The sequence below is a fragment of the Rattus rattus genome, chromosome 4 (assembly GCF_011064425.1).
Source record: "Rattus rattus isolate New Zealand chromosome 4, Rrattus_CSIRO_v1, whole genome shotgun sequence".
Taxonomy (NCBI): Eukaryota; Metazoa; Chordata; class Mammalia; order Rodentia; family Muridae; genus Rattus; species Rattus rattus.
In genome coordinates, this window is record NC_046157.1 from 122,489,712 (window position 1) to 122,561,800 (window position 72,089).

The following is a 72,089-nucleotide window of genomic DNA, read 5'->3' on the forward strand; positions in this document are numbered from 1 at the left end:
ATATCTGATTAAGAGAATACTCACAAGTATTCTCTTAATTCGCTTATTCGCTGTAATCAGCAAAAGCATACCTACTCTGGAAAGCAGCTTATTAAATAATACTCATATTTAACTACACACCGTGGTGAATTGAATATGCTTGGCCCAGGGAGTGACACTATTTGGAGGTGTGGCCTTGTTGGAATAGGTTTAGCCTTGTTGGAGGAACTGTGTCATTGTGGGCATAGGCTTTAAGACTCTGTCCTAGCTGCCTATAAGCCAATCATCAGCTGTTTATCTTCCGAACAAAATATCAAACTTTCAGCTTCTCCTGCGTCATGCCTGCCTGAACGCTACCATACTCCCACCTTGATGATAACGGACTGAACTTTTGAACCTTTAAGTCATCCCCAATTAAATCCTGTCCTTATAAGAGTTGCCTTGGTCATGGTGTCTAATTGCAGCAGTAAAACCCTAACCAAGACCCCTGCTACTCTTGAGTTTCTTCTGGACTCACACAGATGTCTAGCTGTAAGCATTTCATCAACAAAAAGGTATTGGCATATTTATAAGAAATGAGGAATTCCAAGAAGAGTTTCTAAGAGTGGGAAGTTAAAGGGGTGTGTATCGTCCTCTGAAATATACCCTGACCTTAAAGAAATTATTCTTAGTCTTTAGCATATTATAAGATACTTGATCAGAAGTTATCTTTCTGTCCTGGATCAAATATGATAATAGCTAGAGAAGAAAGGAAGCCGACAGACACCATACAAGTGGAAGACACCAGACACAAAGAATTCCTGACCTGCAAATAGTCCTCGGATAGGTACAAGTAGTCCCGATTTGGCTTCACCGTCAAAAGGCATCGTGTCCTATTCATTCAGAAAAGAAAGACTCTGTTAGCTTATCCAGCATATGTTACTGGGAAAATGAGCTTTTCTATTGCATCTAGAGCCAAATCACCCTTTTCCTGACGTCATGTGAAAGGGGGCCCTATTTTGATTTCATTCTCTGCCATTGAAACTTTTATTTATTTATTATTTATTTGGTGTATCTATACACATTCAAGTTCAATGGTATATATGCAGACATCAGAGGAAAACTTGCAGGAATTGGTTTTCTCCTCCCACCGTGTGGTTCTCAGGGATGAATTCAGTTTGTCAGGCTTAGAGGCAGTGCCTTTACTCAATGAACTATCTTGACAGCCCCTATTAATTTCCTTAAAAAGAGGGGAAAAGGGACCATGCATTTTTCACTTTGCACATTAAGAAAGCAGCCCTACCCTCAGCATCACTACTGATTGTATAGTATTTTATTATTCTATAAGGAAACCATGTCTCACCTAGCTTGCTTTCTATCGCTGTGGAAGACCATGACAAACAGCAACCTGGGGAGGAAAGGGCTTACTTCAGCTTACAGTGTATGCATAGTTCCTGCCCTGACTTCAAGGGAAGCAGAGGCCACAGAGGTACTCTGCCTGATGGCACATACGCCTGCCTTGGGCACATAGTGTATAGTCGATATGTGGGCCTTTACAATTAGCTAATTAGCTTTTACTCCACATAGCTCTTTTCAAGATTCGTTCACATAGCCCATGGGACCCGCAGCAGCATTCGTCCTCTGACCTTGCTCTGTTTAGCAACATCACCTCATATTCCGACCTCTAGCTTCTTCTGTTTGGCCTTGACATCCCATGACTTCCCCTCGCCCCCTCCGTTTGACTCCTATGTATTTTCTTTCTTGGAATTGGGTGCAGTGTCTGTTCGTGCATGTCCAAGTGTGCGTGCATTGAGGAGTACAAGTCCATATGGAGGCCACAGGTGAACTGAGAGTCATTCCTCAGCATCCCATCTTGTTTATAAGATGAGTTGTAAACATAAATGTTGTTTTGATTTCCTCTGAGGAAGGGATGAATGAGAGCCGTATCCAAGCTCTCACAGCTTCAGATGAGCCCAGACCGTTTGTCTCTCCATTCTAACCCATCCCTAGGCCTAGTCCTGGAAGCTTCTAGCCAATGTACTATCTCCCAGCCTCTGTCTGCTAACCTGGGCCTAGAACGTTGCAGCCTCTGAGACGTACTGCTGGATGAGCTCTCCCTTTCAGGGTATTTCTAGATTCTGCTGGCTGGTTCTATTCAGCTCTTCCGGCTCAACCTCCTCTCCAAGTGACTGATTCAATCTGGCTTCTTTCCGTTTCTCACTAAATTGCTCTGCTTGGCCTCAGCCTAGGTGGGAATCTGTTCTAATCTTCTGACTCCTTCTTTCTTACTCTCTGGCTTCAACTGCCTCTGCTGAGCTGCACTGAACTGCATGAACTCGTGAAGGAGCTCCTCTCCACTGCACTGACTCCCGACCGACTCTCCCTGTGCTGCTCTTAAATAGTTCCTCTTCCCAGGGTTCTCCTGAGAGTTGTGTGTATTCTCTTTGACTCACTTGGTCAAATCTTTCTCTGATTCGCCCCTTTATCTGCACCTCAATGTCACCTAGGTGTCACTTTCAAACATGCCTGCTTGCTCTACAGACTAATTTTACCTTAAAGGAGTATACTAAGGTCATCTCTGTAGTCTACCCTGAGGGATTAAAGGTGTGTGGCGTGTTTGCGTTCCAGCTGGATCACACAGATCTAGGTCTCTGGGATGTGATCCCTTGTCAGGGCATACGCATTGCTGGATTAAAATTCCTCTCTCTTGGGCCTGGAGCTCACTAGGCTAGGCTGGAGAGACTACAAGACCCATGATCTATCTGTCCCTGACTCTCGTGCTCTGGGAGTATAAGCCTGGTACTGTGCCAGTCACACTCGGGTTCTCAGGCTTTCTACATGGGTATCCTAGGTCACACTCAGGTTCTCAGGCTTTTCAGGCAAACATTTTCCGACCAAGCTCTCCCTCCCAAGAGCCACTAATTTTCTTCCTCGAACTACATATTTTAAGTGTCATTTAGCTGATCACACAAGAGATTTTGTGTATGAATAACTTTTACATTTTGATTGGGGTAATGAAACTGTTGGACTTTTTATAATTTGCCAGCTTCCCAATAACCACGTGGAGACCTTTTATTATTTGTGAAAGCTTTAGTCCCTAGCTTACTTGTTTCTAACGAGCTCTTTTAACCCAAATTAACCCATTTATATTAGTCTATGTTTTGCTACATGGCTTATTACCTTTCCTTTGTTTCATAAGTCTGAATTCCTCTGCATCTTAATAGCAAATCTCTTGCCTCACACATTCTCCCAGAGTTCCTATCTCTCTGCCCAGAAGTCCCACCAATTGTCTCCCTCTTTACTATAGGCCATTTCAGCTCTTTATTAAACCAATCAGAAGGTTTGGGGGGAGTATTTACAAAACACTAGGACAGGTGATATTTAACAGTGCTGAGGTCTAGCCTGCATTCCTATCTCTGCCACAGAAATCAGCATTTGAATAATATGGTCTTTACACAGTGCACAAAATGATACCCTATAGACCTGATTGTGTAGAAAAAATAAGAATATAAAATTTATCAAGCTGCAAGTGATCCTTAAATTAAGTCCCTATAGCATGTCCAACAATACAGAAACCAACATCAGGGTTGAATTGTTATTGTGTTGCTAGCCAAGACGTAACACTGAGATGCTGCATGGCAAAAAAAAAAAAATAATAAAAAAAAATTTAAAAAAAATGTATTTTTACGACCAGGCCAGACTTAACACTCTTATCAGGAGTAGGAAAATGAAAGTGGCCCAGACTAAAGACAGAAAGACCTTTTATGACAAGTTAGCAAGTGATTTAAAAAAAGCAGAATTTGAAGTGGGTTTTTTTTTGTTTGTTTTGTTTTTATTATCATGTGAAAGATACGTGTTATGGATACACAGTTAACATACCATGAAGTATTTTATGGTCAGTCAATTCTTGGAATAGTGGAAACAATTTACAATGTGTAATTCACAAAATTATTGAAGAAGAACAAAAAAAATTTAAAAAAAAACAAACAAAACAAAACAACACAAAAAACCAAGGTGACTTCTAGTCAAGGACAGGCTTAAAGTTTAACGTTGTTTAACTAAAAAGAAAAATGGAATCAGCTGTTTCATAGCATACACCCTACAAGGATGTAATTTATCCAGTGAATGTGGCAGTCTCAGTACACCCTTACATGCAGCACAACTGTAGACGTTCATAAGCACCCCCACCCATTTACGAACAGCAATAGAGAAACAAGAATTTTTTAACACACCTTTCTCTTCCACAGAAGGGAGGTGCATACCTTTTTTTTTTTTTTTTTTTTTTTCATCCACAAGACTGGGGATGGCTGTGCTAATAACCTGGTGATCTCTGCCATTCTGTAGAGCCAAGCTTCACGCTAATCCCCTTACCCGCACCATTGCTTTCCACTCAATAGAACCTATTCGCGTTGAAGAGGTCGTAGGTACTTTGCAAAGGTGCATACTTTGAAATTGTGTTTCAATTTAGCCATACCATTTTGTTGTGATAATTGTTAAGAGGAAACTTTATCTGAAGTTAAATATATGCTTAAATATGTTAAAAAAAAAAAAAAAAAAAAAAAAAAAACCATTGGGAGTCAGATTGCAGAAGTCTGCCCAAAGTCATGGTGACCCAGCTTTCCTTCTCCAGTTCTCTCTCTGCTGGCTGCAGGGACCTGGCACACAGGGTACACAGATGATACCTGATGAAGTTCAACCTGCACTCAAGTAAGCAAATGAGATCACACAGCCGAAGGCCTCTAGCTCTCCTCACTTTCAATCACAGATATGATTAGAAAACAGACCTTGACTCAGTAGCTACCAACGACAATGCTGAGCTGTGCATACATCCGCAAAAGAAACGTATACCTCCTCTCACGTCACAAGACTCAACAGCACTCCTCTTAACAGCACTGCCATTTTCTTATTCTACACGTGCAGCGAAGTGGCCTGATGGAGCCCGAGATTTTAGAGGTGCACTAGGCTAAGTAATGAAATCTAGCTCTTTCTCCTGGTTTTGTATCTACAGTAAAATAAATCCTTCCACAACCAAAATTGTTAATATGTGGAAATACTTTCCCTTTTTTTAATTGAAAACATTTTTCTTACAATATATTATGATCATGATTTCTTCTCCCTTAATTCGCCTCAGATCTTCTCCAGCTCCCCACCCACCTAACTCCTTGCCTTTTTCTCTCTCTTTAAAAAAACAACCAGACAAACAAATCAAAAAGAAAATCAAATCAAATCAAAAGAAAGAAAAGGCAAAATAAACACATACACAGAAAGCCAAAGCCCATAGAAACACAAATAAAAACCCCTAATACATAGACAAAAGACCAGTAGGACAAAATTTGCCCAAACAGCAATATGAAGTCTACAAAAGCACCGTTGGGTTTGTGTTGGCCATCTATTGTTGGAGACGGGGCCTACCCTTAAGTGTGGTTTATGTATTCAGTAAGACTCCATTGAAGAAAACTTTCAAGTTTTCGCTTGTAAGTGGATGTAGTTTAAAGATAGCTTCTTGGTTAGGGATGGGACCTCTTGTTCATTTTTATCCCTCTCAGCACTGGTGCCCCATCTTCTATGAACCTGTGCAGGCCCTGTGTGTGCTGCCACAGTCTCTGTGAGTTCGTGTGTGTGTGTGTGTGTGTGTGTGTGTGTGTGTGTGTGTGTGTGTGTGTGTGTGTGAGTCCTGTTCCCCTCTTACCCTTACCTTCTTTCTACCTCCTGCATAGCTCCCTGAGCAGTGAGGGAAGGGCGTTAGCAATCAGGCATCCTCACTAGCCAGCCCTCAGGGACCTAGCGGCAGGCGCTTGCAAAGTCACATGCTGCTGCCAGATGTGCCTGCCAGGTGTGCTAGGTGCGATGATGCATAAATGGTCCCCCAATCACCCTAGATCTCTGTCTGCCTCCCCTCACTTCTCTCTCTCCTCTTCCCTCTCCCTTCTTGTGTCTCTCCGTTTCTGTCTCTCTGAGTCTCCCTTTGTTCCCTCCCTCTTGCTTGTATCCCTGCCTGTCTGCTTCTATCTCTCCCAACTTGGAGTGTCCCTACTCCAAGGTGCCCTTTTGCTCTCCCCTCCCCCAAAAAACCTCGTACACTAGATCTGTTGCAGGCATAGTTTTAAAGAGGCACACCTTTGCCCTGGCCCACCAAAGGCACCCACCCTTGCCACATTTCTCCTATCAATGGTTTGATGAAGACGTCCTGTTTAGGACTGAGTTATCCGAAGTCTTGCTTTTTCTACACACTGTCCAGTTGTGGGTCTTTTGTTAGTTCCCATCTACTTCAAGAGGAAACTTCTCTGGTGATGACTGAGTCAGGTACTGATCTATGGATATAGCAAACTGCTCATTTTATTGCTGTTTTCCTTTAGCTGAACAATAGTATTTGGTTTTCCCCTAAGTCAGTGGTCTATCCAATCTCAGGTTCTTGGCCATCTAATGTCAGACATAGGTTGCATTATAAAAATAACTTTTATTCTCCAGAGGTAATTGTCTCGAGGCTCACTGCCTTAGTCTGCTAACTTAGGCCTAGTTCTGGAAGTTTCTGGCCTCCATACAATCTAATCTAGGCCTAGAATGTTTTCAGCCCCTGAGACTTACTGATGAATAAGTTCATCCTTTCTAGTTTCCTGATTTCTGGCTGGCTGATTCAGCTCTGCTGTTCTGACCCAAAACTCTTCTCCATGCTGAGTTATTCAATCTGGCTTCTACAGGTGTCTCATGAGTTGCTCTGCTTGGCCCCAAACTATCTCTGTCAATCTGCTCTAACCTTCTGGCTCCTTCTCATTCTCTGGCTTGTTCTGTCTTTACCTGGGTGTAGCTTGTTCTCTCTCTACATCCTGTCTACTGCTATCCTACAAAACTTCTTTCCTTTTCTTTTTTCTCTCTGCGCTGCTCTCTCTTAAGTAGCCCCTCTTTCCTCTCTCTTTCTGAGAGTTGGGCTTATCCTATTTTGTCAAATCTTTCTCTGCTTTGTTTTCCATTCAGTTAGATGTCACTTTCAAACACTGATGTTTCCTTCAAACTAATTTTAACTTCATTGTTTGTGATTAAAGGTATGCACTAAGAGCATGTCTGTATTCCCACCAGAGGGATTAAGGGTGTGTGAAAGGCTGAGCTATCTCACAACTAGAAGGCTTTTTCCAGGGTAGAGTATCGAGGTTCACAGTGTGCTCAAATATCCTGCAGCATTGCGTCTCTTGGGGTATGCTTTAAATCCAAGCAGAGAGTGGTTGGTCATTGCCACATTTGTGTCACTATTTCACTAGCATACTGCAGGCACGTCATCATTGTAGATCACAGGGTTTGTAGCTGGTTTGGCAGTGTCCTTTCTACTCAGGTAATGTGCAGAATACCTTCCAGTACCATGAAAACTGGTCAGTAGGGACAAAGGCTATAGTTAGTGTGATGGTTTGCATATGCTTGGCCCAGGGAGTGGCACTATTAGAAGATGTGACCTTGTTGGAGGAAGTGTGTCACTGTGGGGTGGGCTTGGAGACCTTCCTCCTAGCTGCCTGAGGATGCTCAGTCTGTTCCTGGCTTCCTTTGGGTGAAGATGTAGAACTCAGCTCCTCCTGCACCATGCTTGCCTGGATGCTGCTGTGTTCCCACCTTGATGATAATGAACTGAACCTCTGAACCTGTAACCCAGCCCTGATTAAATGCTGTCCTTTATAAAACTTAAATTGGTCATGGTGTCTGTTCACAGCATTAAGACCCAAACTCAGACAGTTAGGCACCAGCTTGACTTCTCTGTGCTCAAATGATATAGGAAAGTAGTTTGTTTGGGTTTTTTTTTTCCTTCCCAGAAATAGGGCCTTGCCATCAGTTTGTTAAGAGCGAGCAGTAACTTTGAGAATATCCTGTTACTTGAGGAGTTTCCAGAGGGGCCCTTTGTCCAATGACTCAGTAGGATTTAACCCATCTCTGGCAATGGATGTTTCACTTGTTGGCAAGAGATGTCTAGTTAGGGCATTGTTTCCCCTGTTATTTGGTAAGTCTTTAAACTTCTCTAACGTATGCCCACATTTTAAGAAGCTTCGACAGCAGTAGGTTTCCTTATGACCCGCTCAATGGCTCTAGTGTTGCTTGTTCCTCCCTATACTCCCCTCCTTACCCCTCCTTCCTACTCATACCCATTTAATCCACCCTCCTCCTATCTCTCCATAACTATATATTCTATTTCCCCTTCCTTGGGAGACTACCAAAGGCCTGAGTAACCACCTTAGAGGTATTTAAGTGGAAATATGACATAATCAGACTTGAATCCAAAATTCAATTGGAAACATAGCCAGTAGGCCAGAGGAAATGCACGTGACTTCCCAAACTCTTCCTTGTGTATTTTTGGTACCTTCATTCCGACTTGTAAGAGAGGTTTTTACCTCACTGATTGGTCCTCTATCAGCTATATTTCATAATGTCATCCCAGGAAAGCATTTTAACAGTTATTCTTGATTTGTTGGAGTTGCTGTTGTGCTCCCCATCTGGCCAATTTGTTTCTCATCTTCTAAACTCACTAGGGCACTCTGATTAGTATTTTCTTTTTTATGAGTATGAGGGTTTGCCTCCATGTATGTCTGTGTACCACATGGCTGCCTGGTGCCTATAGAGAGCGTCAGATCCTCTAGAAGTGAAATTACAGACAGCCGTGGGCTATGTTGTGGGTGTTGGGGACTGAACGAGCATCCTCTGTAAGAGCAGAACGTCTTCTTAACCACAGAGCCTCTTCTTCAGCCCCATAACTTTTTGAACGATGAATGGGCTGCTTCAACATTCCACGAGGTCTGACCATCCGTTTGGCTACTGCGGTTGTTCATAGGTTCTGAAACTACGGCCTCTGTCAGACAAGGATGACTTATTTTTCAGGCCATCAACCAATCTCCATGCTTACAGAATTGCTTTAGTAACAGCCAATACTAAGGAAGCATTAATAAAATGGGGAGGGGGCTATTTTAAAATTGTTTCTGTTAAGTAAAAGAAATGTGTATATACCCAGAAACATACAAGAGAAACGCAGACCCAGAATATCAACAGTGAACAGCTATGGAGATGAGTGACCCAGTTCCTATGCATACACGCGCTTTATTGCTAGACTCAAGAATGTGTAGATGTAAAAAAGTAAACATGGACTTAAGTTCTATTTATTTATTTTTTTACTTACTTGCTTATTTACTTCTTATGTGTATGGGCATTTTGTCTGCACATATGTTTGTATATCATATATGTCCAGTTACCACAGAAGGCATCAAAAAGCTGGCTTTCTAGACTATTGTAAGCTGCCATGTGGGTCCTGGCAATCAAACCCTGGTCCTCTGGAAGAGCAGCCAGTGATTTTAATAACTGAATACTTTCTGTAGCTTAGAGAACATAGATTTTTTTAAAAGTAGGGGATGTTATATGCAAACAACCATATTTTTTCTTTTGGTTAGATAAATTCCACAAATCCCATGTGAACAAGATTTTTTTCCTCTTAGTTAATTGTCAGGTAGTGAATATACCCCATCCAAGAAAATTGAAAAATGAGGGATTTTTTTTTTCTTTTTTGGTAGGGTAGTCCCCCTGAAACAGATTCATTAGGGAAAAAAAACCTATGCATTGCTTAGTTTTGTGTATGACATGTGATACTCTCTAGTAATTAAAATGAAAATACACCACACATTTACAACATAAAATATGACATTGACATTTTAAAGACTACACTATTTTTAATACTAGCCTTGGTACATAGTAACAAATGGAGAACAGAAGATCAGAGATGGGGGAATGCAATCAGGGGCTGAGTGTTCACTTCCTTCTCATCTTGAGGTCAAGCAGTGGCCCACAAGCCTCCTTTAACTTGTTAGACCTGTAGAAGCATTTGTAACTGTGTAGGTCAATTAGATGATTAACTAGCCTTCATAATTTTTGGAAGAGTAGGGAAAGGCCAAAAAACATTAGTAAAACATAGGGAAAATGATGATGAACAAAGAAGCTGTGTGAGATGAGTTTAAAAAACCATGACCAGAGTCAATTGAATGTTCTTTCTGATTGTCCAATACCCACCCCCCCCCAGGAGTTAAAGGAAACACTAGGTTAATCACAATAAGCAAACATTTCACTGCCAGTACATTCTACAAAAAGTCTGTGAAAAGCATACAAGATCAAATAATTTCTATGTATAGTTATTCTGAAAAGTAACATTATTTTAAGCTCTGAGGGTTCAGGGATAAAGGTGAATGCCCAAATGTATGTACCATGGACTCTGCAGCACTACCTAAATAATGAGGTACGTCAAAGCCCAACTTTGTGTAAAACTGTGGGTCATAGCCCCTGTGAAATGACATAGCTTGATATGGGGGTAAGAAAAGAAATTGGAACAATAAAAATCTTCTAAATGAACAAAGACCTTACTAATTCAAAATGAAATCCATGATGATGCTCACCTGAATGAAAACTTATGATTTCACAGTGCCTCAGCTCAAAAGTGAGAATATTGGGGTATAAATTATAGTGTTCTTGCTGTGCATACAAATGTTTCTGCTCTTACAGAAGCATAATAGTTTAACATAGAAAAATATTTTGACTATTTTTCTACCGTTATTTCTCAGCACATAAGTAACAACTTAGTACACCTGTGTATTGCCTGGAATGCTTGATTTTTATAAATCACTGTTTGAGTTTGCCTCCTTGGGTTTCATAAAAACGGTATTTAAACAAATTTTTAATCTGTTTTAGTGACCTGCAATGAGAACAGGATTTTCAGCAATTCTGAAACATGCTCTGTCATTTTATTTTCTCATTCTCAGCTTTGCTGATTAGAGAATCAGAATATCGGTCAATTCTGAAAAACTATCAAATATGTTGTATCTTATGGTATCAAAAGTTTAACTAGGATTTAATTTTTCTATAAAAATAAACAACCACATTTATCTCTTAGTATGCAAATTTGCATTCATCTGTCAAAATTGTAACATTTTATTTATGCCAAAGCTTTTTTGTTATTTAGGTTTTGTTAAGAATTATTTTATAAAATTTTTACTTATTGTCAATAAATGTGATTTATAGACCTAGTTTATATATACTTTTATATTTCCAAAGTCACATTTTTTTCCCTCGGGAAAAAACATAAGAAACAGCATTAGATCACAAAAGTAATGGTTTGGGTAATTTTAAAAGTCAGAAGAATCATTGCAGGAGGGACCACTCGTCTGCCCATGCCCATCCACTCTCATTCTTGGCTTCAGTTTTTTACTAGAATGGTCATTGACAGGCGGTCTGGAGGAGACACCAAGGGTGTCCTAAAGGAAAAGAATTTGGGTCAGCATATAGACATTTTAAGGAAGTCTTTAAATGTTTTATTTTTAATGCTTAAGAAGGTTACTCAGAAAATTGGATAATTCACTACCTGAGGACCCAGCTATACCACTCCTGGGCATATACCCAAAAGATGCTCCAACATACAATAAAGACACATGCTCCACTATGTTCATAGCAGCCTTATTTATAATAGCCAGAAGCTGGAAAGAACCCAGATGCCCTTCAACAGAGGAATGGATACAGAAAATGTGGTACATCTACACAATGGAATATTACTCAGCTATCAAAAACAATGACTTCATGAAATTCATAGGCAAATGGAATGAACTAGAAAATATCATCCTGAGTGAAGTTACACAATCACAGAAAAGCACACTTGGTATGCACTCATGGATAAATGGATATTAGCCAAAAAGCTCGAATTACCCAAGATGCAATCCACAGACCACAGGAAGCTCAAGAAGAAGGATGACCAAAATGCGGATGCTCCTACTCCTTCTTAAAGGGGGAAAAATATCCATAGGAGGGGCTATGGAAACAAAGGTTAGAGTAGCGACTCAAGGAATGGCCATTCAGAGCCTGACACACATGTGACCCATAGATATACAGCCACCAAAGATCAACGAAGCTAGAAAATGCATGCTGAAAGGGACTGGATATAGATCTCTCCTGAGAAACACATCCAGAGCATGTCCAATACAAAGGTCAATGCTAGCAGCAAACCACGGAACTGAGAATAGGACCCCCTTGGGGGGAATTAGAGGAAGTATTGAGAGAATTGAAGGAGCTTGCAACCCCATATAAACAACAATGCCAACCAACCAGAGCTTCCAGGGACTAAACCACTCTGGAAAGACTGTACATGGACTGACCCAGGGCTCCAACTGCATATGTAGCAGAGAATAGTCATGTTGGGGCACCAGGGGAAAGGGAAGCCCTTGGTCCTGCCAAGGTTGGACCCCCCCCAGTGCAGGGGAATGTGGGGGAGGGCAATAAGGGGGATGTATGGGGGAACACCCATATGGGGAAGGTGGAGGGGAAGGGATGGGGGCTTATGGACAGGAAACCGGGAAGGGGAATAACGTTTGAAATGTAAGTAAAGAAATATATGTAGTAAAAAATAATTTAAAAAAGAAATAAATGACATGATGCACCTCTAATAAAAAAATAAATGCATTATTTTCAATGAAACTAATTTAATATTGCTACTTCAAAATATCAAAGCAAACAAGTGGTATCCAATTCTGAAACAAAACTAAAGATATCTCATTTCAAAGCAGATTATACAAAATAGAATCACCAATTAGGTCACAAATATTCCAGACAACAAACTGCACTTTAAAATATTAGAGGCTAGGGTGCAGGACCCCATAGTAAGTTCCTTCTAGAAGTCTTCTCTGCGTGTGTGTGTGTGTGTGTGTGGTGGGGGGTAACAAAATATCCATGAAAGTTTCAGAATGGAAGGATGGGGCTGGAAAGCTTTATGACTGAGGGAGGCAGTCTCTGGCAAGACTGAGGTGGAGACTTGTCCAAACCCCAAAAGTCTTATCCCCTACTAGGCACTGCTTCCTCCTTGCTGTGGGTCACATGTCCCAGCACATGGAGACCTTACGACTTCCACCTCTGCCACCCTTGAGGTAGTCGAGTTCCCTGTGGTCAAATCACAGGCAGGTTTGCCTTCCTCTCTCCCTATAAGGATATGACCAGCAAGCACCTGGAATTCCTCTTCGTCCAAATGTAGCATTCCCAGCACCTCAGCCCCAACCAATAATGTAACTTACCCCCCAAACCCCTACCCACTCCCCAGGGTTTATATAACTCTCGTTGCCCCCAATAAAGGAGAGCTGTTTTACTGAAAACCAACTTGGAGAAGGTTACTTCATCTGCCACTAGCGCCAACGGAGATCCTGTGGAACCTACCAGCCAGAGTAAGCCTTGTGCCTTCCATTCTGGCCCAGAGCACAACAGTGCTGGGGTACCCCTAGGTGTGAGACAGCCATCGTTGGTCTACCCTGACCACATCCTGTAAGCCAGTCTAAAGCATCCCACATCTATATTCCTTGTGTCAGTTCTGTTCCTTTGAGAACCCCAACTGATACAGTTTATAAATACCGTGCACTCTCCATTTCTCAGACATTTCACCTGGTGTCTGGCCTTAGCAAGCACATGTACTATACTGCCTCTTAGACTTGCTCACACTGTCCTCTTGGCCCTCCAGCCAATTTCAGGCCACTGACCTGTTTTGTACAACCTGTAAACAATTTTTTTTTTACAATTTTAGGTTGGTTTTTGTTTTTGTTTTTGTTTTTTACAGCACACATAGGAAAGACAAGCAATAGAGACAAAAGTAGTCTTTAAGATGTAAAGTATTTATCATCTAGCCTCTCTCTCACACACAAGAAAAGTTTGTTAACCTCTGGCATGAAGCATTTCTCTATTATAAATCCCCAGAAGTGTAATTTTTAGTCAATGGGTGTGAATATTTGTGAGGCTTTTTTATTACCAAACTCTCCTCAGAATCCTTGAGCCAATTCATGCCCTTCTCGGTAATACATAAACTTTGTCAGTTGCTACGATTTGCCCCCCTATGAGTGGCTGACCCAAACCACACCTTCTGAATATTATTTTTTCTCAACCAACTTGTTAGTGAATCATTCAAGGTTTCACTTCCCTTAATAATGTTTGGTCATTAGTAGTTTTTTCTTTCATGATTTAACTAACTTACATTTGCCACTTTGGGGACAGAACATTTTCATTCTACTCATAAGATCGCTTTCTAAATGAGAATGTTACTCGCAAACCTTTTATAGATTACAAATTTTAAATATTTTTTCTTTATTTTACTCTGATGTTAGGTTTTCTCCTCTTCCCACCCCCACCTCCATAGACTCACATATTTGAATGCTTGGCCCATAGGGAGTGGCACTATTAGACGGTGTGGCCTTGTTGGAGGAAGTGTGTCACTGTAGGGGTGGGCAAGCAAGAGTCCCAGTGGGACATATATTGTAGGGTGGTTTCTGCAGCTGCAGGGAGAAATGGGCTAGATTCGTAGCTCCTACTCTACCCCCCTCCCCAGTTCTGCTCCTAGATACAAATCTATTCCCATCTAGGTATCCTAAATGTCATATTTATATCATTCTTCGATTTTGCATTATTCTTTGATTTTATATTATGATTTAATAATTAATAACAGCAGTAACACCAAGAATGGACTTAAGAGAATGGATCTAAAGGACAATACGATAGGCATGATGGCACCCATCTGTACTCCCATCACCCAGAAGGCAGAAGCAGGAGGATAGCAAATTTGAAGCCAGCAGGGGTTATAAAGTGACTCTTTCAGGGGCAGGGGGAGGAAAAGTGAGAAAGAAGGCTGAACCCGCTGAACCTGTGAGTGAATGAAAGGTGGATGGGGAATGGGAGTGGGTGGGGCGCCTCCAGGAGCTGAGTTGTAGCTGGGAGACAGAAACATTTTGAACTACAAACTTTTTTTCAGAGTAGATTAATACTACCGCAGCTTCTGTCCTTCCTAATAGTTTCTTGATTTTTTGAGAGTTGCCATCACGGTGCTGGGGATAAATGGCAGCTTGGGAAGAGGCTGATGAGAAAGCCGGCTAGCTAGGACTATTGAAGAGCTTCCCAGTCCCAGCCATAGAATAAATTGTAGGGAAGCCGGTGGATAAATCTCACCAGAACAGAAGGGCCCAGTGCACTCAGAGACTCTGAGGCTCTCTATCCCAAAGTTGAATGTTGCCCTTTTAAAATTCCCACCCTCGCTGCCCTTCATCCATCACCACCCATTCCCATTTCCACCTACCATTCCCAACTATATCCTTAAGGCACGCGGAGGATTAGTTTAAAGGGTTGCACCGAGAGATGAGTTTCCCACCTAAGATGTGCTTCTTGCCTGGCTGGGCCTTGACCCACAGCTAATAAAGCATAAGTCCAGAAGACACTGCTTTGGCTAAACGAACAAGCAGCAACCTAGACGCTTCTGTTAGAACAGGGGAATTAGAGCATCGCTAACGAGAAGTCCAACTTCACATCTTCAAACCATCTGTGAAACCCATAACACCAAGGGTTCGAATGAATAGAGGAGGAAGATTCTCAAAGAGTTTGTGACTGGTTCTGGAGAAACAACGCACAACATGAACTGTGTGGATGAAGCAACTCTGAGCTTTCTGACCCTCTCACATAAATTGACCACGCTTCACTTGTGACCTCCTGGACGTCAGACTCTGGCTGGCGTGGGATGCCCTCTCCCGCTCCAGAAGCAGGAGGCCACCCGACCAGGGAAAGAGGCGGGGCCAGGACCTGGCAGAAACTGGGCTGCAATACTGGAGCCAAGAGAGGCAGGGCGCCTCCCGGCCTTCGCTGCGGTGACCTCCGCGGTTTTCCCGGCCGCTCGCCCGCCGGCTGTGCCTGCCAAAGGAAGATTGCGCCGGGTCCCAGTGCGACCACCTCCAGGCGTTGGCACTCCCTTCCTTCTTTCTCGCCCCTCCTCCGCTTCTTCCGTTTCTCCGGGAAAGACTGTAGCCTCCTTCGGGGCTCCGCATCCCCTCTTAAGTAATCCGCTTTCCTGCTTTCGCCACCCCTCCCTGGTGTCCAGCGTCTCCACCTCCGCGCATTTGGGTCCCCGCGAGCGGCGCGCGCTCCATCGCCACTGCGGAGGGCAGGTGAGTCAGTCTCCGGCCGAAGGCGCCTGGCTTCCGCGCCTGGGCCTGCGAGGTATGGGGTAGCCCTAGCGAGGCCTCTCCGGCCTGGCGATGCCCACCCACACAGAGCCCGATCCCCGAACCGAGAGGCTCAGCTCGCGGATCACGCCGCCCTCTTAGCTCTGCAGAAGCCGCCGAAAGAAAGCGATCGCCAGCAGAGTAGCAAGTAACTTTCTTCCGCTGCTCGGTTCTTTCCCGTCCTACTACTGGCCTCTAGGTTGAATGAGCTGATCTGAGAATGGTGAAAGCAGAGGCCCAGGTTCTAAGGGTAGGTGGCATAGCTGTCACGGAGTAGGGGAGCATTTTGCTTGAGAGATGCTTCTAGCATGGGTACGTGTTGACTGCCTCTAGAGACCCATTGGATGGGTGTGGACTAAACAAACAGGGAGATGGGGTTGGGGATTTAGCTCAGTGGTAGAGCGCTTGCCTAGCAAGCTTCAAGGCCCCGGGTTCGGTCCCCAGCTCCGGAAAAAAGAAAAACAAAACAAACAAACAAACAAAAAAACCAAACAAACAGGGAGAATATTTAGATAACCTCAACCTCTTTGCTTGTAATTCTTTCTATATTTTGAAGTGTGGTTTTGTGAGCCGTGCCTAGGCAGTTGCTGTGGACAGCATTGAAGGATGTCACCTAAACTACCTATCCTGGCTTTGGTAAAATCATATTGACTGTCAGTCATGAGATGTGAAAGAAAACCCTGGGAACACACGTTAACAAGCTTGGTGTGTACTCTGGAGATTTCCGTCCTTAAAACGAGGACTGGAACACGTGGACGTTTGCCCACTGTGTGAGGGCGTTCACTTCAAAAGCACTGCTGCTCGAGGCAGTGCAGACAGGACTCATATGTATCCCATGTGCAGAATGAAACTTTTTTTTTTTCTTTTTGGCTCCTTGCCCTTAATTCCCAGTTTCAGTCAGTTGATAAAACTTAGGCCCACCTACCTGGTAACAATCTAAGGAAGAAAACAACCCCCTGGGACTACTTTTGACTGATGAACTAGCTAGATGACCTCAGGCAGGCCTCTAAAAGTACAGAATGAAGAGGAAAATACAGGCAACGGGAAGCCCATTTTAACCCCCGCACGTGCCGTTTGCTGTTTTAAGAACTTACTTTAATTTAAAGGACTTTTCTAATTCCTTTGCAGCTTGCTTTTAAGCATGAAGAGGATTGCGTAAGACATAAAGCTACACTTTACTCTTGGGATAGACTAACTCCTCTTCTTTGCAAGCTCTTGAACTAAGTCACCACTTGCACCTTAGACTCAGGCTCTGTAGTGTGAAGTTCATCACTGCATATTCAGATTATAATTGTACTTGGAGTAATTGGAGAGAAAAATGATCATTTCTTTTTAGGCGCAGACGGTACAGGCAATAAAGGTAAATCATTATATAGGCATTTCCTTTTTTACTTTGACCTTGAATAATAGTTAGAAAAAAAGATGCCTTACTCTATTTCATGTTATACCAAAACTGCTTAAAAGATAAATAAGTAACCAATTAGAAACAAACATCTTTCATTTTAAAGAATGGCACATATGTGAACTTTTCCCAGGTGGGAGTCCTTGTATAAATGTCCTCGTTAAAATACTTTTGGTTTTTTACCAAATACATTTAATGACTCCTAATGAAGTCAGAAGGACTCAATGTTGTGCTTTCGTCTGGGTTAGTTTGGAAATAAAAGTGTTGCTTCCTGTTTCTCATAATTAGTGTGGAGCTGTGTTTCCTAAACATAGCTGTTTACTAACAATGCCTGAGCCGACCGGCAGGGAAGGGAAGGAAGATGAGAGTAGAAGGCTAGACAGAGGGGGGCGGGGCATGGCTCGCTGAATGAAGTATACCATGTCCCAAGAACCCATACAAAAGGTGGGTAGGCATAGTCTTCCTCTAGTACTCCCAGCATTCAGCAGGCAGACGTGGATTCTTAGGACAGGCTAACTAGCTAGAGTAGTTGTGGTGAGCTCCAGGTTCAGCGAGAGACCCTGTTACAAAAAAAAAATAAAATGAGGGCTGGAGGATGGAGAAAGCCACCAAACAATTCCCAGCAACCACATGGTGGCTCACAACCATTCTGACCATGGCTAAAGAGCCTCCCTCCTCTGGTGTATCATAAACAGTGCATATATAATAAATGAATAAATAAATCTTAAAAAAAAATAAATAAATGGAAAATGAGGATGCATGCACCAAACTTCAGTTTGGGCCTCCACATAAATGCATATACAAACACTGAACCACATACACAAACATACACAAAAAATACTCAGTTACAACCTGGTAGTTTCATTCTAGTGTTTAGTTAGAAAGTTAGGATCTCAGGTATCCAAGATTGGACTCAAACCTTGTTAGGCAGGTGACCTTGAGCTTGATCTTCCTGTTTTCCCCTCTCCAGTGCTGGTATTACAGGCGTGTGCCACCACCTAGGTTATTGTGTAAGGTTAGGGAGGGATCCCAGGGCTCCAGGCGTGTTTGGGACACACCTTACTGACTGAGCTACATCTGTACCCCACAACTCAGTACTTTACAAGTCATAATTTCAAAAATAAAATCAAAATAGACAATGATGATAACTTTTTAAAAGGATTAGCAATGACAAAAAGCAGGAGAGAACTCACTGTTGCTAAGGTGAATCTTTCAGCTATATAAAATGTTCTTTAATAAAACTGTGGTTTCATTTATATAATATTTATTTATATAATATCACCCATTTAAGAAATCTACATGTCGGGTTGGGGATTTAGCTCAGTGGTAGAGCGCTTGCCTAGCAAGCGCAAGGCCCTGGGTTCGATCCCCAGCTCCGAAAAAAAAGAAAAGAAAAAAAAAAGAAACCTACATGTCTCATTATTCTGGTGATTGAATACACATTGTTGTAAATGTGTGTTTGTAAACATATTTTGGTGATTTCATTTCCATCATGATGTATGCCATGTTAATCAAGTCTTTTTCATATTATTAAGTTTTTCTATTAATGGATTTTTAAAAAGATAGTCTTATATAGTCCATAGAGCTGAGGTTGGTCTTGAACTGACTCTCCTTTTTTCTTCTTTCCCCTCCAAAGTCCTAGGATCATAGAGATGTTCTGATTATTGAATCCTCTATTGTTGGTGTTATGTATGTGTGTATATGGTGTGGTATATCTGTATGTAAATGTCCCAGTGTGTGTGCTTATTCATGGAAACCAGAGGTTGACTTCAGGTGACATCTTCAACTCTGCTCCAACTTAATTTTTCAGACAGGGTTTCAATGAACCTGAGCTCCCCAATTCAGTGACACTTGCTACAGGTCCTAGGAGCCCTCTGCTCCCAGTGTTGGAAATATAGGCAAGCCCAGCTTTTTATGTGGGAACCAAGAATTAGAATTCAGTTCCCCATGCTTGCACAACAGACACGATACTAAGGGAGCCATCTTCCTGACCTCCTTCTTTTTTTTTTTTTTTTAAAGATTTATTTATTTTTTGTATACAATTACACACACAGATCCCATTACAGATGGTTGTGAGCCACCATGTGGTTGCTGGGACTTGAACTCAGGACCTCTGGAAGAGCAGTCAGTGCTCTTAACCACTGAGCCATCTCTCCAGCCCCTGACCTCCTTCTTAATGCACAGTTAATAAGTGCATCTATAGTTTACAGTGACCAGTAGTCCATGGCAAAACATTGCACCAATACTTATTATCACATGGCAGATGCATGTCACCTCTTTCTGATGGAAGAAGGAAATCAGCATGAAGTTTCAAATTATTTATATCTTTCGCTAAATTGACTTACCAACCTGTCAAAAAAACTATATTTGACCATAAAGTGGCCATTTATATATTAAAACAAACAATATAGAATAATAACATCTAACTATTAAGGTTGATTATCACAATGGAGAATGTATCTGATTTTTTCTTTGCTTTTCTCCTCCCTTCCTCCTCTCCCTCCCTCCTTTCCTCTCTTCCTTTTTTCCTCCATTGTTGGAAAGGGAGATTAATTGCATGCTGGTTTTAACCTCAAACAACTAAATTCTCTTTTCTGTTTTTTGGATACAGGGTTTCTCTGTGTAGTTCTGGTTGTCCTGGAACTCACTCTGTATACCATGCTGGCCTCCAACTCCGAGATCCACCTGCCTCTGCTCCCAAGTGCTGGGATTAAAGGTGAGGGCCACCATGCCAGACTTAGAGCTGAATATTTTAGATCTCTTAAATTAATCATCTGTTTAAATGTATGCTTTAAGTAAGTGACAGTGGTAAGCTTCCCATTGGTATAAATAAGACTAACAGTTAATACCAGTTAATGACTAAATCTTAATTGTGCTTAGGAAAAACATAGCTTGGTAAAAGGTGATGCCCTAGTTTCTCCTTATTATCAGCTTATATATATATATTTTTCTTATGTGTTTGAGTGTTGCATTTGATCGCACTGTGAATCCCAAGATTGTATTATTCACTGGAAAAAACTGTATTTAGTTGTAGCGTGGCTCAGCCTTAGAACACACCTCTAATCCAAGAGTTTTCTGCTTGAATATTGTAAACAGGATTAAATAAAGTCATCCAAAGTAGGTCAAGAGGCAGAGCAAGCAACCAGTTGACAGGGAGCGAACACAGGATTACTAAGAAAAAAACCATAGCAAGTAAGAGAGAGTCAGGAGGACGGATAGAGACTCACAGGAAGTAGAAGGGAGGGGCATGCAGTTTGAAAGAGGGTTTTTGTGATGGTGTGAGAGTAAGCATTCCTTCTGGGATGCTGGTTGAGGAGGAAGGTCAGCTGGATGCTCTCTCTGCTTCTCTGAGCTAGCAGGCTTTTACCCCAGTATCTGACTCCCAAGCCTTCATCGGTAAAATCGAATGATTGAGATTTTGTTAGAAAACAACATATGAATACTGACCTGTGTGTGTGTGTGTGTGTGTGTGTGTGTGTGTGTGTGTGTGTGTGTGTGTGTTTTCACCAATGCAAGTCTGATGCTCAGGGAGCCACAGAGAGTGTCAGAGCCCCAGGAACTGGAGTTAGACAGTTATGTGTCACATGGGTGCTTCAAATCAAACTCTAGAAGAGCCAATCCCCCTAGAAGAGAACCCAGATCCCTGAGCTGATGCTCCACCTCTCCAGACTGGGTCCCCAGCCCTGTTAGAAGCCTTTCCAATGAGGAGTTGAACTACCAAACTCCAGAATTGACCTGTACTCAACTCCTCAGAATTTATAGGACTTGTATGCAACCCCAGTTTGTAATAAGAATGAAAAAAAGCCCGTGTTAGAAATATGAGCGGTAGCTAAGTGGTGATGGTATCAGCACTTGGGAGGTAGAGACAGGCAGATCTCTGAGTCGGAGGCCAGCCTGGTCTACAGAGTGACGTTCAGGACAGCCAGGGTTACACAGAGAAACCCTGTCTTAAAAAACACAAATGAAAAAAGAAATATGAGTGACTGTAAGCCTCATTAATAGAAAGTAGGGAAAATAAAAATGAAAATGAGATCTGGGAGATAAATATTAAGCAGTTTATGTTTGAAGTTAGCAGGAATGCAAGGGTATTTTCTTTGGGTATTTCTGTGGCTTTAATGAGCCAGGCATATTGTTTGGTGCTCTGAGCTTTTTAAACCAATGTTGCTGTAAATGTCCTCTTATCAGTTCCTTTGCTGATAATTCGGTGGAATTCTGTGTTGCGCTCTCCCTTATCTTGAAACAGTTGTTTAGATAAACACCTGGCTCTAGGAAGTGAAGAACAAGGAATGTGGGGTCTCTCCTGCTAGGCCTGGCAATAGCTCTTGGGAGCCAAATGGTTACCTGCAGCTTTGGGGAGAGGTGTTTGGTTCAAGTTGTCATCATCGAAATCACCACCACCACCGCCATCATCATCTAGAGAACTCCTTAAAGCACTCTTTCAGTTTATGGTTTCTAATAGTCCTAAGGTTTGAATAATGAATAATCCTTTCCAGATTCAGTTTTGGTGGGGGAAAAATCTCTTCGAACATGTCCTACAGAATGAAAATCAGCCGCTGCTGACAACCTCTTCCACGTATCTTGGGGAGAGGGAGTGTGCATCCTGTTTAGAAGGCATTTATCAGCTTCAGAGGAATATGGTGCTCCAGGAAGTGCCTCAGTAAAGCACTTCCTGCCCTCATCTTATCTATTAACCCCTTCGCTCATAACTACACCAGGGAACAGAACACATGGTCTATTAGAAATCAGTGTAATTGCTATGCAAAATCAGCATTGAGACCTACAACGATGTTCTTTGTTTAACACACACGCACACACACACACATATATATAAATAGAAATATAAATATATATATATATATATATATATATATATATATATATATATGCAAGGTCTTATTTTGTTAGCAAGGCTGGCCTGAAACTCTGCCTGCCTCTGAGTTCCTCTTGCTGAGATTAAATGTGTGTACTACTGTGCCCTCCCTCCCTACATTTTTGGCATCAAGAACATTCACAACTTTGTGTAGCAGTGTGTAGCTGATAGCACTGCCCATCTGCAGAACTAGAACTCATTCAACAATAATCTCACATCATTCTCTCTTCCCAGCCAGGTGACCGCCATTTCCTTTGTTGCTATAAGCATGACTACTATAGGTTCTTCCTTTAAATGAAATATTTGTATGTTAGGGTGGACTTATTAGCAAAGGATCTTCAAGGTTAATTGCATCCATACTACATCAAGTATTTGGATTTCATTCCTTCTTTTTTTTTTTTTTTAAAGATTTATTCATTTATTATATATAAGTACACTGTAGCTGTCTTCAGATACACCAGAAGAGGGCATCGGATCTCTTTACAGATGGTTGTGAGCCACCATGTGGTTGCTGGGAATTGAACTCAGGACCTCTGGAAGAGCAGTTGGGTGCTCTTAACCACTGAGCCATCTCTCCAGCCCTGATTTCATTCCTTCTTAAGACTGAATGATATTCTCCTACATCTTTTATAATAAAAAAAAAGAGCCGTAAAGATCAAGGAAGTTTTGAACTGGAACAGACTATAGACATCATCCTTTCCAACCAGCTTCTTTGATCTTTTCCTTTTTTTATGTTTACAGAATAAAACCAACCAGTCCTCTTCAGCATATGTCTGTGGGCATACAGTCAATTGGCAAAGGGCAGTGCACAGCAGGCTAATGTAGCAGGATATCCCCCTAGGGAACCATGGTCCTCATTCCAGAGCTGTAAATGCCTTCTAAACAGGATGTAGCTCCCCAAGACACATGCTAGGATTTCTAGGTGTTGACTAGAAACCTCTTTCCTGTGGGCTATACTGGGTGTACATTTGAGTGGTCTATATTGACAGGAAGAACAACTCTTTTTTTTTTTTTCTTTCTTTCTTTCTTTTTTTCGGAGCTGGGGACCGAACCCAGGGCCTTGTGCTTGCTAGGCAAGTGCTCTACCGCTGAGCTAAATCCCCAACCCCAGGAAGAACAACTCTTAAATGAGTTGGTATTTCCAGTCAGTATTGGGAGAGTTCAGAAGGACATGGGTAGCTTCAACTTGACACTCCTGGGAAGAGGGAAGCTCACCTGTGGAATTGTCACCATCAGATTGTCTAATAGGCATGTCCGTGGGCCATTTTCTAATTGCTAATTGATGTAGGGGGACACCATCACAGTGGGTGGTACAATCCCCAGACAGGTGGTTTGTGGCTACAGAAAGAAGGTAGCTGAGTGATAATGAGTTCTTACCTTGGTTTGCCTCGATGATGATAGATTATAATATGAAATAAACCCTTTCTTTGAGTTGCTTTTGGTCAACATTTTATCACACTCACAGAGCAGCAAACTAGGACAAGCATCTAAACGACAATCAATTGTTGTGGTCAACGACAATCAAAGCTATAAGTTAGCCCGGTGGTTCACGCCTAGGCTTCTAGCACTTGGAAGGTTGTTGAGGAAGAGGGAGCTCATGAAAGCAGACTGAGCTATGTAGTGAAGCTCTGTTGGTGGCAAAGGTGAGAGGAGCGAGGGAGAGACACGAGGGAGGGAGGAACAGAGGCTAATAACATCGTCCTTTAGCCTCTTCAGAACTGTAGTGAGGTAGGCCAACCTGTTTATAAGCACCAGTGTGTCAACACCATTCGAGAGTTAGGGGAAAAGGGAAATATTTGTGATAAGTGCGTGTCTATAATCACTTTTGTTTGCTTTTGGGATAGGGCATCACTACATAGCCCAGGCTGGCCTTGACCTACAGATCTCCTGCACCTGTCTCCAGACTGCTGGCGTTAGAGGTATTTTCCATGGTCAGTTAAAATCTTCTCATCTTTAATTAGGTGATTAATCAGTTAGTTTTGGAGAACAACCCAGGGTCTCGCTCATGCCAGGCAAGTGTGAAAACCCTGAGATACACTCCCCGTCATTATATCCCATGTTTAATGTCTTTTATAACAGAAACAAATTAACTTACTATTTTGGTGATTTATTATCTAAATTAAGAATAGGCCACCTGTAAAATGAGACAGTATAATTTCATATTTTAGTTCAGTGCTCAAAAAACGTAGTTCATTTGTTTGCCATCCAGTGAGAGCTGTGATTTTTTTTTTCCTTTAATATGGAATGTACGTGGACTTTCCTGTAAACAAATATGGCCCGTGTGCTAACAGCTCCTGGGTGATGCTGATAAAATCCAAGTACGCTAAACACCAAGGCAAGGGTTCTGATAACTAAGGGGAAATCCATCAATCGGCGTTTATTGAACACCTCTGAGTATGCCCCGAGAGCTGTAAGGGATAACTTGTGTTTTCAGTATCTTACCACACAGAACACAGATAAGTTAGCAAATGTAGAGTGTGTTTGGGATCTAGGTTAGAGACGTAGCACACTCCTGTTCTACTCAGCCCAGGACCAGAGCTAAAGGATTCAGAAATGGCTCCTCTGGAGGCTCTTTCCTTTCCACACATGTATTACACACACACACACACACACACACACACACACACACACACACACACACACACACACACAATACTGACATCCAAACACACACGCACAGCTGCCTTCTTTAATGGCAGAATGCTGTGTGAGTTACCTCTATGTTGTTGTCTCTTGCAGGCATTCATCTCCACTGCTGTGTGAATGCTATCTGCTTGGCTTCACTTTATTATTGGTGGCTATTTGAGTTCTTACCGGTGTTAGCTCATTGGAAGAATGAATACTCTTGAGCACATCTTTTAATGTTCATGTGCATATATAATTTATTATATGTGAACAAGGGACATTGCTGGATTGAGGATTATGTTTACATTCAGCAAACCAGAGTGGCTTTCCAGGAAGTTGCACCAGCACTGTTCATGCTGTTTAAGAGATCATTGCTCCATGCTCTCATGCAGAAGCAGCCCTTTCCGTCTGTTTAATGCCAGTCTCACAGGACATGTGTTAATGCTGAGATTCACTGGAGACAAACCAATTGCACCATATTGGGCCACATTTAAAGCAAGAATTATTAAATAGTAAATACTGACCAAGACATGGATTTTGGTCAGGGCATTCCCTAGAAATTCCCAGCTGAATGACCCCAAGACATGTGACCCAGGGGTTTATAAAGATTAACTTATAGGTTACCGTACTCTCCTACGAAGCTTGTTATTTTCCAAGAACCCACAACTTCCAGAATTCCAGGAAGTTACCTGGTCCTTGGGCAGGTGGGACTTACAGGCTAGTTTTGGGATTCCACATGTAATGGTATCTTGTCGCATTTCTAACTGCCTTCCAGGTAGAGTCTCTCGCCTGTTTATCGACCATTTGCTGTCAGAGACTGGATCTCTTTTATGAGGTGCTTATTTCAGTTTCTTGCCCTTGAACAAATTCCAAGAGTGGTGGACACTTAAAGGGGGCAAAGAAAGAGAGAGGAAAGCCTGTGAACCCGGGAGGATGGCGTATGAAAGTTTTCAGTGTGCCCAGAGCACAGTGACAGTGTCATAGAGATACCATCCAGGTCACAGAACAGGCAGTTCCATGCTGTAATGCTGGCCTCTGAGAAAGTTCAGCCAGGAAGACATTTTACTTTTCAGAAACTTTAAAGGATCATAAGTCTCTGGTGAAGCTGGTGGTTCAGTTTTTTCTGGCCCAGGTAGTCAGGTGGACAATTGAGCATTGCCATGGGCATCAGCCCAGTTACTATTAACAAGTTGTACACAAGATTGAACCCTGTTCTAAAATTCCTGGGGACTGGCTTCCGCTCCCCTGCCCCCTTTTAATTTTTTAAAAAACATTTTGTGTGTAGCAGTGTTTTGCTTGCATATATGTGTGGGCACCATATGCACGCTTGGTGCCTGTGGAGGTCAGAGGAGGGTATCTGATTCCTTGGAGCTGGAGGTATGGATGTTGGTTGTAAGCTACCCATGTGAGTGTTGGGAATCGAACCCAGGTCCTCTTAATCCTTAAGCCATCAGCAGTCTTGTCCCTTCCCTTTTTTCCAGGATAACCTGCAATCATTAAGCTCCAAAGAAAACAAAAGGGCAGAGTCTACCTTCCCTAAATAGCAGTGTGAGCTGAGCATAGCCTTGGCCACACCTTGGCATTATTCATGCTAGAGGGACTACTGGATAGCTGCATTCCCTTGAGAGCGATCATAACAAACACCCTTTTATAAAACACTCAGGTATACTACGGGCCCCAAGCCTTTCCTCCTTCAGCCATAGCTGTCTGTTGAGCAGGGCATCTGTATAGCCAGTTCATATCACTGTTCTCTTGGGAGGTGGTTAAGAGTGACTAGGGTGTTCATTCAGAGCCTGCCCCACATGTGGCCCATGCATATACAGCCATCCAATAAGACAAGATGGATGAAGCAAAGAAGTGCAGACCGACAGGAGCCGGATGTAGATCTCTCCCGAGAGACACAGCCAGAATACAACAAACACAGAGGCGTATGCCAGCAGCAAACCACTGAATTGAGAATAGGACCCCCGTTGAAGGAATCAGAGAAAGAACTGGAAGAGCTTGAAGGGCTCGAGACCCCATATGTACAACAATGCCAAGCAACCAGAGCTTCCAGGGACTAAGCCACTACCTAAAGACTATACATGGACTGACCCTGGACTCTGACCTCATAGGTAGCAATGAATATCCTAGTAAGAGCACCAGTGGAAGGGAAGCCCTGGGTCCTGCTAAGACTGAACCCCAGTGAACTAGATTGTTGGGGTGAGGGCGGCAAGGGGGGAGGATGGGGAGGGGAACACCCATAAGGAAGGGGAGGGGGAGGGAGATGTTTGCCTGGAAACCGGAAAGGGAATAACACTTTCAAATGTATATAAGAAATACTCAAGTTAATAAAAAAAAAAAAAAAAAAAAAAAAAAAAAAAAAAAGTGACTAGGGTGTTGAGTGCTTGGGGAGGAGATAAATTCAGTATAGAAGGGCCACAGACATGGCCTCTGCAGACTCAGATTATGTCAGGAGGGGATGGCAACAGAGACACTGAATTATTCAGCTGTTTGTGAGAGCTGCCTGTTTTGTTGAGGGCCCTCATAGAGATGAAGCCTTGTGCTTCTGTCGCTGTGGACGACAAAGAGGCGGCCGCCACGTTCTGATACAGCCAGGGCCCTACAATCTTCACAGAGTTTCCTAACAAAACATGCCCTTCATAGAAAAGTATCTCTCCCAGACCACCCTCAGGTGGTTTGACATGAGGCCAGAGTCTCCACATGGCGTCCAGGAGTCAGAGTTTCCACCCAAAACTCCCAGAAACTGAAATGATCGGATCTGGCCTACATAAAGGGATTTTATTCTAGGTCGTTCAAAGTGTTACAAATAGTTAAATCTCAGGCTCTGGGATTTAATGAACTAGTAAATTTTAAGTGAAGGTTTCAGTGACCCACATAACTCGCCTGCTTGGTACTTTCTCAAGAAGAACATGACTGTGGTGTCTGTGAGCTTGTACTTAACAGTTAGAACTGCCATTTAGTACCTATCGTGTGCAGGTAGCCTGAGCTCGTGCCTTTCCAGATACCTCATTTCATCTTCAGACATCACTGCCAGGTAAGTTTTATCCTCCAGTTGCAGATGAGGAGAGGCTCGGCTAGGTTGCCGCTGAACCGGGTTTAGAATCCAGGTCAGTTCGATCGCAAAGCTTGTGCCTTTCACATTATAGTGCTCATTGCCTCTTAAATTTGTGTACGGTATTCTGATAATTTTATTTTTCTTTTCATACTGAGGATCAAACTCAGGGCTCATACTTGCTAGGCAAGTACTCTGATGCTGTGCTACACCCCTAGACCCTGATCTGATTTTAAACTTACGAATTGGTTTTAAGACAGGGTCTTATGTAGCCTGGATTGGCCTTAAACTCACCTTGAGCTTTCCCCCTATTGTTCTACTCCTACCTCCTGAGTGCTGGGATCACAGGCAAGCCTGAAGCCAGTCTGGCTTGCCTTCAAACTTTTAATGAGGTGAGAGAATAGGTAGAAACTGAACACAAGTCTTGTCTTTGTAAATAAGGATTTTTGTTTGGGATTTTTTTAGGGCTGGGTTGCGTGCGTGTGTGCGTGCGTGCGTGTGTGCGTGTGTGTGTGTGTGTGTGTGTGTGTGTGTGTGTGTGTGTGTACACCTGTAAGTACAGGAGCATGGGGAAATCAAAGGACAACTTTGGGTGTCTTCAGTTACTCGCTACCTTACCCTTTGAGACAGGGTCTCTCAATGAATCTTGAACTCTCAGGTTTGGCTTATCTTCCTGACCACCGAGTTCCACAAATTGACCTGTCTCTGCTGCCTCTCCCCTAGAAGATAGGGTTACAGGCATGCATCACTGTGCTCAGGCATGCACCACCACGCTCAGCTTTTTGAACGCTGAGGATCAAAACTCAGTTCTTTATGGTTGTGTGGCCAGCACTTTACAGACCGAACCATCGCCCAGTCCCCACTCTGGTTTGTTTGCTTGTTTTTTGAATTTTGTTTGACTGTACTTTTTGTTTGTTTGTTTGTTTTTTCAATATTTTCCCAACTAGACTTGAAAATCTCCCCAAAGCCAGAGATTCTAACATTGTGACACAATTTTATGTGTATACATGCTTATATGTGTTGGTATTTGTGTGTTAAATGTGAAGAATGAAGCTTCTCCAAGCCTGTTTTGTTGAGCCATGACTTGGTGGATCATTACAGAACAGTGATGAAGCTGTCCTCACTGTGTCCCTAGAGGGCTGGCCACTGGAGTAGCAGCCAGCTGGAAAATTTGTCTCACATAAGTAAACCAAAGAAGAAAATGTATCCCATTTTTACTATCTGGCCAGAAAGCAAAGGACAGAGGGGCTGTGTGGTTCTGGAAACATAACTAAGGCACTATCCCACGCTAATGTCTACTCTCTGGCCCCAGAGGTCTTGCCACCTCCATGGCTAGTCCCATGCAATAACCTCCTATCTCGAGGTTCTCTCGCTGTGGATTCCGTTCACATTCCCAGCCATCTGTCCCCTGTGGTTAGCTGTCACAAAGCCCTGTAACCAGGTAAAATCAAAACTCTAGAGGCTTGTTGTATTTTATCAGTCAGATTTATATCAGTAAATTCTCGCCCCACAAAGCATCCACACAATGAAGTCAGCCAATTGATATTGATATAAACTATCCGCCTAGATAAGACAAGTTGTCTTGTAATTATTGATTCCTTATAAGATATTCATAGCTACCTGTGGTTATTTAAAGCCATGTGGAATTTGGATCATCTTTCTCTTCCTCCATCTTCCTTCCTTCCAAAAGCCACGTCTCTTTCTCCTCCTCCCCTCTTCCTCTCCAACCCGGTAGTCCCACTTACTCCTCACCCAGCTATTGAGTCCCTGGAATCTTTATTTATTAGGGGAATGTTCTGCCATAGTCAGGCTCCTCTAAAATTGTAATATTGAAGTCCTGATCCCAGTACCTCAGATGTGACTGTGCAGTCTGTCTAGTGACTTTACTCACCCTCCTGCCTGGATTCAATCAATCCTGAATGGGAAATATTTGATGAATGTGTGTATGGGTTGAACACACACAACTGCTTCCCTGTCACCATTTCCTAACCGCAGTTAGACATCTATCTTCAGTGAGCTCGATATTGTTACTAATCTAGAAATGATTTAAAGTGTCAGGGGATGTGACTAAGTTCTATGCAAATATTGAGCCATCCTGAAGACCTGAGCACACATGTATTTTGGTGTCTATGGCAACCCAAGTTCCTAAGAATACTGAGAAATGGCTGGAGGAAGGAGCTCTAGAGGTGGCATGAGGTCACATGGGTGGGTCCTAGCACAGTCTGACTAAGTCATTATAAGAGGAGGAAGACACGCCAAAGTCGAATGCCCACAAAGGAGAGGCAGGTGAGGACACGAGGATGGTGAGGAAACACATTTCTGACCACCCAGTCTTAAACAGCAAATGAATACAAGAAGAATTAGGGATTTGTCGTGATGGAAGCCTCTGTCTGGCGCCATCACCAGTACCATACGGTTCGTTTAGAGGGGCATCATTGCCCGTGAACAGGTCCCTAGGAAGGCACTTGACAGTGAGTACGCTCAGCTGAGGAAAGGGCTATTCTGAGAGTAAAAGGGAAGCCAACTGCTAATTAAATAGTGACAAACTGAGCTCAAGGCTAATCTCAGCTCAGTGAGACCCTCACAAAAATCCAAAGCCAGGGATGTAGCTTAGCATAGGATATTTATCAGGCATGCTTATTCGTTTACTCTAATAACACAAGGGCAAGCACATGCTTACGTACACACCCACCCACACAGCCACCTAAAAATAAAAACAACCGCTACCAACACCAGACTTGCCTAGCTTCCCTGTAAGGTTCAACTAAGGTTCCTACTATTGGTGCTAACTGACCTCCAACCGAGCCTGTATACAGTGAGTAAGGCAAATAAGTTAAATTTGCTTCTTGAATTTCTGTAGAAACCGTGGAAACTGTTAGTGTTGCCCCCAGTTCTTTTCATAAACAACTTGTCTCAAGAATTCCAGGTATGGATGAAGTACCCCGCCCAGGCTGTTTTCTTACTTGCACAAATGAGCTTAAGATAAAAGGGAAGAGATAAGGAAGGAGCTTACAGAGACCCAATAAGGGTGAGTTTGTGAGAAGAAATGAGCTTTCCTCCCTAAAGTAGTAGCTTTCCTAAAGTTGTGGGTTAATCATCTAATTAGAAAGTTGGACATGGGCGTTGGGGATTTAGCTCAGTGGTAGAGCGCCTAGGAAGCGCAAGGCCTGGGTTCGATCCCCAGCTCCGAAAAAAAAGAACCAAAAAAAAAAAAAAAAAAAAAAAAAAAGTTGGACATGGAGACCGAGGGACTTTCTATGTTGTCACGGCTGGCTTCTAACCCCTAGGCCTATTCTTGCTACCCGCTGTACTTTTAACATTTGCTCGGGTCGGGAAAATGACCATTACTAGAAGTCAGGACCAGAGCAGTAGAACTCTGGATTCCCAGAGGTGGCTGTGTTTCCAGTATTTGCTTACCCAGAAGCTTACAGCATTTTCTTTTCAGATTAAAAAACAAGATGGGGGAAATAAACATTAGATTTAATGCTGTTCAATGTGGTAACTTACTCGAATCCAGAGTGTATTCCTTTGTGTCCTAATGTTGCTTCTAAATGAGCAGGAACTTATATACCCTTGGTTCATTGGCTCTTGCTCTTACAGTAATACAGAATGTTTGCTAAGAAATCGAAGTTATGTTCACTGCATTTCTACTCTTGTGGCCCATGTGCTACAGCGAGAATATGCTTGCACCTCTATGTTGTTCTAGGACATCATTTTTGGCAAGTATTTATATAATGGATGCAGTAAATTATTTCTGAGTTCAAGTGGCTTTGCCATATCAATGGTACTTTTCTTAATGTATGGGTCCAGGACGAAGGAACTGAACCTTCTAACAGGTTTGAGTCTGGAAATAAAGAGCTTTTAAGGAGCTGCGGTTGCTTAAATTCTCCTGTATTATCCTGTGGATCTGAAAAGTTTTGTTATTATCATAGGCAAATTTTGTGTGGACCATTGCATTAAGGAGCCCTGGAAGTCTTATAGGTTCATTTTCCTTCTTTTCTTTTGTTTTTGGTTTTTCAAGGAAGGGTTTCTCTGTGTAGTTCGAGCTATCTTGGAATTCTCTCTGTACACTAGACTGGCCTTGAACTCTGAGATCTGCCTGCTTCTGCCTACAAAGTGCTGGATTAAAGGCGTTCACTACTACTGCCTGGCCATTTTTAGTTTGTTTGTTTGTTTGTTTGTTTTTTATTGTCATATATTTGCTGGGCTTGGTGGTGAAGGCCTGTAATCCCAGTTATTTGGGAGTCTAATCTGAGAAGATTAGAAGTTCAAGGCTGACCTGAACTATACATCCAGGTGAAGGCCAGCATGGGCAGGTTAACAAGACCCTGTCTCATATTAGAAAGTTAGAGCTATCAAGGTAGCTCAGTGTAAAATGTTTGGCAAGCATGTGCCACTCACAGACCTGCAACGTACAAAACACTAAATGTAATTTCTTACAGAATGAAAATATAAAGTAATTATATATACTACAGATTTACTGTAGAATATTAGAGTATGGAAAAGTCAAGTAATCTACAACTATACTATTAATTGACTACTTTGAAAGCATTACCTATTAGTCCCCACACATGAATTGGTAAGATAATTACATATATATGTATAATTATGGTCCTAGGTGATTTTGTACTCATGTTTTTCCTTATTAATCATTCCTCAGAAACATTATCTATAGGCCACACGGTATTCTTACATTTTACCAGTATTTAAGGTTTTGTGGCTAGGGGTAAGAAAACGGCTCTGTTAAGGTGTGCAGAGCGGGAGGGCTTGACTTTGCCCACAGCACTCATATACAAAGCAGTGCCACAAGCCTTTGATCCACCACTTAGAAAGCAGAAATAGGCAGATCCCTGGGGCTTGCTGGTCAGCCTCTCTAATGGATTTGTGGATTCTGGGTTAAATGAGATATCTTGTCTCAAGTATATAGTGGGGAACTGTTTAAGAAAGACACCAGATATCAAACCTCAGAACTACACAGCATGTACACCTACATGCATATGTACCCACATATATGCACCTGCATGCACATTCACACCCATGTGCACATGCACCAACACACATCTGTGTGCATACCCTGAAGCACATCCGTCCACATACACATGTAATCTCCCCAACATACATACATACATACATACATACATACATACATACATACATACACACACACATACACAAGAGTATCATTTGGACAACGTAGTGCTGCTGGTTAGTTTTTATTGTCAACTTGACATATCCGAGAAAAGAAAACTTCAACGGAACAGTTACCTCAGTCAGACTGGACTGTGAGCATTTTCTTCACTGCTAATTGATGTAGGGCCCAGCCTACTGTGGGTGGTACCATCTTTAGGCAGGTTGTCCTATGTCGGCGCCAGCACCGACCTGGCACCGAGAATTTAAAATCTTGTAACAATCTTTCACTGTTTAAATTAAAATTTTTTTTTTTTTTTTTTTTTTAAATACTGGATCTGTTGGTACTTAAAACAGCCCAAGGGCAGCTGCTAAGAGCGGCTATCAAGATAAACAGCCTTGCTCACGGGATGAAAGAAACACACATACACACACACAGGTTACCGTGTCAAGCCAGGAAAGGAAGAGAGGAAGAGAGGAAGAGAGAGAGAGGGAGAGAGAGAGAGAGAGAGAGGAAGGAAGAGTGAGTGTGAGGAAGAAGAGTGAGAGTGAGGAGGAATAGTGAGAGAGACTCCTGTAGCTTTATTCACCACTTATACACCCAAGTCTCCAGGTAGAAAATAACTGGGAAGCACAGAGGGAAACCCTGGCTCGTGACTACCTGCTCGTGACTTGGTAACAAAAGACCAACTATGAGACCTGAATTAAAAAGGGAGAAATCCCAGAAGACCAGCCTAAATCTCCAGGATAAAGGCTGAGGAAGTAAAAGGCAGAAGTAAATTGACCACCACCCAGGTGTGGTCCAGGTGTGTCAGTTCCACATGCATCAGCCGGGCTCAGCAGAGGTCATGCAGTGGAGACACCGGGTGTTTACTACTGGTCTTTTCTTCCTGTGCCGTAAATACATGGGAGAGGCCTCTGTCCAACAATCCCATGACTTTGTGGCCATACAGTTACAAAGTGGCCAGGCCCAAATCCAATATGGCACTACAGTCCTAGGCTGAAAGGGATCCAAGAGAAAGCTACCTGAGCAGCCAGGGAACAGATTAGGAAGCCGCAGTTCTATAGTCCCTGCCTCAATTACTGCCCTGAATTTCCTCAGGAATGATTATGACCAGAAGGGTAAGTCAAATAAACCCTTTTCTCCTGGAGTTGATTTAGGCATGGTGATTATCACAGCAATAGGAGATAAACTAGAACATGGGCAGACATCTGCAATCCTAGCCAGAAAGGAGAGGCTGAAGTATGAAGTCCTCAAGGTCATCAAATATAAAGCAAGAGTGAGGCAGCCTGGGCAACACAACATGAGGTTACCCTCTTATGGGCAACATGAGAGCGAACTTGCCTCAAAAGCAAAACAAGTTTATTTAAAGCCTTTCCTACTTTAACTTTAATCTACCTTGTATGAAAATTTTTTTACGATTTTTATTGGATTTTTATGTATTTACTTTTCAAACGTTATCTCCTTTCCTGGTTCCCCCTCTCCCATTCCCCCTTCACCTGCTTCTATGAGGATGCTCTCCTTCCCACCCAGCCACTTCTACCTCACCGCCCTGGCATTCCCCTATACTGGGGAATTGGGCCCTCACAGGACCAAAGACTTCTCTTATTGATGCCAGACAATGACATCCTCTGCTACATATGCGGCTGGAGCCATGGGTCTGTCCATGTGTACTCTTAACTCTTATTTTCTTATCACAGATTAAGGAAAGACTTAATGTTACTGGCTGAAGAGAGAGAGGGGGTCCTAGGTGGGAATTTGGTATAGTAATGCAGCAGCTCCCTTGAAACCTGTGTATTTCCAGTGTCAGGGAGTTAGTACCTGTCTACTACTGCCCTCCAGAGATGACCACTGGCAGTAAAGCAACTGATTATCTCTCTGTGTTGGTTACCTGTCCTTCATTTCTGTTTAGGAACACATATTTCCTCAGGAAGTCGACCATAAGGGAAAAAAAATGTTTTTGAGCAAGCTTAAGACAAGCAGGCTATAAGCTCACCGTACCCCTACATCAGCATTTTCACAGATGCCTGATTCCCAGCCTCAAGCTTTTTTTTTCATAGAGGAAACTATAAAGAACCCTAATCTGGGGTGTGAGCAATTCTGAGCCCCACATTTTAGTCTTGTGTAACTTTTTCTAGAAGTTACTCAACCCCCTAAGCTTCAGTTCCCAAACCGTACGTCACACAGGGCGTGGTAATCCTCACAACAAAGGAAGCAGAATGATTCACACTTTGAACAAGAAGAGTACCACAGAAGCATTTGAGACAGCTCCAGTTGACAGGAGCCAGGTGTGGCATGCACACTTTTAGTCCTAGCATTTTGGAGGCAGAGGCAGACGAATATCTTGAGTTCCAGGCTACCCTGGTCAACAGAGTGAGTTCCAGGACAGCCAGGGCTGCATAGAAAGAAAAAAACTAGAACGAATGATGTAGGGATACCACATGGTTTTTAGAAGGCACAACTTCTCAAGTCCAACAAGGTGCAAGTTTCCCCTTGCTTTGGAGTGCAGGCTGCTACTTGGTGGCAGACGGTATGTCGCTGGAATGTTTTTAGGGCAGCGGGCTGGAGATGCTTTACAATGCTTGCCCAAGACTGGCCTCCGAGTCTGGAGGACGCCATACTTGCTGCCCGTCCACTTATCACATAGCTCTGACAGCATGAACATTACCCCTCACCATTCTCATAGAGAAGATTATTGCCTCAATCCTCGTGGTAAAGCTCTGTCATGATTAAGGTCCTCGTAAGAGTCTGCCTTTCCTCTGACACTGTGATACTCTTGCTATGGCCCCAGAACATAAATTCTGATTCAAAGATTTTTCTTTTTCTTTCACTGAAAATTCAGTTCTTTGAGAGTGTAGCTGCTTTACAAGATTTTGAGAAGTAAGTTTCAACAGTTAGATTGTAACTTAAGTCTTTCATGCTGAAAATGGGCCCTGATTCACAAGCAGGTCAGCCTCACTGACAGGTTGCTGCCCGCTGGGTGTTAGTGGGAGAGGCACCATGACATCACTCGCTCTCTGAACTGCTTTCTCTTTCATATTCTTGTGTTCTGGCAGCTGAGAGCCAGCGGGTGGGTGAGGCTGAGGAGAAGGCGTTAGAAATGTCAGACATCCTCCTGGAACTGCTCCGTGTCTCTGAGAAGGCTGCTAACATTGCGAGGGCATGCCGGCAGCAGGAGGCTCTCTTCCAGCTGCTCATCGAAGAGAAGAAAGGTGCAGAGAAGAACAAGAAGTTTGCTGCAGATTTCAAGACCCTGGCGGATGTGCTGGTACAGGAAGTTATAAAACAGAACATGGAGAACAAGGTAAGAGGTCAGGCCACAGTAGCTGCAGGACACCTGCCCCCATGCCTCTGGTCCCATCAGAATAAAGGGCAAGCCTTTTACTGATTCTTACATTCTCTTAGGTTCAAACAAACATCTCGTGGCCCCTGCCTTACTCTTATTACAGTATTAAAATGGTCTTTGCAGGAAAGCATTGAAGTATAGAAAAGCAAACAGGATGAGGGCACTCAGACTCCTAACGTGAGCATATAGTATTGATCCTTTCACTTATTGACGGGTTTCTTGTTAATAATAATACGTGCTCTCTGGACCAGAGCACACTGAGCTACATGCTACTGAAGCTTCTCTCTGTGTGTTCATGGCCTGACCCACTTATTTCAGAGCAGTGTTTGGCTTCTCAGCTAAACCATTTCAATGTTTTGCCTTGGTTATGGGCTTGGAATTGGGTGAAATCTCCCTTTATTCCACTATAAAAACATGGTCATGACAGACAGTGATTGTGATCCTATGTGTGGAAATGTGTGGCTAGAAAAAGCCAGGATTCTGGAGTGGTAACAGTAATAACAGCAGGCATAGAAATGCTCATTGAGTACCAGGCCTCATGAGTTTGCGCTTGTTAACCCTTTAAGAATTCTGTAAGGTTAGAGCCATTGTTCTACGGGGATGAGGCTGTCACAGAGAGCTGGAATAAATTGCCTGAATTTACACAGCACAGCATGACAGCTCGAGTTCTTGGGGATAAGAAATGGTTCCTGAGTCTGTGTCATTGGGAATTCTGTTGTCTTTTATGTGACTCTTCTCCCCCACCCTCTCTGTTTTTTATTTTATTTTATTTTATTTTATTTTATTTTATTTTATTAATTTGGGAGGATGAAGCTTTATGATAGAAAATAATTTAAAACATTTCAATATCTTTAATGGACTTTTAAAACCTGAGGACTACTGTAGAATTAAGTAAAGTCTAGATCACTGGTGTGAGAAGAGAAAACATTAATTATATAAAATCTCCACAGTCTGTATATATTTTCTTCATGCCCTTTGGTGAGCTAAATGAAGGAAACTTTTCTGTTGTTGCTAATGGAGACACTTGGATACAAAGGCTGGCTGAGCAACTGGATTGGATATGTGTCGATATTACTTTTATGGGTCAATATGTGCCCCTAAACATTACAACAAGCCAAGGCAATTGCTCATGAAGTAATGCCAGAATTTATGAAACAAATACTTTCCATTTGAATTGCTTTAGATATTTCTATTCTGTCTGCATTCCTCCGAACGGCTCTCTGAACAGGTGTGGGGGCTGGTGAACTGGCAGATTGCCAACCCTTGTAGGCAAAAGAGAAAAGAGAATTTCAGATGGTGTGGTCATTATGGTGGTTTGACCCTCGGGGGATGTTAGCAAGTTGAAGGATGTGAAGCAGTTCCTTCCCCAAAACAGCAGCAGCATCTGAGTCAGCAGTATTTTTTTTGGGGGGGGGGTCTTCTGAGGGTCAGGAGTGAACTGTGTTTATCTGAACATGATACAGAGATGAGAGAAAAGTCTCGTTTGGTTCCATGTTCACTCTGTGTTGTTGCTTAAGCCATAGGTTACTACAGTATTTCTCTTCTTTCTTCTTGTTCTCTTTTCTGTCATCTTCTAGCCTGAAAGATAACGACATACCTGACAGGTACAGAGGTGTACCTGAAAATGGAAATAAAACCTGAGACTGCATTCCAGTCTCTTCTCTTTAGATTATTTTAGGAACTAGAGAGATGGCTTAGTGGTTAAGAGCCCTGGCTGCTCTTCCAGAGAAACCGGGTTAGATTCCAAGCACCCACGTGGCATCTTATAATCGTCTAATGGGACCCGATGCCATATACATAACATATATACATTCGTAAATAAATGTTTCCAAAAAAGGAAAATACTGGGCATTCACAGAGTAGTATTAGGAGCAGAATTAATATATCCCCAGTCCTGCAGCTCTCCAGCAGAAAGCTGGAAGGACAAAAGGAAGCCAGTACTCAGCCATTGCGTAGGCTTTCTAAACTGGCAAAGGAACAGGAAACTATGAGAAACCGAAGCATAGCACCAAGCTGACGTAGTCTCATGTTCAAGCTGACTTATACAATGGACATTTTTGAGTTTCAAATCTAACTGTGCCCATGGAACGCTCTTAGGAACTGATTGTGGAAGTGGGGTGTGTTGTCATTTTGTTTTTTGTTTTTGTCAAACTCTGACTCTTGCAGTTTCCAGGCTTGGGGAAAAAAGTTTTTGGAGAAGAATCCAATGAGTTTACAAATGATTTAGGTAAGTATATGAATCTTACTGTGTTATGTAATAATTATCATATTATTCTAATCTCTAACTCAGACTATAACATAAATTAATGCTAGGAAGCTTTCGAAATAAAAAGCATAACATGCCTAAATATGAAGCTTTATTTAGACTCTACTCAGAATGTCATGATATTTAAGTTAGAGAGAAGTGAGGCGATTTCTTGGAATAATTTAGCAGCCCATGCATCATCCTAAATTTAAATCTGTAGCATTTTAATAAGTGTGGCCTGGCCTTTGGGAAAATTCTGTAGCCTCTTGACAATCTAATGTGGTCATTGGTACCCCGGGTTCGTCTATATGGTTGCGCTTATAGTGTCTGGGCAGAATTTAAGTCTATTTGGGGACCCCTGGACTCTACAGTTCTTGACTGAGTATAGCAGATACCTCAGTCCTGAAATAATGCATGGTGTTGCTCCAGTCGCCCCTGAATTTCACCTCAGAACCTCTGTAAAGGTACTTGGCTTAACCAGAAGGTTCCTTTCGTACGAGTTTTTAATTTTAATTTTCCGTTGTTCTGTTTTGGCTCCTTGCTGTGTTGTCCAGGCGTGTAGCAGAGACTACACACACATGAGCTGTCCACTTGGCTTCTAGCAAGTTTTTATATACATTTCTATGACTCTCAGAAGACAGAAATCTTATTTAAACTTCTAAAAGTTAGAAATTACTATTGTGACTAACTCACAATACATTTAATTTACAACCCTACGTTTGCCTATTTTATAAACAGTTAAATGCTTCACTTGTCCAGAACTAAAGAGACAAAAAACATTCCACATTTATTTTCCTGTCTGAAAAAGGACAAAGAAACAGGAAGAGGGGGCTGAGACTGTGGTGCCGGCTGGCACTGCAGTGAGGATTCCCTCTAAGTGTGGTGGAGATAGCTGGCCCAGCCTAAGCGTATGATATACTCATCCGAATGGCCCATGGTTCGTAGTAAGCTGGAGGTACCACTAAGCACGTGGCAGTTAGCCCCCAGTCTTAGCAGTCTAACAAAACACAAATTTAAGTATATTTCAGGGACTGATAGCTCAGAATCATTGCTATGGGCTAAAGAGGCAGCTTTGTGGTTAATCTGCTCAGCATTCCTGGAGACCCTGAGCTGAATTCCCAGCACCCCCCAAACAAGCAAAACACCCAGAGTTGTTACTGTGATCAGTTGATTTCCACCGGACTCTAAGGTGTGCTGATCCTCTCAGATCTTAGACTTTACTGAAAATCCAGTGCATCCAGGTGGTGCCTGAAGTATTTCCAAAGAGCTCGCAGGTGCTGCTGGTTGGAATTGCTGGGGTAGGCAGGGTTGTGGAACTGCAACCCCCCTTTCCCCTTTTTTGAAGAAGGTCTCACTAGGTGACACAGACGGTCTTGAACACAAGCAAGCCTTCCTCTGAGTATTGGGATTATAGGAGTGTCCCACCATACTCAGCTCAGCTGTAACTTTTTACTCTTAATCTGATATACCTTCTACTGCTGTGGGGACAGGGTCTCGTGTGGCCCAAACTGACTTTCCAATTGCTGTGTAGCCAAGGCTGGCCCTAAAATCCTAATCCTCTGACATGCACCTCAAAGTGCTAGGATTTTAGGTATTGCTACCTTGTCCAGGCAACTTCGCCTATTTTCCCAGCCTTCTCCTCTTTCTTTTCTTCCAGAGCCAAAGGTACCAGGGGCCCAGAGTGCATGTTTCAAAGGGTTGCCAATTCAGGCCTCTTTTCTCTGTTTCCATTGGAGAGGTAGCCAGCTAACACCGGGCTCCCAGCTGCTGTCACAGAGCGGAGTTTTTTATGCCATTTTGATCCACTCAGTTTTATTGCATTCAAAGATTACTATGTTTCACCTGATTTTACAAAACATAAACAATATTTTTGGTTAAAAGCAGTATTACAGAAGGAAGTAGAAGCATTTCTGTGTGTGGATAAAATCTACATGTTCTTTTCAGTAACATTCCAAAATGGACGGAGCAACCTATGCGCTTGAAAAGTCAAAAGCAAAACTAAGCTAGCAGACTGGTTAGTCACCAAAGGCTGGTCTGTGCAGCCCCTTGAATAGAATGCAAGACTTTGTCCATGTAGACGTTTTTTCTGGGCAGCAGGCTGAATCCTGGAACCTGGCCTCTCCACTGAGTTCAAGGGCCTGGAGCCACCAGCATTCACAGCTTTGTAAAGTGTGGCTGGTGATCCTGGCAGTTGGCGAGGTTTCAGAACCACTGCTGCGGCTCCTAACCTAGGAGCTCAGCCCAGCTGCCCATCCCCCTGCCTACCCCGCTGCCACCTGCTGTTCCTTCTCCCAGACTGCCCGAGATGGCTCCAGTTTGTCTTTATTCTAGGGGAAAAGATCACAGTGGAACTGCAGTCCACAGAGGAGGGAACAGCAGAGCTTCTGAGCAGAGTCCTTAATGGCAACATGCTGGCATCTGAGGCATTGGCTAAGGTGGTTCATGAGGATGTGGACTTAACTGATCCCACTCTGGAGTCACTGGAGATCAGCATCCCACAGGAGATTCTTGGGATTTGGGTGGATCCCATAGGTAAGTGCAGGGCCACTCCATGTGCGTTTTCTCACTCGTTCTAGCCCAGGGTGTTCTTCTCGGGGGTCAGGGCAGCTCTAAGAAGTAGAGATTGACAGAACGCTGGATCTCCTGGAAGACTTTTGTTCGTTTTGTTTTATTTTATTATTATTTGAGAATTTCATACATGTATACAGTGAAATGTACTCATACCTCCAATTCTTCCCAGACCTCGCCAACATGTTCCCCTTCCAATTTCATGTCTTTATTTTATTTTAGAAACTCACTAAGTCCAATTACTGCTGCCCACCCAACTAGGTACATGAGTGTGCGATAGCCACTGGCACATGGGAGCAACCCTTCCCAAAAGAATAATTGTCCCTCCCCTAGTAGGGAGGGACAACTGCCAACAGCTCCAAGAACCCCTCCCCATGTGCTGGAAGTTTGGCTAGCTTGATCCCATGAGAGTTTACCTCAGTGGCCACTACTGCTGTGAGGTTATGAGTGCCTCAGTCTTGTCATATCCAGAGAAGTTGTTTTATTATTATAATTATTCTTTATTTTTATTTTATGTGTATGGGAGTGGGCAAAAATACTCATATACTATGTGCAGTAGCTGTGGAGGCCAGAAGAGGGCATCAGATAACCTGGGACTGGAGTTACAGATGGTTGTGAGACACACACACACACACACACACACACACACACACACACACAGTGTGAACTGACTAATCCGTAAATGACTTCTTCAGTGTGAGCACCTACAGGGAGCTCAACTCCAACAGCTTCCTGCCATATGCGAGTACAGCGTAGATCTTCAGGTTTCAGACCACTAAACCCAAATCTAACTAAATCATTGCCCACTCATTCAATCAGGCAACAGTCAAAACTCAAGGTCAAGTCAAACAGCTGAATGTGTCTTGGGCAACTTGCAAGCTGATATAAAGCTTATTAAAATTTTGTCCTTTTATGGTAGAATTGTAATTATAATGTCTTGCTTTTTAAATGTAGCCCATTTCCTCAATGCATTATCAATACAAAGTCCTAGGAGCAAAGTCTCCTCACTTTGTGTCCTAGTCAGGGTTTCTATTCCTGCACAAAACATCATGACCAAGAAGCAAGTTGGAAAGGAAAGGGTTTATTCAGCTTACACTTCCACCTTGCTGTTCATCACCAAAGAAAGTCAGGACTGGAACTCAAGCAGGTCAGGAAGCAGGAGCCAATGCAGAGGCCATGGAGGGATGTTACTTACTGACTTGCTTCCCCTGGCTTGCTCAGCTTGCTCTCTTATAAAACCCAGGACCACCAGCCCAGGGACAGCACCGCCCACAATGGGCTGGGTCCTCCCCGCTTGATCACTAGATGAAAAAATGCCTTACAGCTGGGTCTCATGGAGGCATTTCCTCAACTGAGGCTCCTTTCTCTTGATAACTCCAGCTTGTGTCAAGTTGACACACAAAACCAGTCAATACACTTTGCTATCTCCCTGGTAAACTCTGCTTCACATACTGGAAGCCCTCATTATACTGAGCCAGACAAGTGTTAGCATCTATCCTGCATGTGCATTGACACAACACAGTGTGACATCAGACAGCGGCGTAACATTCAGCCAGTGAATGTTCATTCCATATGAACACTAGGAATTTCCCCCCAAATCTCTACTCATGTAAGGGTAAATTGGCCTCTATTACAACTATGAGAGACAGTGTTCTCCTGTGTCTTCTTTCTACCCTGAAGAGATGTTTGTTGGCTGTTTGAGTCGCTGGCCAGACATATCTTTCACTGTGTGTTAGTTCATGGGATGGGAGAGTACCAATAGAATGAACAGATAGCACAGAGCAGATTTATTAGATTGGTAGGGACTGAGTAGTCCAGCAATGGCTGCCACACACTGGAGAGACTGGTAGCTGCTCAGTGTACAATGCTGGATACCTCAATAGTCCAACTCTGACGCTAAGACTCTGGAGAATTCCTGGAAAGCACTGGGCTTTAGACCATGTTGGAGGCTCAGAGAAGCTAAGGTTCTGACCTCAGTGAAGGTGCCAGCAGCAGCAGCAGCAGCAGCAGCAGCATAGGCACTTGCAACAGCAAGGAGGAAGGCAGAAAGGCAACATCAGCACTGCATTTCCGCAGACCTCTTTACAGCTAGGCTACAGCAAGGTGCCACTACCCCTGAGGGAGGATTGTACCCATCCTCAAGCAATGCTTCCAGCCAATACCTTCACAGACCCACGCCTCTTAGTTGATCCCACATCCAGTCAACTTGACAACCAAAATCAACCCTCACAAGCACTGTTACCTTCTCTGTTCTGCTGGCTCATTATCTCCTTTCTTGCATCTTGGGGAGGCAGATGATAAGAACAATTAATAAGCCATCCCAGGTCTGATGGGTTTCTAGAAGGAGACTTTTCCAACTCAGTCTGTTCCTCTGCTTAGTAACAGTTCTTAAAAATACAAACGGTTTTCCTGTTAAACGCATTTTAAAGGTGTGTGTATGAGCTCCTGTTCACAGGGCACATATGGGCCAGACTTGGAGACTCATTCCTTTCCCACCTAACTTGATGATCACTGATTCCGTCAGATTGGCTGTCCAGCATCCCCACCCCCCACCTCCTACCCCCACCCCCCACCCCGGGATCCTTTTGCCTCTGCCTCCTCCACACTGGGATTTTTCAGTGTGATGTACTTTGACCTACATCCTACATGGGTGCTGCATATCCAAACTCAAGTCCTCACGCCATTAACGCAAGAACTCTGTCCACTGAGTCATCTCCCCAGCCCTAAAATATGCAAGGTGCTGTGCTAGATTCCACAGGATTGTAACAGTGTCCTCAGCTTCAAGAGGCAGAGACAAGAAGATCTCCAGTTAGAGACTAGCCTGTACTACACAGCAACCCCATTTCAACACAACATTTAAAACAGTTTTTAAAGTTCTCATACACTCAGGGGATGAAGCATCATGCAGCACAAGCAGCTTAAGCATGCATGAGTGTTCAATGATTCAGTGCAGGCAGTGCCCAAAGGTGAAATCTGATTGGTTACTAAATCAGAAGGGGCCGTCCACAGGGCAGAGCTCCTAGAACATCACCATTACTTCTAAACAACCTGTATACTTGCTTCATTCTTTTCAGATTCAACCTATCAGTATATCAAAGGTTCTGCCAATGTTAAATCCAACCAAGGAGTTTTCCCCAGCGGACTTCAGTGCGTGACCATTTTAATTGGTGTCTATGACCTACAGACAGGCCTGCCTCTGATGGGAGTCATCAATCAGCCGTTTGCGTCCCAAAACCTAACTACTTTAAGGTAAAAGATGCACGTTTTCAGTCTTGATCATCTAGCCTCGCCTTCCTTGTTAGGATTGTCACAGTACATGGCATTCCCATGACTGGGGCATTCCCACTATGAGTACAGAGCTGGATTAAAATGCCTTCTATCGTCAGTCCCAGAGTTGGCATAGTTTTTTTAGGGTGTAAATATACACTGTTAATTTAAAATTAATTAATACTGTCTTGGAGAAATCATGGCTTTGCATTTGAGATAAATCAATCCTATCCCTGTTTCTAAAATTCACTCAAAACCACACATACAGATTAATGCTATACAGTGTCTTCAAATATACAGGAGCACACACAGATTAGTGTCATACAGTGTCTTCAGATACATAGGAACACACACAGGTTAGTGCTATACAGTGTCTTCAGATACATAGAAACACACACAGATTAGTGTCATACAGTGTCTTCAGGTACATAGGAACACACACAGATTAATGCTATACAGTGTCTTCAGATACATAGGAACACACCCAGGTTAGTGCCATATGGTGTCTTCAGATACATAGTAACAGGGTAGATGCCACCACTGTGTTGCCAGATGAACTTCTGTGTTATGAAAGAAATGCAGAACAACATGTGCAGAGTTAGTGGAATGATGATCAGACATATGTGGTCAGGATCGACGCCAACTCCTTCCAAACACTGCCAGGGTCAGCTCTCCCCACCCTCTATCTCCCTGCCTTTCCACTGACTCCCAGTCACAGCCTGGAAAATGGCCAGGAGCCACTGTGCTGAAGCACTGACTCCAGGGCCCAGCAGAGTTTCAACAGAGGCAGTATCTTTTGCTCTCCATTGGAAAAAAAACCTGCAGTCTCTGTCACATAGGATTGTCTATTCTAGTTAATCTTCAGCTTACTTCAAATACGCATGGAGTTAAAGTTTAAGCCTCTAGAATTTATTCTGGTTTTCTTCAGATCAAATACGTTTTGGTAATGTTTTAAAAGGTCATCAAAACTGGGCATGGTCACTAAAACAGATATATACCTGTAAGCCCAGCACTCCAGAGATGGATAATCCAGAGACAGGACTCCAAGGCCAGCTTCAGGGGGCCACAGATTGAGGGGAGAGCTCCTGGGTTTGAGTGCAGGTTCCACCACTTAAGGATCCAGGTGGCCTTATCAAGGCATTTGCTTTCCCCACCTCTAATAGCCTCTCACCTGTTAATAGAGTACCTGACTCAGAGGGTAAGTGGATAAACAAAGTTGCCATCTATAGTTGCCTAAATAAATAAATAAATAAATAAATAAATAAATAAATAAATTACAATGTGAGTCCACTCTTGGTGTTAAAAGCCAGAGTGAATCAGAATAAAAAGGAGTAAGCCAGTGACAGAGGGCCTGGGAGGGAAACTGTGAGGGACTTACAAGACTTGAATGCCATCCTCTGCTGGTCCTTTGAAGGCTTGATGCCCCAGGAAGGAATGCGAGGGTGGTGAGGTGAAGATGGTGGGTTAGTGGGTGGCCCTCATAGAAGCAGGGGGGAGAGGGGAGGGGAAACCCAGAAAGGGGATAACATTTGAAATGTAAATAAATAAAATATCCAATAAAAAAGAAAGACCTGGATGCTCATCTCTTTTCCTCTGTGACGTTAAATGACAAAAGCAGTACTGAACTTTACCATTGTTTCGGGGGTTTTTTTTTTTTTTTTTTTTTTCCTTTTCTTTTTTTTCCGGAGCTGGGGACCAAACCCAGGGCCTTGCGCTTGCTAGGCAAGCACTCTACCACTGAGCTAAATCCCCAACTCCGAACTCTGCCATTGTTGTTAGAGGTCAGAAACTGCATCGGTGTTTTACGGCGATCCCAGCTGGTTATGAGAGTGCGCTAAAATGTTAGTGTCCCTCTTGCAGTCATATAGGCAAGCGTGCTTGCATTGCACTCTTAGAATTGGTAGCTCGGTGTTCGTTTGTAGGCTCAAAAGCATTAACATCCATTTTGCTTTGAGGCATTTGAGTCAAACAAACAAACTAATCAGCACCTAAAACTTTCCTGCAGGTGGACGGGACAGTGCTACTGGGGCCTTTCTTACATGGGGACCAACATCCATTCCCTGCAACTCGCCATCTCTAAAAGCAACAGTGAAACACAAACTGAAAACTCCGACAGGGAGTCCTCCAACCCCTTTTCCGCAGTCATCAGTACCAGCGAAAAGGACACCATCAAAGCCGCTCTATCGCACGTGTGCGGAGGTAGCGTCTTCCCTGCGGCGGGGGCTGGCTACAAGAGCCTCTGTGTAGTCCAGGGCTTGGCTGACATTTACATCTTCTCAGAGGACACTACGTACAAGTGGGACTCCTGTGCTGCTCACGCCATTCTGAGGGCCATGGGCGGGGGCATTGTAGACATGAAAGAGTGCTTAGAGAGAAGTCCAGACACAGGGCTGGATTTGCCACAGCTGCTGTATCACATGGAAAATAAAGGTGCTTCTGGGGTGGATCTCTGGGCCAACAAGGGAGGGCTGATAGCCTACAGGTCCAGGAATCGGCTGGACACTTTCCTAAGCCGTCTCATCCAAAGCCTCGGACCTCTGAAGACACAAACATAGGACTCTGCTCTCAGGGCCCTTGAGCCAAATGGAATCTTTTCCTGTTATGTCTATCTCTTAAAGATAGTTTTGTCCCATTGGTTAATATTCACCTTCCTGTTTTGAGGAACATATTCCCATTATGTGTTCATAATGTGAATTTCAGTAAGTTAATGGCATTTATGTCACAGTTAAGTCGGTATATGATATTGTTATATGAACATTGTGCTGTTAATGTTGCCTGGAACCCTTCAATAAAATACCAAGAGAGGAGCAAAAATGTGCAGTTCAAGTAGAATGACTATATCCCCAGCTATTTGGGATCCAGGCAGGGTTGGCTTGGGTACCCAAGGGTTTAGCCTGAGTCTTAAACTGTGAGTTTGAATTGAATTGAATTGAATTGAATTTAGAACCGTGAATTTGAAAGTTCATATACTTTGAATAGTTTTCTGGTGTTTCTTATGAAAAAGGAAGAAAGGTTGGGCACCAAGGGTTTCCACCCACTGAAGCAGGGTAGGAATTAGAAATCAGGAAACAAAAGGGAAGGACATTCAGAGACTGGAGAAAGAGAAGAAAGAGCATGTAACGGGTGGTTGGTAGGTAGGTAGGTAGGTAGGTAGGTAGGTAGGTAGAAAGGAAGCAAGAAAACAAGCAAGCAAGGAAGAAAGAAGAAGAAAGGAAGACATACATACCTACGTACATACATACATACATACATACATAGACAGGCAGGTGATAGATGGTTGGTAGATAGATAGATAGATAGATAGATAGATAGATAGATAGATAGATAGATAGACAGGCAGACACACACACATACACACAAAGGCAGGCAGTCAAGTGATAGATGGTAGATAGATAGGCAGGTAAATAATAGATGGTAGATATATAATAGTACATGCATACTACATACATATATACATAGGCAGGTGACAGATGATAGATGGATAGATAGATAGGTGATAGATAAGTAGATAGATGATAAATCGCACACACACACACACACACACACACACAGGCAGTTGCAGTTGGTAAAACAGAAGAGGGTGAAGCAAAGAGCTCCCTATATGTTTTGCATATTTACATATTTACTACTCTACAACAATACCAATCCAACCTTCTGTTTGTCATCCTTACTTCTCTTAGAGCTGTGCAGAGGCCACATGTGCCATGCTCTTTAACAGCCCAGGTAACCCAGGGAGTGTCAACTAGAGGGGTCACACAATCCTCCGGGGGCTTCAGTCCCTTCTGCACTCTGAGTACTAGTGGCTATTTCTATAGCCTTCTCATGGTCAGAGGTTACTGGGAATAAGTCAAGTGTGTTTGTTTCTTCTCTTATTCTTAAACCCAAGAAATGAATTGACAAGTAATTTATGTATATTATGTTGTACATGTATGATGCTTTGAAGTATGCATACTATATTGAACTAAAAAGGATGAGCTATTATCTCACCTTGTGTGGTGAAGGCATTTACAAACCATTGTTAGCAATCATGCAGTATACGCCCCACTATTATCTATAGTCACCATGTTGTACAGTGGATCTCTTGAACTTTCCTTCTAACTGAAATCCTGTTTTCCTTTATCAATAACTTGCTAAATCCCTCCTATATTGGGACTTTCTCAGACAGAGACTCTTTAATATTCTAAAGCTTAGGCCTTTCAGCTACTCTAACCCTACTAATCCTAGCACTATGTCCTGTCATGTGGCCAGCTCTACCTCTCTGCTCTGCTATGGTCCACTGTTCAGCTCCATGTCAGCTGGCTGAATCTCCTCCCTCTGAATCTTCTCCCAGCATCACTCTCTCTGCCCAAAACCTCTGCACTCCACTTCCTGCCCAGCTATTGGCCACCAGATCTTTTATTTCTCATTGGATATTTTCTTTACTTACATTTCAAATGTTATCCCCTTTCCAGGTTTCCCCTTCAGAGACCCCCTATCCCATTCCTCCTCCCCCAGTTTCTATGAGAGTACTCCCTTACCCAACCATCTACTCCCTCCTGCTGCCTCCTTGCCCTGGCATTCTCCTACATTGGGGCATTGAGCCTTGACAGGACCAAGGGTCTCTGCTTCCATTGATGTCCAATAAGGCCATCCTCTGCTACATATGTGGCTGGAGTCATGGGTCCCTCCATGTGTACTTGTTGGTTGGTGGTTTCGTCCCTGGGAACTCTTGGATGTCCCCAGGGCCCATGTGTTCGAGAATCTTTCCCACTTACTCTTCTATTACTTCCATTGTTTTTATGTGGAGGTCCAAGATCAACTTGGACTTGATATTTGTACAAGGCAATACAAATGGGTCAATTTGTATTCTTCTATACAAGGTGACCACCAGTTGAACTAGCACCATTTGTTGAAAATGCTGTCTTTTTTCCACTGAATGGCTTTAGCTCCTTTGTCAAAAATCAAGTGGCCATTTCTAGGTCTTTAATTCTATTCCACTGATCTACCTGCCTATCTCTGTACCAATACCATACAATTTTTTATCACAATTTCTCTGTAATATAGCTGGAGGTTAGGGATGGTGATTCCCCCAGAAGTTCTTTTATTTTTGAGGATAGTTTTCGATATCTTGGGAATTTTGTTATTCCAAATGAATTTGCAAATTGCTCTTTCTAACTCTGAAGAATGGACTTGGGATTTTGATAGGGATTGCATTGAGTCTGTAGATTGCTTTCAACAAGATGGCCATTTTTAATATATTAATCCTATCAATCCATGAGCATGAGAGGTCTTTCCATCTTCTAAGATCTTCAATTTCTTTCTTCAGAGACTTGAAGTTCTTGTTAGACAAATCTTTCCCCTGCTTCGTTAGCATCACACAGAGATATTTGTGACTACTGTGAAGGGTGTTGTTTCCCTAATTTCTTTCTCAGCCTCTTTATCTTTTGAGTAGAGGAAAGCTACTGATTTGTTTGAATTAATTTTATATCCTGTAACTTTGCTGAAGTTGTTTATCAGGTTTAGGAGATCTTTGGTGGAATTTTACTATCATATGGTCTGCAAATAGTAATAATTTGACTTCTTTTCTAATTTGTATCCTTTGACCTCCTTTCTTATATATTTGCTCTGGCTAGGACTTTTAAGTACTATATTGCATAGGTAGGGAGAGAATAGGCAACCTTGTCTGGTCCCTGATTTTAGTGGGATTGCTTCAAATTTCTCTCCATTTAGTTTGGTGTTGGCCACTAATTTGCTGTATATTGCTTTTACTATGTGTAGGTATGGGCCTTGAATTCCTGATCTTTCCAAGACTTTTACCATGAAGGGCAGTTGAATTTTGTCAAGTGTTTTGTTAGCATCTAATGAGACGATCATGTGGTCTTTTGCATTGAGTTTGTTTACATAGTGGGTTATGTTGATGGGTTACTATATATTGGACTATCCCTGCATCCCTGGGATGAAGCCTAATTGATCATAATGAATGACCATTTGATGTGTTCTTGGATTCTGTTTGCAAGAATTTTATTGAGTATTTTTGCATCGAAATTTATAAGGGAAATTGGGTCTGAAGTTCTCTTGTTGCATCTTTGTGAGGTTTAGGTATAAGTGTAATTGTGGCTTCAAAGAATGAATTGGGTAGTGTTCCTTCTGTTTCTATTTTGTAGAGTAGTTTGAAGAGTATTGGTATTAGGTTTTATTTGAAAGTCTGATAGAATTCTGCACTAAACCCTGGTCCTGGGCTTTCTTTGGTTGAGAGACTTTTAATGACTGCTTCTATTTCTTTAGGCATTATGGGACTGTTTAGATGGTTTACCTGATCCTGATTTAACTTTGGTACCCAGTATCTGTCTAGAACATTGTCAATTTCCTCCAGATTTTACTGTTTCATTGAGTATAGGCTTTTGTAGTAGGCTCTGATAATTTTTTCAATTTATCAGTTTCTGTTGTTATGTCTCCCTTTTCATTTCTGATTTTATTAATTTGGATACTGTTCTGTGCTCTCTGGTTAGTCTGACTAAGGATATCTATCTTGTTGATTTTCTCAAAGAACCAGCTCCTGGTTTTGTTGATTCTTTGTATAGTTATTTTTGTTTCTACTTCGTTTATTTCAGCCCTAAGGTGGATTAGTTTTTTCCATTTTCTCCTCTTGGGTGTATTAGCTTCTTTGACCACGTTATCATTGAATAGAGCATTGTTCTGCTTCCATGTGTATGTGGGTTTTCTGTCATTTTTGTTCTTATTGAAGTCCAGCCTTAGTGTGCTGTTTTATCTATAAACATAAATCTTTTAGAGGGAATATGTATTTCTATATTAATACAATGTATGAAATGTGCAATGTACACAAATCAGTTAAAGATGACTTTTTTCCAGCCTTTCTGAAGTTGTGTCTGTCTTTGTTATTGAGGTGTTCTTGTACGAAACAAAATACTGGATCCATTTGCATATCTAGTCTGTTAGATTGTCCTTTTATAGGCAAGTTGAGTCCATTAATATTGAGAGATTAAAAACATGATTGTTAGCTCCTGTTATGTTTTTGTAGGTGGCATTATGTGCATGTGATTGTCTCTTTTAGACTTTGTTGTGTGATGCTTAATATCTTGTTTTTTCTTTGATGTAGGTATCCTCCTTGTGTTGGAGTTTTCCTTCTAGAATCCTCTGTAGGGCTGGATTAGTAGCTAGGTGCTGTTTGAATTTGGTTTTGTTCTGGAATATTTTGGATTCTTCATCTATGTTGATTAATAGTATTGGTAGGTATAGTAGCCTGGGCTGGCATTTGTGTTCTCTTAGAGTCTGCATGACCTCTGTTCAGCATATTCTGGCTTTTAGTGTCTCTGTTGAGAAGTCTGGTGTAATTCTGATAGGTCTGCCTTTATACATTTCTTGGCCCTTTTCCCTTGCAGCTTTTAATATTCTGTCTTTGTTATGTGCATTTAGTGTCTTGATTATTATGTGATGAGAGGATTTTCTTTTCTGGTCCCATGGATTTGGTGTTCTATAGGTGTATTGAACATTTATGACTATCTCATTCTTTAGGTTAAGGAAGTTTTCTTCTATGATTTTGTTGAAGATGTTTTTGGGTACTTTGAGCTGGGGAGTCTTTGCTTTCCTGTATTCCTATTATTCATAGATTTGGTCTTTTAATTGTGTACTGGATTTCCTGAATGTTTTGGGTTAGGAGTTTTGTTTTGTTTTTGTTTTTTTTTATCTTTTAAGGTATCATCTACATCATAGATTCTCTCTTCTATCTCTTGTATTTTGTTGATGCTTACATCTGTAATCCCTGACCTTTCCTAGGTTTTCCATTCCAATTGTTGCCTCCATTCGTGTTTTCCTTACTGTTTCTACTTCCACTTTTAGGTCTTGCACCACTTTGTTCAATTTCTTCACCTGTTTGGCTGTGTTTTCCTGTATCTCTTTAAGGGATTTATTTGTTTCCTCTTTAAGGGCTTCTACCTGTTTACCTGTGTTTTTCTGCATTTCCTTCAGTGAGTTATTTATATCCTCCTCAAAGAACTCTATTATCTTCATGAGATAGGTTTTTAGGTCAGCTTCCTGATTTTCAGGTGCGTTGGTGTATCCAGGGCTTGCTGTGGTGAGAGAACTGGGTTCTGATGATGCCAAAGTATATTGGTTTCTGTTGCTTATGATCTTAGGCTTTCCTCTCACCATCTGGTTATCCCTGATATTTACTGGTCTGAGTGTCTCTGTCTGGAGCCTGCCTCTTGTGTTCCCTGGGTTCCTTCAGGTCTCCTAGTAGGCCTGTGTCCCTGACTGTAGCTGATTTTCTGTGGGGCCTTTAGGCTATGGGGTCTTCAGGGGGGAATGTACACTGGTGACTTGTTGCCTTGACTGCAATGGCTCTTCTGGAAGACTTTCAGACTGTGGGGTCTTCAGAAGGGCAAAGAAGCTGCTTATCTGTTACCCTGCCTGCAGTAGATCTTCTGGGAGGTCTTTAGACTGTTCAGTCTTCAGAGGAATGGTCAAGCTGTTTCACTGTATGTAGCTGTTCTCCAGGGAGGCTTTTGGACTGTGGGGTCTGTGGCCCTACATGCAACAGAACTCCAGGGGGGCTTTCAGACTGCTAGGTCAGTTGTCCTATATGCAGTGGAGCTCCTGGGTGGTCGTCAGACTATCATGTCAGTTGCCCAGTTGCCTAGTTGTCCAGTTGCCCAGTGTGCAGTGGAACTCCTGGGATGCCTTCAGGCTGTAGTATCTTCAGGGGAGCAGAGAAACTGGAGATCTGCCTTGGCAGAAGGCATTGGCCAGGAAGGGAGTAGAATTTGGGGGCTGAGGGTTTGGGAAGTGATGGGTCCTGAATCCACTTTGCTCCCTAGGCTGTGAGCCTTCAGGTCTTACCAGTTGCTCTGCATGCTGAGGAACTCCTGAGATGCCTTCAGGCTGTGGTGTCTTCAGGGGAGCAGAAGCATTTCTTTTAAAGTACAATTGGATCTTTCAATAACTGTTTGTCCTGTAGGATTTTATTGTATACCTATAATATGTTTTATATTACAATGCATAATTTTTTAAAATTTTATTAGAGACATACGCCAGAGCATTGCTAGTCTGATTTTGTCTAGCTATATCCATAATTATTATAACTTCTAATAAATACATAATAACAGAATCCACCTTTCAGAGCCTCAAAGCTGTTGCCCATTGGGATCCTGACTATGTGTCTATAGTATGTTGCACATATTTCAGTTATCAAAAATCTATAAAATGAAATATATCCATTTGCCAAATTTTGTTTCTCTGAGAACCTTTAGGGTTATTTCCTGCAGGTAATTGAGTGTGGTTATACAAAGAACAAGTAGGACATTTCCTTATAACTATTGCCAAGTGATAGATAATTCTTTCTTTAAACTTTTGCTATTAACTTGGTGTTGTTAAATGAAATTTTGAAGCTTTTAGGCACATTTCCTATTAATAGTTGATCAGTTTCATCGTTACCTTGTTCTAGAAACCTATATGGTATCTGATATGTGTTATATATGATGGATGATTCCTATTTCTAATCATTTATTGCAGTTGCATAAACAGTGAAATCAATTCAGAATCATCCTGAACAAGTTCAGCAGTTTTTATATGCAAAACATCTCTGCATATTGAAAGTCAATTACTATATTAAGAGTCCTGAAAATCTAACATCATAAGGATTGCATATAATTCTTGAACTGAATTAGAAGGATTTTAACCATCTTACTTACATCTTCAGATTTATACCCAGCCTTTTCTGATTTATTTGTATCAGTGTAAAATGTGGGGGCTCCAGAATTGTGTTGTATACCTAGTTTTATTATACAGGGAGAATCCAATTATTTCTCTTTATAAACTGAAGCTGCTTGCCTTTTGGGTATTTGTTGTTAATTTCTGCCCCCCAATTACTGCAAGCTCTTTGCCAGTGTTCATCTTGTGCCCATGGTAACGCAATCTCTGCATTAGTAAAAGGTACCACAATCTCAGTTGGATATATTTCCATCAAGGTAATTGATGAAATCTAATTTTTCCCTTTAGAATCAATTCAAAAAACTTTTCTATATAGGTTTTTAATTTTTTTACTCTGTGTGCTAAAAATATACATTCTAAGATATAATCTTCCCTCTGCATAAGAATTCCTGTGGGAGAATTAGTAGAAGGCAAGTTAACTAAGATGCAGGTCATCTTTGGATTGATATGATCTAGATGTATATCCTGTAGTTTCTTTTCTATCAGAGCCAACTCTTTCTTAGCATCAGTTGTTTTCTTGGGCTATTTAAATCTTTATCACCTTGTAAGGTCTTTTGAAAAAAGTTACTCAGTTCTTGAGTAGCAAGCCTATTGTAGGCCAAAGCCTGTTAATATCTTCCAATAATTTCTGGAAATCTTAAGTCCTTAATTGGTCTCTCCTAATTTGTACATTTTGTGATCTAGCCTTTTGTAGAGTTACTTCATATCCTAGCTAATTAATAGAAGCTCATCTTTATATTTTTTCAGGGGCAATTAATCTCAAACAGGGCAAGCTTCTCTTTAATTTCATCAAACATTCTTTACAAGGTGTTTTGTATCTGAATCAGCCAATAAGAAATCATCCATATAATGGTAAATTATAGATTGATGCAATTGTTGATGAATTATCTCCAATGACTGTTGAACAAAATATTGGCACAAGGTAGGACTGTTTAACATTACTTGTGGTAGGACTTTCCAATGCTATTCCTTTACAGAAAACTTATTAAAAGTAGGTATTGAGAAAGCAAACTTTCCTTACCATGTTCATATAAAGCAATTGTGGGGAAAAAAGCAATCTTTTAGCTCAATTACTCTGATAGGCTATTCCTTAGGTAACAAGGAAGCAATGGGATCTCAGACTGTAGATAACCCATTGCCCAATGATTTTATTAGGTGAGATATGTCAACATCCTCCATTTGCCAGATTTCTTTTTAACAACAAATAATGAAGAATTCCAAGAACTGATAGATCATCATATATATTGAACCTCCAGTTGCTCTTGGACTAGCTTTTCTAGAGCCTGTAATTTTTCTTCTGTCACAGAACATTATTCAATCCAAATATATTGACCAGGCAACCATCTTAGTGGTAAGGCTGTTGGTGCTTTATCAGCAATGTCTCTCCCATATAAAGTTGTTGTGTCCTGTTTATGGACATTTGGGTAGTCCATGACTGTTATTGATAAAATTCTTTAATATTTTCATCAGGAACATTTTTTTATTTTATGGCTTGTTCCTGAAGTTGGAGAAATGTAATTCTTGTTTTCATTGTTGTGATAGATCTCTTTCCTGTAAATTCATGGCTATATCAGCCACATATGGCTTTAATTTTCCTATTTGACTTTCTGATCCTATACACTTAAGCCATTTTATACTTTCTTTTACTTGGGATAAAGTTACAACCCCTTAAAACTGGATATCGATCTCTTGAAGAGGCCAATCTGGAGGCCATGACTTTGGAGAGATTATGGTTACATCTGCTCTGTTATCAACCTTCTCTTCAATTTTAATATTATTTATTAGCACCTTTAGTTTGGGCCTTTGATCATCTATAGAAGTTTGCCAAAATATTTGAGTTTTTTATTTTGGACTTGTTTTGTTTTATCTATTTAAGTGGTTTTGATTTTGATATCTGGGTTTTAAATGTCTATTTTTAGAGCAGTGTTGTTTAATTTTGTGGGTGAGTGTTTCTGATGTTACCCTAGATTGGCTGATTCGAATTTTGTATTGAGGCCATGAAGAGGCCCCCTTTGGAGTTTTTGAGGCCTCATTTATCTGTTGATGACTTACATTCATCATTACAATGTTGGTCTTTGCTGTCTTTCACATATACCAGATGGCATAGGCTCTTTTTTGGACTTAATTTGGTTTTCTTTGTAATTTCTTTTGAAATGACTTTGTTCACTGCAATTTGGACATTTTTTAGTTTGGCCTTTCTCATAACCCCTAGGGATAGCTTTTCCTAGTAAGGTTTCTCAGGAGAATGAGATTTAACACCAATCATATTCCTAATCCATTCATCAATAGATGTTGATCATGACATCAATGGTATGATCACCTGTTGGTACTCAGTGTTAGCTTTTCAAACGCCAAAGATTCAATTAGTGCCTTTTAAACTAATGGATCTGATATCTTTCTATCTATATCTGAAGTTAATCTTTGTAAGCAGTGAATGTTTCTTTGGAGCCTTGTGCAACCTAAGTAAATGGCTCAAGTCTTTTTCCTGTTTCTTCAATCTTGTCCCAGGCATTAAAGATTGCTATGGGAAATAATGTCAAGGGTTCTTCATTATATACAGTTTGTATTTCTGTTGCAGTGTATTGACCTTCACCTGGCAGTTGGCTTTTAGAAATATTGACATCTTGGACTCTATTTTCCTGTGCTATCTCTTTAGCTTCTTCTTTCCACCATGAAAGCCATTGTAACTGTGGCCCAGGTTCTAATATTACTCTTGTCATGTCTTTCCAGTCTTGGGGGATTATTCTATTTTTGCTCGCTCAAGAAGCCAAGATTTGTTTTATGAATGGTGAATGTATTTCATAATTATTGACACGTTCCTTAAATTTCTCAAATCCAGCATATCCATAGGCTGCCATTTGAATTCATTATAAATTTGTGGATCATTTTCATCTGCTGGCCTTTGCTGTGTACTCACTGGATAAGCTAAAGTTTGTCTTCTAACAAATTTTGGTGTGGAGAGCATTAAATAAGGAATAAGAATAAGATTGAGTTGGATGTTACAGTGAGGAACAGCTAGCTCATGTCAGCTGTGTGTAGTAGATAAGAATGAAGTACTGGGTAATGATGTAATGCTAGAGTGTAATTGACTAGACTGTGACTGCCCATTGTAGCAAATAAAAGCAGAGGCTTGCATCAGGCAGGCAGAGACCTTGATGCTGTGACAGTGAAGCTCGTTGTGCTCTCTTGCTCTCCAACCAGAGGACAACTGACTGCCACCCTGGCTGCTTTAAGATAGAGGATCCAGAGGAAGGAGCCACCACCTGAGACATGCCGAGTGATGAGCAGATTGTGAGCTTTGCCTATGAGCCTCTCTGCCACTTACTTCTTAGACAGGTACCTGATATGTGTGGAGTAGCTTCTCGTGATGCTTCTCATTGAAGTGGTGATCCTGGCTTGTGAGCCTCTCTGCCACTTGCTTCTGAGTCAGCTACCCCATGCATGTGTGGTGGACTGATGCTTGTCCTTGTAGTGAATAAACCTTGAAGTCAAATGATATCTGGACTTTGTCTCTCCTTCCCAGCCATAAGTTGGACATGACTCACATCAGTTATGATAGTTCGCAGAATTCCAGCTTAAGGTGGAATCCTGAGAAGGAAGGTGGACCCTGTAAGGACAAAACTATTCCTATTTTTTCTAAATTTCACCAAATTGTCAATAAGCCTCTGGTCATACAAAATTACTTGCGGCCCAGGCACAGAACTAGCCAGAGCGGTAAGGGAGATAGTGAAAGAAGGAACCACCACCTCGAAGCTAAGTGCTACTGAAGCGAACAGGTGCTGAAGCCCTCGAAAGAGTGAGTGGTGAGGGACCACCACTGCTGCATGTGTGTTAGGAAGAACAGAAGGTACAGGGAAAAACATAGGCCAGTTACCAACACCTTGAGGCCAATTGCTGCCTATGTGGTAGGAAGAGCAGAAGGTGTGGGAAAGGTACTCCTGAGAGGGGGAATTACCAATACCTTGATGCTAACTGCTACCTACACCATAGGAAGGGCAGAGATGCAGGGAAACCCATCAAGACTGGTTGTCGAGATGCCTGGTGAGAAGGGCAAATAAATTATTTTAAAAAGTAATAAGAAACCCACCCCAAACCAACTTTGGGTGATATATAAAAAGGAAAGCTATCAAATCTCTATATTCCATTGCATATAAGATAACACCAGAATGAGGAAACTAATTAGTGGCTCCAAAGCCATGAAAGTGAGTCCACGTGCCATGGATCCCACAAAGTGGAAATGCCTTGGAAGAAAGGATAAGGTCAAAAGGAAAGTTGGGTTTAAAGAAATGAAGATTGAGGCGCCTCTAACAAGTTCACAAGTAGTAGGCCACTGCTAGAGCACACAGTAAAGAGGTTCCAGAAATACTGGTGAAAACTCTAGTGGACATATATGAAGAAAGGCTAATGGGCAAAAGGCTAGCTGCTAATATCACTAAGAAATGGGGAGTAAACAATTCCTTTAAAGATGCTGTACTAACTCAGGGCCTGGGCAAGATAGACAAAATCCCTTTGAGGGACATCTCCCAAGGTGAATACACCTAGAAGATTCACATTATCTGTAACAATGATGAGGCAGTTTGAGCAACAAATAGACATTAGAACATAGACTTCTCAAAAACTAAATCTGTTGAGACAAGAATATGCCCAGAATGGAATGAAGGATTCAGCCTATATGATAAAGCTCTGGGCAAAAGGAGCAGACACAGTAATGCTGTCAGAATTAGAGATGAGAAAAATTAAGAACATAATAGAGAACCCAGAAGTGTTCTCTACTTTAGAGCAAGTTGTAGACACTATTCAAGGTGATGTACACCTTCTCCTGGACTGGATAGCCACAGCCTGAATATACACATTTCCATCTTTAAACTTTACACAATTTGAAGCAGCAGCAAAACGGAACCCTTTCCAAGAGGCCGTTGAGCTAGTGAGAAAGCCAGGAATACTCTGGTTTGTATATAATGAAGTAACTGCACCACATTAATACCACAATTCGAAAGAATTTTAATTAAGGGGGCATCGCCACACATGAGAACTAATTTGGAAGAACCACTTCAAAATTGCAGAACTGTTTTGGAGGTAGTTGATTTCTTTAAAGGAAACAGAGAGTTAAACCAAGAAAAATCAGTAACATTAAATAGAAGAAAGCCATTTAAATTACGAAGAACACTCAGATTTTTCAGACTATTCACAAACATTAGAATCTTTTGCAGAAAATCTGGTGTGCCATTTATAAACAGAACCCTACAGAGGGGTATACCAAATAGGATTTTGGAAAGAACAAACTTAAGTCTTGTTTAGGGACTGCCACATAGAAGGCTGCCACAAAGGTGACCATCAGTACAAAGGAATGATCAGTGTCCAATTAAAAGAAAGCAAACAAGTTTGCCTTTCAACAGGAATCAAGACAGGTGCCAATTATGTTGCCCCTAAGAATTAAGAATAAGAGGATAAATATTAGATGGCTAATTGACACAGGCAGTGATGTTAATATATGCACAGGACTACCAGACACTATACCAAGTAAGGAAAAATAATTATGCAAGAAATGGCAGGAGAATCCACAGTACCAGTGTGTAAGTTAGAATTAATGATATATGCGAAAATAATTCCTTTGAGCTTTGCATATTGTACCAGAAAATATTAGACTTCCTAACGATTTTTAATTTTTTTCCTGATTTTCTAAATTTTAAAAAGTTTGCCAAATCTGGCAGAAATAAAAATAGAGTCTTTTAGGCTACCAATAATTAAAGCCTCATTTGTGCTACAATACCCAATTAAAGGAGGAAATGACGAGATATCTGAGACCATTAAACCCTACTAAAGGAAGGAGTAATTGAATCAACTCACAGCTTCATTTTCAACAGTCCAATTTGGCCAGTTTTAAAACCAAATGTTGAATGGCAAATGACAGTAGATTATAGGAGAATTAATGAATTGTCCCCTAAAATGCCAGGACAATTACCAGATATAGGGGATATTTTCATGAAGATTAAGAAAGTGGCACCAAAATTGCTGGCAACTGTAGATTTGTCAGACATGTTCTTTTGCATACCACTGCACCGACAAAGCAGAGAGAATACATAACAGTTACTCGGCAAGGTACACAGTACCAATTTTTAAGACTACCACATGGATACATAAACAGCCCAATAATTGCCCACAAGGTTCTAAGATGGCCACTGGATAAGTTCACACCAGCACCTAACTGTAGTATATATTCATATGTTGATGACCGTTTAAAATTAGGACAAGAAAAATAAAATATAAAAAAAAAAAAAAAAAAAACCAGTAGCCCAAATCATTTGAGTATTGAGAGATGATGGTTGGGCCATCAATAAGGTTAAGGTACCAGAACCAGATACAAAGATCAACTTCTTGGGTATAATGTGGTTCACAATAGGACCAGAAATACCTACAGAAGTATGTTAGAACAGCTTTAAACATTAACCCATAAAACAGAGGTACAACACTTTATAAGATTATTTGGATATTGCAGACAACACATACCATATTTACAAGTCATTCTGCAACCCTTGTATAATATTAGGAGGAAAGCAAATGATTTCACTTGGGATAAACCCCAAGAACAAGCTGTGAAAACAGTGCTAGAATATATAAAGGAATATTCTAAACTGCAGTACATTCAACGAGATGATATAGCATATTTAGACATACTGTTCCTAAAACAGTATCGAAACTGGAATATCTTTGCCAAAAGAAATGGTAGAGAATGGCCAGTATGCTTTTATTGTACATGCTTCCCATGGTTGGAAATTCTCTCTATTTGAGAAAACAATTTGGACAACATATCAGGCCTTAAAAACTTGCCACAGCACACCGCAGAACAATACTCAGAACCACCATCCTGATCCTAAATTGGATCAAGGCACCAGAGGAAGCATGAGCCAGTCTACCCATGGAAGGGAAAGTACTACAATGGAGTGGTACTTAGTAGAGCACCTTTGCTCTGGTACCCACTCTGCAAAGGGGTCAGCACCAAAGGCATCAGAGTTGATACTTCAGACCAACTGCCCTATGACTCCACAGGGATTATCAATCATCCCAATGCCACCCCTCCCCAGAAACAGGTACCACTAAGGCATTGAAGGACAGGGGAGTACCAGTTTTCCCTGGTTAATGCCTGGTTTACAAATGGCTCTGCACCAGAAAACAGAACATGGTCTTGTGGAAGACAACAGCCTACAGACCAGAGGATGGAATGGTGATCACAAAGCAAGGAATTGCTAAATCTGTGCAACATGCAGAAGTAGTAGCAGGCACACTAGCAGCAAAGCAAAGCTTCAAAGTAAAGCAAAATGTACTACATTTGTTTACCAACTCATGGTATGTAGCCAATGGTATAGCCATTCATATGGTCATGTAAATGGAAAATGAGCAATTGGAAAATTAATGGCAAAGATATATGGTCTATGGAATTTTGGATAGGATTATATAATATAGTCAAAAAGGTAATATATATATATATATATATATATATATATATATATATATGCCGTGCAAACACCCATACTAGTAAAGAAGGAGACTAATATCGACATAATGGTACAGTGGATAAATTCGCCAGCCTAGCAATTAGATTAAAACAAAATTGGAAGGCAGAACAGATAGACTCCAACAAATTAAGATTTAAATCAAAATGGAAGCCAATATAAACTAGAACCTTAAAGACAGATATTAACACTGAAGAAACATTAAAAATACATGAAACACTGGAAGATGCAGGAACGCATGCCACGTTCCATTGGTTTTCAAGTAGAAATTTAAAGGTGACATGAAAAAGATTAATGATGCCATAAATCAGTGCAAACCTTGCCCAAGAGATAAAACTAGATTCACACACAATTATAAGGGAAAACAGGACATAGGATGAGTTTCAATTATCCCTTACCATAGACTTTATAGGAGCATTAAGTCAATGGAAAGGAGCATATACATGCACTTTGGTAGACCTATGCACAAGATTAGGATCTGCCAAAAGTGGACGACACCCAAAGCAATCTTTAAAACCATACTTACATTATAGGATTGGATTTCTCGTGTTGGGACTCCAAATGTTATACAATCTGATCAAGAAATGAATTTCACATGGAACAAGGTTAAAATTTTTGTAAGCTTATGAATATGCAATGGGAGTATCAGATGACTTATCAGACAACAGCAGCAGGAGCCATCAGAAGGTTTAATGATTTGCTCAAAACTAAGCTAGCAAGTAGAGATAAGAATAGCTACCTGGCACAAGAACTGAAATGCATACATGAACTAAATACAAGATTAAAATTGAATAGAAAATCACAGATACAAGAGACAATAGAATATAACATAGATATAGAATACCCAATGGAACAAGATAAAGTGCTAATTAAGAACTATAAATAGATTCATAAGAATAAGAAGGATCAGACATTTGAAGCAGCAGAAGTGGTGACCCAAGGTCAGGGAAACACTGTCCGGATTACACAAGGTAAAGCCCACCTAAAACTTTCCAGACTGGAAGATATTGCATGACATATGAGTCTTAGTAGAACTTTATGTGAAAGATTTTATTATACATGCCTAGAAATAATTATAATTATTAATATTGTAGTGCTAGTGGTAAATTTTGTAATACATGGTTCAACCAAAAAACAAGTTAAGGGACAAACATAACCAACACGAAGTGTCACCAATTGGACAATTTGTTGGACTGGGTTCCTACATCATTATACAAGTTAAGGTACCCTGGCAATCCTCTTAATGTTGGTAGTGACTTCATGAGCATTACACTGGATAATAGCAAAACTAATCATAGCGTAAATTTGCAAACATCTCAGCATGCCTATCATGTATATGCCCTGGGAGCAATAGCAGGAATAGTCATAATTACCATGGCCTCCCCATGGGTGGTGACAGCTGCAAGCATATTAACACCATCATGCTTGTGGCTCCTATTGTTTGGGGGATTATGTCAGGGAACATCAGGCAACAATACAACTGGGAACACCACAATCAGTACATCGACAAATACAGAGCCTCCAGCACCTTACCTAGGCACCACAGGCTCAGGCACAGGGTCAGCACAGGAGCCACAGAAACCAGTAGTGCTACTACTCCCTCTGTAAAATGAACCACCTCAGTACCAAACATTGGGACCTCCCCAGAAATTTTAATACCACTATCTACCCCACTATTGCAGGACCAGATTGAAAATTATCAGGTTACTGGACAGATGAGAGATACTGGACATGGTTCATAGTTCATACACTCCTTTTGGCAGAAATATGCTTATTGTATAATTATGGGTGGTTAAAAGATATGATCAGCACCCCCATGAACTAGACTGTTGGGGGAGGGCACAGGGTGGGGGGAACACCCATAAGGAAGGGGGAGGGATGTTTTTTTTTTTTAACACTTTCGAAATGTATATAAGAAATATTCAAGTTAATAAAAAAAAAAAAAGATATGATCAGCAACCATATCAGCACATCTCTCTCTCTTTTTTTTTTTTTTTTTTTTTAAAAGAGTATTTCTTATTTACATTTCTTTATTCCCTTTCCCTCCGGCAAACATCCCCTCCCCCTCCCCCTTCCCTATGGTTGTTCCCTCCCCACCTCCCCCCATTGCCGCCCTCCCCCAACAGTCTAGTTCACTGGGGGTTCAGTCTTAGCAGGACCCAGGGCTTCCCCTTCCACTGGTGCTCTTACTAGGATATTCATTGCTACCTATGAGGTCAGAGTCCAAGGTCAGTCCATGTATAGTCTTTAGGTAGTGGCTTAGTCCCTGGAAGCTCTGGTTGCTTGGTATTGTTGTACATATGGGGTCTCGAGCCCCTTCAAGCTCTTCCAGTTCTTTCCTGATTCCTTCAACGGGGGGTCCTATTCTCAGTTCAGTGGTTTGCTGCTGGCATTCGCCTCTGTATTTGCTGTATTCTGGCTGTGTCTCTCAGGAGCGATCTACATCCGGCTCCTGTCGGCCTGCACTTTTTGCTTCATCCATCTTGTCTAATTGGGTGGCTGTATATGTATGGGCCACATGTGGGGCAGGCTCTGAATGGGTGTTCCTTCAGTCTCTGTTTTAATCTTTGCCTCTCTCTTCCCTGCCAAGGGTATTCTTGTTCTTTTTAAAGAAGGAGTGAAGCATTCACATTTTTGATCATCCGTCTTGAGTTTCATTTGTTCTAGGCATCTAGGGTAATTCAAGCATTTGGGCTAATAGCCACTTATCAATGAGTGCATACCATGTGTGTCTTTCTGTGATTGGGTTAGCTCACTCAGGATGATATTTTCCAGTTCCAACCATTTACCTACGAATTTCATAAAGTCATTGTTTTTGATAGCTGAGTAATATTCCATTGTGTAGATGTACCACATTTTCTGTATCCATTCCTCTGTTGAAGGGCATCTGGGTTCTTTCCAGCCTCTGGCTATTATAAATAAGGCTGCGATGAACATAGTGGAGCACGTGTCTTTTTTATATGTTGGGGCATCTTTTGGGTATATGCCCAAGAGAGGTATAGCTGGATCCTCAGGCAGTTCAATGTCCAATTTTCTGAGGAACCTCCAGACTGATTTCCAGAGTGGTTGTACCAGTCTGCAACCCTACCAACAATGGAGGAGTGTTCCTCTTTCTCCACATCCTCTCCAGCATCTGCTGTCACCTGAGTTTTTGATCTTAGCCATTCTCACTGGTGTGAGGTGAAATCTCAGGGTTGTTTTGATTTGCATTTCCCTTATGACTAAAGATGTTGAACGTTTCTTTAGGTGTTTCTCAGCCATTCGGCATTCCTCAGCTGTCAGCACATCTCTTTAAGACCTATATGTTAGACATTGCAGATGGAAATAATACTAACATTCATGAGCAAAGTCCACTGAAATGTCATTTTATTTTATTTGTTGACAAAAGAAAAAATTATTGTCCTTTGAAATAAAATATACAAATGAGAGCTGGGGATATGGGACAGTATGGAGGATAAAGGAAAGCCAAGGAACCCATTCTGGAGTAGGGAAATCTACCACTGACCCCTATCCCCCTGTCCAAGGAGGGAAGGGTCTTAGAAGGCTGTGATTTTAGGGTTCTTTGATTTATTTTCCTAAAACAGGGTTTTACTGTGTAACCTTGGCTGGCCTTGAACTCAACAGATATTTGCCTGTCTCTGCTGTGTTGGGATTAAAGGCATGTGCCACCGTGCCTTGCATCTTATTTCATTTTTGAGGCAAGGTCTGGCTGTGTAGCCCAGGTTGGCATGGATCTTGAAGCAGTCCACCCATCTCAGCCTCCAACATGCTGGGATTACAGACATATTCCAAGAAGCCAGAGGTTTTAGATGGGAAACGAAGGGGTTGGGGATTTAGCTCAGTGGTAGAGCGCTTGCCTAGCAAGCGCAAGGCCCTGAGTTCGGTCCCCAGCTCCGGAAAAAAAAAAAAAAGAAAAAAAAATAGATGGGAAACGAAAACATATCCTATGCTTGATGTTGCTTCTGGGACAAGTTATCTGTCAAGTATGACACAACACCACTTCCATTGGATGACCTCGGAGACCAAAACCCTTAGAAATCACACAACATACTTCCCCCAGTCATACCCGGGAACACAATGAGGCTGATGGGGAAGGGGGAACACCTCTAGGATACCTGGGCAAGTTATAGAACTACCACCTGGGTGTACACAATCTGGGTGTGCACAGTAGATTGCTAGACACATCTGTCCGATGAATGAACAGAGAGAAATGGCTGTGATCGTCAGGTAGCAGCCACTGCTCTGGACCCTAACCTTAGTGAAAAGAATCTATATAAAGGTCAAAAACTAGACAGTCATGAACCTCAGGACTTTTTTTTTTTTTTTGTAGTGGGACTTTCCTGCCAGCTCTGCTTTTTAGGACCTTTTAGTGAATAGTGGTGCTTCTTGAAGATCCCCGTGAGAGGTGGGGAGAAGTCAGGAATGCTGGGGTCGACCTTGTCATACCCTTCCCGCTCTTCTCTCGCAGTCCCCAGATCAAGAAGAGCTCAGAGAGGACATTGAGATAGGGAAGGCTAGAGTGGTTTCTTGTTTTCCAGCATCAGAGAAGGGTGTAGAATCTCTTCCTCAGGCTGAGAGGTTATTAGCATCTCTTTGTTCCCGAAGTCCCACCAGGCTGTCATGTGGAATGCCATGTTGGTTAGGATAACAGTATACTCCAGCATGGCAAAGATAGTATACACTCCAGCTTCACAATACATGTTATGCCGGAAGTTAACAGCCAGCTCCAAGAAGGAGATAAAGTTGATGATGAAGAGCTGCTGTTTCCAGCTGTGGGACTTACAATCCTCCTGACTTACTGTGTGCTTCTTGGTCAGCTGCCAGAGAATGCAAGTGAGGAGCATGTAACTAAGGGATGCCCCATTAAACACAATGAAAGCATTTTCGTGGATGGTGAAGACCTCGGAGGAGGAGACATAGGTGTGAGCACGAGCAGCGCCAGGTTCTCCACCACATTGAGACTGAAGTTGAGGCGGCAGAGAAGGTGGTAACCCCGACACGGGGATGCACAGCTGAGGTAGTGGGTCTGAAGAAAGAAGTTTCATAGATATGAGAAACAAAGATGTAAGAACAAGGTTCTGGAAATATAGAAACAAGGTTTTGGTGGTCAGAGTGACCAGGCTTAAGTTGAGACCAGCCAAAACAAAGCTGTTCTCAGAAAAAGACCCCCTACCCCTCCCTGTGGTAAATTCCAAGAAAAACCACCATATGTGTCAGCCTGACCTTATCTGACTCCCCAGCTCCCCCCACCCTACCCCTCTCCAGGAACTTTCTGAGGCCAGGTGCACAGCAGCATGAGGAAATTGGCCAATTAAGCCAAAAACAGCCCCTTGAGCGAACCAACCAATGCCTGAAGAGATCCTTTGTCCTGTGTTCCACCAATCAGAGTAACAGGTAGCCCTGCTGCTGACGTCTGCCCTTTGTAAAATATAAAAGATGTGTGCTTTTTGAGTTCAAGGTCGACTCTCCCTGCGAGGATGAGCAACCCCATGCACATGGATCAATAAACCTCTTGCCATTACATCGGTCTGTCGTCATATTGTGTTCTGTGGGTCATGCTCCTGAGCTAAGACCACTTTGGGGTCTTACAACATTTTCAATAGGTGAAGACTGTCAAGAAGTGGGGTGCTAAGTGTAGGCCAATGCAGAAACGCCATATGTAGTGCTGGGGAACCTTCCCACTAATGGCAGAGCTCACTGATGGCAGGCAATTGGGCATTTAAAGCCACAAGCTAGTAACTGGCAGAGCAGGGATTCAAAACTAGTCTGAGGTTCCAAGGCTCCCCAACGCCTCCACTCACAGTGCCTGGAGGGATCTTGAGCAGGAGGCCCCAAGTAGTGGCAGCTAGGGGGCCATACCCCATAGCCAGGGGCACATAACTGGGAGCCCCATGCATCCAGTGCTAGAGCTATATTCAATAACGATTGGAGAAAACCCTCACAGCTATGATATAACATCTAGAAAACATCAACGGGTTATATAAACACTTTTATAGGCATAGAAACAGAAGCAATCTTTGACTGTGATACGGCTATCAGTCCCACATTTTTAAAGTTGTGCTTTGCACCCATATCCAAAGATGGCCTGGAGTAAATTGGTTATCAGGATAATCATACAACTCTAGCACTAGAAGAACAGATTTATGAGTATGATTATGAAGAAGAGGTAGATGAGGAGGATGCTGGTAATATAGAGTCAACCTCACAACCTACAACCACCACAAGCACAATAAATTCATGCAAACCAATGAATTGGGCACACTGTCAAGTATACCTATCCTGGCTATCATCAGAGATGCCATCTTTGGCAAAGCCATATGGGAACAGATGTCCCAATTCTTGGAAAACAAAACTAGATACAACTTTAAGACAAGAATGGAATGCAAATCTGGCTATGCATAGCAGAATTCCCTAATTTACCATGGTATAGCAACCATCCTGGACTATGGCATCAGAACTAAAAAATTCCCAGACCTGAAAAACAGTGGAAAACAATGGCATTTGGCATAAACATTACAAACAGCTGTTAGTACTTACTGCATTTACACAACCATGGACAACAAGAGCGACACCATGCAGAAAACCACAATCTTGTATGTATAGGACTACAACACATATGTGCTACCTGGTAGGAGGAGAAGGCAGCATTGCAAGGACACAGACCCCACAATATAGCTTATAATTGTATGAGCAAAACAGCAATACCAAATGTAATAAGTATTGTAGGTCAGAATATTATGGGCCCACTTTACAAAAATTTGAGCCATATCCCTCTCCAACCATTAAAATAATGAACACAGAAAAGTTCAAATGGAACATAAAGAACAAAATGAGAGTATCAGCGATGTCATATATTAATAAATTGAATATCTTAGTACTATTTGGATAGCCAATGAGTACTGTTCAAACTCGATACTTATAATAAAACTGACACATCAAGAATAGCAAAATAAAAGGATCCTGGAAAACATTACCATTAAGAAGACTTAATAGGCAGTTACATAGTTCTCATGCTTGTTGATAAGCACCAAGGTAATGAGATCTTTTGGGACACAGTAATAGAATGAAGTCAGTTGAGACTAATCTGTGATATAGTACTGGACACTCAACAGTTGAATTTTCTACTACCATGGGGCATTAAAGTAAATGACACTATGAAAACAATACCAGCCAAAAGTGTTAATATATGTATAGATGCAACAAATATCAACGAAATTTTCAGGGTGAAATATAATAAACCACATATCACCATGTATATAAAAGGTAAGCATAGCCTTCCAGTCTCCATCTGTGCCCTGGAGCTAAGACTATCCCACAACCCTCCACACCCAAATCCTGTCTAGAGAGAGCTGTTCTCCCTCGAGTGCTCTCACTCTAAGATCACAAGATTATGGGGTCCACAGGAGGGACAAGCTACAGTCAGAAATAGGAAGATCACCTAACACCAGATATAATCAGATGGTAAGAGTCAATGGCAAGAACCTAAGCAAAAGAAAACAAGGCTACTGGACATCACAGAACACCAGAGCAAGTCCTGGACAACCCAAAACACCAGAAAAGCAAGATTTGGATTTAAAATCACATCTCATGGTGGTGATAGAGGATGTTAAGAAGGACATAAATAACTCCCTTAAAGAAATACAGGACAACACAGGTAAACAAGTAGAATTCCTTAAAGAGGAAACACAAAAATCCCTTAAAGAATTACAGGAAAACACAACCAAACAGGTGAAGGAATTGAACAAAACCATCCAGGATCTAAAAATGGAAATAGATACAATAAAGAAATCACACAGAGAGACAACCCTGGATATAGAAAACCTGGGAAAGAGTTCAGGATTCACAGATGCAAGCATCACCAACAGAATACAAGAGATAAAAGAGAGTATCTCAGGGGCAGAAGATACCATAGAAAACATTGACAAAATAGTCAAAGAAATGCAAAATGCAAAAACTCCTAACCCAAAACATCCAGAAAATCCAGGACACAATGAGAAAACCAAACATAAGGATAATAGGTATAGAAGGGGATGAATATTCCCAACATAAAGGGCCAGTAAATATTTTCAACAAAATTATAGAAGAAAAATTCCCTAACCTAAAGAAAGTGATGCCCATGAACATACAAGAAGCCTACAGAACTCCAAATAGATTGGATCAGAAAAGAAACTCCTTCTGTCACATAATAATCAAAACACCAAATGCATAAAACAAAGAAAGAATATTAAAAGTAGTAAGAGAAAAAAAGATGAAATAACATATAAAGGCAGACCTATCAGAATTACACCAGACTTCTCACCAGAGACTTTGAAAGCCAGAAGAAACTGGACAGATGTCTTACAGACCCTAAGAGAACACAAATGCCAGACCAGGCTACTATACCCAGCAAAACTCTCAATTAACATGAATGGAGAAACCAAGATATTCCATGACAAAAACAAATTTACACAGTATCTTTTCACAAATCCACCTCTACAAAGGATAATAAATGGAAAACTGCAATAGAAGGAAGGAAATATACTCTAGAAAAGACAAGAAAGTAATCTTTAAACAAACCCAAAAGAAGATAGCCACAAAAACATAATTCTATCTCTAACAACAAAAATAACAGGAAGCAGCAATCACTGTTTGTTAATATCTCTTAACATCAGTGGACTGAGTTTTCCAATAAAAAGATATAGACTGACTGGATACATAAACAGGACACAGCATTTTACTACATGGAGGAAATGCACCTCAGTGGCAAAGGCAGACATTACCTCAGATTAAATGGCTAGAAAACAAATTTCCAAGCAAATGGTCCCCCAAAACAAGCTGGAGTAGCCATTCAAATATTGAAAAATTGACTTTAAAGCAAAAGTTATTTAAAAAGATAAGAAAGAACACTTCATACTTGTCAAAGGAAAAATCTACCAAGATAAACTCTAATTCTGAAATCTATACTCCAAGTGGAAGGGCACCCACGTTCATAAAAGAAACTTGACTAAAGGCCAAAGCATACATTGCACTACACAAAATAATAGTGGGCTACTTCAACATCCCACTCTCATGGACAGATCATGGAAACAGAAACTAAACAGAAACACAGCAAAACTAAGAGAAGGTATGAAAATAATGGTTTTAACAGATATCTATAGAACATTTCACCATATATATCAAGGTACCTTCTCCAAAACTTACCATATGATTGGTCACAAACAGGCCTCAACACATCAAAGAAGATTGAAATAATCTCATGCATCCAATCAGATCATGATGGACTAAGGCTGATCTTCAATAACAACAAAAATAACAAAAGGCCCACATACACATGAACAACACTACACCCAATCATAATTTGGTCAAGAAAAAAATAAAAGAAATTAAAGACTTTTTAGAATGTAAGGAAAATGAAGGCAAAAGATACCCAAACTTATGGGGCATAATGAATGCAGTGCTAAGAGGAAAACTCAGCTCTGAGTGCCTCCAAAAAGAAACTGGAGAGAGCATACACTAACAGCTTGACAGCACATCTGTAAACTGTAGAACAAAAAGAAGCAAATACACACAAGAGGAGTAGACGGCAGGAAATAATCAAACTCAGAGCTCAATTCAAGCAAGTAGAAACAGAAATATACAAAGAATCAACAAAACTAGGAGCTGGTTCTTTGAGAAATCAACGGAATAGATAAACCCTTAGCTAGACTAACCAGAGGGCACAGAGAGGGTATCCAAGTTAACAAAATCTGAAATGAAAAGAGAGACATAACAAAAAAACTGAGGAAGTTGAAAAAAATCATCAGATCCTACTACAAAAGCCTATACTCAATGAAACAGTAAAATCTGGAAGAAATGAACAATTTTCTAGATAAATACTGGTACCAAAGTTAAATACGGATAAGGTAAAACAACTCAACAGTCCCATAATGCCTAAAGAAATAGAAGAAGCCATTAAAAGTCTTCCAACGAAAACAAAAACAAAAAAAACCAAAAAGAAACCAAACCAAACCAAAGAAACCAAAAAAACAAAACAAAACAAAACAAAAAACCCAGGACAAGATGGGTTTAGTGCAGAATTCTATAAGACCTTCAAATAAGACCTAATATCAATACTCTTCAAACTATTCTACAAAATAGAAGCAGAAGGAACACTACCCAATTCATTCTTTGAAGCCACGATTACACTTACTTCTAAAGCACAGAAAGACCCTACAAAGCAAGAGAACTTCAGACCAATTTTTCTTATGAATATCAATACATAACATTCAATAAAATTCTTGCAAATATAGAACACATGAAACTTAAGATGGATGATCAAAATGTGAATGCTTCACTCCTTCTTTAAAAGGGGGAACAAGAATACCCTTGGCAGGGAATACAGAGGCAAAGATTAAAACAGAGGCAGAAGGAACACCCA

The 72,089-nt window shown here is 41.7% G+C and overlaps 1 protein-coding gene and 1 pseudogene across 4 annotated transcripts; one reads left to right on the plus strand and one right to left on the minus strand.

The window, feature by feature from the left end:
- The first annotated feature begins 15,565 nt into the window (after nucleotides 1–15,565).
- On the plus strand, nucleotides 15,566–47,442 carry Inpp1 (inositol polyphosphate-1-phosphatase). 4 transcript variants are annotated; one of them, XM_032901076.1, is made up of 6 exons: nucleotides 15,566–15,914; nucleotides 36,108–36,355; nucleotides 38,564–38,624; nucleotides 40,974–41,174; nucleotides 44,285–44,459; nucleotides 46,483–47,442. In XM_032901076.1, exons 2-6 carry the CDS (start codon nucleotides 36,152–36,154, stop codon nucleotides 47,030–47,032), a joined length of 1,191 nt encoding a protein of 396 aa, XP_032756967.1. In that variant the 5' UTR covers nucleotides 15,566–15,914; nucleotides 36,108–36,151; the 3' UTR covers nucleotides 47,033–47,442. The 4 variants fall into 4 exon arrangements, with proteins under 4 accessions (XP_032756967.1, XP_032756970.1, XP_032756968.1 ...); XM_032901077.1 differs by lacking the exon at nucleotides 15,566–15,914 and adding an exon at nucleotides 16,096–16,119; XM_032901079.1 differs by lacking the exon at nucleotides 40,974–41,174.
- An 18,765-nt stretch (nucleotides 47,443–66,207) lies between these two features.
- On the minus strand, nucleotides 66,208–66,734 carry LOC116898496 (annotated as a pseudogene).
- Between the last annotated feature and the right edge of the window lie 5,355 nt (nucleotides 66,735–72,089).

Coding starts and splice junctions, on each gene's coding strand:
- Inpp1 (XM_032901076.1), top strand. CDS start 36,152: ATGTCAGACATCCTCCTGGAACTGCTCCGTGTCTCTGAGAAGGCTGCT. Junction 38,625..40,973: donor TGAGTTTACAAATGATTTAG/GTAAGTATATGA, acceptor TCTTTATTCTAG/GGGAAAAGATCACAGTGGAA. Junction 41,175..44,284: donor GATTTGGGTGGATCCCATAG/GTAAGTGCAGGG, acceptor CATTCTTTTCAG/ATTCAACCTATCAGTATATC.